Source organism: Hyla sarda, chromosome 3, assembly GCF_029499605.1.
Source record: "Hyla sarda isolate aHylSar1 chromosome 3, aHylSar1.hap1, whole genome shotgun sequence".
NCBI lineage: Eukaryota > Metazoa > Chordata > Amphibia > Anura > Hylidae > Hyla > Hyla sarda.
In genome coordinates this window covers 135,357,365-135,429,453 of record NC_079191.1, presented here as the reverse complement: position 1 = coordinate 135,429,453, position 72,089 = coordinate 135,357,365, and positions in this window count along the sequence as shown.

The following is a 72,089-nucleotide window of genomic DNA, read 5'->3' as shown; positions in this document are numbered from 1 at the left end:
GGTACTCCAGTGAAAAAACTTTTTTTTTTTTTTTTTTTAATCAACTGGTGCCAGAAATTAAACAAATTTGCAAATTACTTATATTAAAAAATCTTAATCCTTCTTGTACTTATTAGCTGCTGAATACTACAGTGGAAATTATTTTCTTTTTGAAACACTGAACAGTCTGCTGACATCACGGGCCATTTTATGAACTGTCCAGGACAGCATATGTTTGCTATGGGGATTTCCTTTTACCCTGGACAATTCCTAAAAATGGACAGAGATGTCAGCAGAGAGCACTGTGCTCGTGATTCAGCAGACAGTTCTGTTTCAAACAGAAAAGAATTTCCACTGTAGTATTCAGCAGCTAATAAGTACAAGAAGGATTAAGATTTTTAATAGAAGTAATTTACAAATCTGTTTAACTTTATGGCACCAGTTGATTTAAAAAAATAAAAAAAAGTTTTTCACCGGAGTACCCCTTTAAGAAATGTTTTCACTAAAATGCTGGTGTTATCCCAAAGTTCACAAGGGGTAATAGTAAAAAGAAGCCCCCCAAAATGTGTAACCCCATTTCTGAGTACGGAAATACCCCAAATGTGTGTGTAAAGTGCTCTACGGGCGAACTACAATGCTCAGAAGAGAAGGAGCGCTATTGGGCTTTTGGAGAGAAGATTTGGCTGGAATTGAAGGCCATGTTCATTTACAAAGCCACCTCATGTTGCCAAAAAAGTGGACTCCCCCCACATGTGACCCCGTTTTGGAAACTACACCCCTCACAGAATGTAATAAGGGGTGAAGTGAACATTTACACTCCACAGGCGTCTGATAGATTTTTGGAACAGTGGTCCGTGAAAATGAAAAATTTTAATTTTCATTTGCACAGTCCACTGTTCCAAAGATCTGTCAAACTCCTTATTACATTTTGTGTAGTGATGAGCGGCATTGCCCATATTTGAATTTGCGATATTTCGTGAATATATATAGACGAATGTTCGTCTTATGTTCGCGAATATCGTGTATTCGTTATATCTGCATATGCGAAGAAAACAGTGAGGGGGTGGGCAACTTTACTATTGACTGCTAGGGATGTTGTTGATAACCTCTGACAAGTGTATTTGCATCATTTTAATTGGCCCACAAGTGAAGAGAAGAAATATGCGAATATTCACATATGCGATTATTCACATATGCGAATATGCACATATGCGAACATTCGCATATGCGGAAAAAAGTGAATTTTGAATATATAGCGAATATATTTGCAATATTCGCGAATTAGCAATATTCGCGCAAAAAATTTGAAATGCAAATATTCGCACCCAACACTAATTTCGTGAGGGGTGTTGTTTCACTGAAAATTTACCACTAACATAAAGTAGAATATGTGATGAAAAAACAATCTTGGAATCAAATTCATAAGTTGAAGCATCCAAGAGTTATTAATGCTTAAATGACAGAGGTCAGATTTGCAAAAAACGGCTGCGTCCATGAGGTCAAAATGGGCTGTGTCCTTAAGGGGTTAAGGGAAAAAATGAAGCTGATGCTGATCTCTCTTAGGTATTTCTGTTTTAAAAATATTTTTTTCCTAGATATTTTATTCTTAAGCTGAATTTATAATATTTTTAGGGTACAGAGTGCATGGAGTAAAAGAAGCATATTATACAGTATTATAACTTGGCATCATGGGCTTAAAAAAAGAATAGGCAGTGGAAAGACAATTTAAGAGCAATGAGGTATCTAGTGGTGATCTTGCACTTATTTCTGGGAAATCAGTCATTTTTGGCAAAATAAGTGATTTACAAATATAAACACTATTGTCACTAGCACTGTATTAGAAGAAACAGTGGATACTGATGCCCAATCTGCTGCACAACTATAAGTACCAATTCCTGTAATGTGGTACTATTTGTATAGAACACTAAAATGATAGACAATAGTCTGGCATGAGAGGGACTTAGCAATATATTATAATTATAAATGCATACCTGTAGTGAAGTGATGGTCCTCATTGATACTGTAAATTGAGAGTGATGTAGTAATCAAATAATGACTATAGAAAAAAATTGCATGAAATGAGTTCTCGCTAAACTCTGATTTTCAGTGATCCACACACATACCTACAGTAAACCAACAGATAGCAACACTTCATTCGTATGGACAGCTGCCATTTACCATCTTGGCTCACAAATATTCCACAAAGTCAGTTTTTTAGACTCCGTACAAACAGATCACAGGAAGCTAGCACATTAATGAATACATTTACTAATAAGGATTATGAGCAGGCACCACAAGTCGAGTACAGCAAAAAGTGCGCCAGACTAATGGGGACCAGTTGATATTCAAGACAGGGGACACAAATAAAACGACTAATCCCAAGGAGAAAAATCAAAACCCTGGGATAAAAATCCCCATCATTACTCAATATAGCAAGCATAGTTTCCTGTTTCAAAGGATTGTAAAACGCCACTGGGATCTCCTGCTTAGTGATAAAATAATAGGAGACTGCATCCCACGTACCCCCTTGTTCGTATATAAAAAGTGTAAAAAATGTAGGGAATATGATAGCCCCCACTGTTAAACAAACAAAAGGGAGCATGGAAACTAAACTATCAATTAATTGTCTCCCATTGAAAAATAGATTTTTCCCATGTAAGCAGTACGCCGCTTGTAAATCAATGGATAATCATGTTGTTGTGGTGGAGGTGGAGAATAAATTGGGAAAAACCTAATAAAAGATCAGAGAACATATCCACTGCAGGACTATGGGTGTAATCTACGCTATCTGCTGTCCATACAAAAAGATGTACATTGGCCCTACAAAAAGACAATTGGGGACCAGAATTAAGAAGCATATCTATAACATTCAAAGAGGGTATGAAGGAAACCCACTGTCGGTGCACTATTAACAAATGCAACTAAAGGTTCCACATTTTTTGGCCTAGAGAAAGTTATCCCCCCATTGGAGGGGAGGTAACTACATCACACAATTGTCCAGAATGGAGTCTAAATGGATATTTAACCTAAATACGTTAAATCCCCATGGACTCAATGCTGAATTTGAACTGTTTGGATTTTTATAATGATCATCTCTAGCACTTTCCCTCAAGTAACTAAGCCTCTTTTCCAAAAATAAACAAGAAGTTTTACAAGAGTGTGGCATTAAAATTTGGACATGAAGGAGTTAGCTGCAGGCAAGATCCAACTATATGAATCAACAGTCAGTCCACAACAGCCATTCCCGATGAAGGAAAACGCTAAACTGTTTCCGAAATGCGTTGAAGGCAAGGTGGACCATCTAAGCCACTGTAGTGAGGTCACTACCCACCGCCAGCAACATCAAGTGATTCGGAAGTTGGCTGCAGCCTGGTTGAGACGTCCGCGGCCAGGGCGTTCTCCTGCTCCAAACTCTATGAGGCTCCCGGTACATCACCCTCAAACACCACAGTGGGATTACTACAGAAGTGCTTTGCATAAGTAAGAGACCGGGCGACAACTACCATACGCACTGAATAGTGCGGCTATAGAAGTACTATACACTAAGTTTTCATAGGTTTCCCATTTTTTTTTAGCTTGTGGTTAAGAGGCAGGTCTTTTTTGTTCCATACTACAAGACTGCATTTATTAAATACATGCATTGCGATATCCTGCACCCAGCAAACTCTCTAAAAAACCTACACATATCATCATACTGTGTATCAGGTACAAATTAACAGTTTATGTAAACCTATTTCTAATCCAAATGACCATTTAAATGCAACTTATTTTATAGGGATTGTCTCCTTTCTCTAAGGACAGCCAACCTGCTGAACAGAGGATCTCTATGAATCTTCGCATATTGATACAATGTCAGACTAGGAGCATGAATGGGAATGTGGATAGTTATGTGAATACACATATCAGAGTTTTACACTTGTAGATACTTAATTTCATGATGAAGGAGTTTGCATTCTATGATACTACTTCTTTATTATGATTATGATACTACAAAAGGAAATACTGTTGTAATCTCTGTACAATAAATAACAGAAGATGACTCACATTGTACTGGATGCATTAGAGAGTGTATGGGAATCTTCAATTTGCTTGCTATTAGTGAAACATTATCTGATAATGTTTCCCTTTCTCTTTACTTTTCATGCTCAAGTCATTTTCTGCTTCTTTCACCATTCAATATATATTGATTCAGCTACATTGAAGTTTCCATTGTCTACAAAAGTTTTAAACATGATGCTTAGTAATTGCTTTATTAATATTAACCATACTCTATTACTAATGACCATTTGGAATAGAAGCAACTGTCATAATGCATTTGCATTAAGAAAGCAATATGGGTAACCTTGTCCTCTATGTTAGACGCCGAGGCAAATCAATTCCGTTCACTATATGTCAGCCAACTTTCTGCATGATAGTATAGCAATTGATAGAAGAACTGAACATGGAAAAGTAACATAGAAAGCTTTAATAAATTTCGTTTGTATATAATGTGATTTCAGAATGTAGAGGGGTATGCAAACATTTATGTACCCCTTGTTGCGTTCCTTGAGGGGTGTAGTTTCCAAAATAGTATGCCATGTGTTTGTTTTTTTAGTTATTTTTTTTGCTGTTCTGGCACCATAGGGGCTTTGTAAATGTGACATGCCCTCCAAAAACCATTTCAGCAAAATTTGCTTTTCAAAAGCCAAATGTGACTCCTTCTCTTCTGAGCATTGTAGTGCGCCAACAGAGCACTTGACGTCAACACATGGGGTATTTCCATGCTCAGAAGAGATGGGGTTACAAATTTTGGGGGGCATTTTGTCCTATTATTCCTTGTAAAAATTTAAAATTTGAGGTAAAAACAGCATTTTAGTGAAAAAAATAATAATTTACACATCCAACTTTAATGAAAAGTTGTCAAACACCTGTGGGGTGTTAAGGCTCACTGGACCCCTTGTTACGTGCCTGGAGGGGTGTAGTTTCCAAAATAGTATGCCATGTGTTTTTTTTTTTTTTTTTTGCTGTTCTGGCACCATAGGGACTTCCTTAATGTGACATGCCCCCCAAAAACCATTTCAGAAAAACCCACTACCCCTTCCCTTCTGAGCCCTCTACTGCGACCGTCGAACACTTGACATACACATATGAGGTATTTTCTTACTCTAGAGAAATTGGGTTACACATTTTAGGAAAATTTCTCTCCTTTTATCCCTTGTAAAAATTCAATAGCTGGGTCTGCAAGAACATGCCAGTGTAAAAAATGAAGATTTTGAATTTTCTCCTTCAATTTGCTGCTATTCCTGTGAAACACCTAAAGGGTTAACAAACCTTTTGAACGTCATTATGAATACTTTGAGGGGTGCAGTTTTTATAATGGGGTCATATATGGGGTATTTCTAATAAGAAACTTTGAAGCCCTCTGATGTCTTCCAAAAGTAAAAACATGTCAACTTTATGATGCAAATATAAAGTAGACATATTGTGTATGTGAATCAATATATCAAATTCTAATTTTTGAATTTTTCACCAAGAAATTATGCAAGTATCGACAACATTTTTACCACCAACATAAAGTAGAATATGTCACGAAAAATAAAAAATAAACATTCTCAGAATCAGAATGAAAGGTAAAAGCATCCCAGAGTTATTAATGCTTAAAGTGACAGTGGTCAGATGTGCAAAAAGTGACCAGGTCCTACAGTGAAAATTGGCTGGGTTCTTAAGGGGTTAAAGGGGTTGTATGGGAAGAGTGTTTTTTTTTTTTACATATTTAGCCAGGGAGGGCGTAAAAAAAAAAAAAGAACCTACACTTCCCTTCCTTACTCCCCACCACTGCTGGTATTATAGAGCTCCTGTTTCTCCTTCTGAGTTCTGTGACATGACAGGCTCAGCTTGCTCAGACAAACAGTGGCTATAGGGATTTCTTGCCTCATCTGTTGATTTGCTGAATGGACGTGTGATGTTCCATCCCAAAACCACAAAGCACTGCACGGCAGGAACCAGAGTTCTGTGATACCAATGGCCGTAGGGGAGCAAGAAAGGTAAATGTGGGTTCTTTTTACTCACCTACCTCACTAGTCAAATATGTGAAAAATGCTCTACCCAGACAACCCTTAACACATGCACTACCCTGCACACATTTGATGCTGCAGATTTTATGCTGCAGATTTCAATGTAAACTACTTGACTGAACACAGCTTCAAATCTGCAGCATCAGCAATATGCAGGATAATGCATGTGTGAATATACCCTTAAAGTGTATCTGTGGTGTACAAAATACTTTTAAGTTGCCCACACGTTGAATTAGAGCATCACAAGTATAATCCAGTCATACCGTTGCTCTGACTTTGAGGTACATTATATCCATAAAGAAATCTATTGTAGGGTGCCCAGGAGAGTTGGAGAGGCGGGACCTGGGGTCCGCTATGCTACACCTCTCCTATTAGCTTCTTTGTACTTTGCTTCGTTAGGGAGTGTGAAATAAACATTGGGATATGTATGTGGTGTGAGTCTTGGTACTGTACATGACTAGTATTATTATCACTAAGACTGTTTCTAGTGTTGTTTATGCAAACAGTATAGTATATTCCTGTCTTATCTTTGTGTGCAGCTTGTATCCTATGTCGTATTTGCTTATTTTTATGAGGCTAGTATTCCCTGGAGCATTTAGGATTCTGGACTACACCATACTTGTGAAGCCCTAATGCCATGTGTTGGCAGCTTAGCAATTGTTTTGAACATGATAGATGCATTTTAAGATCATATGCAGACATAGGGTTAAAGGGGTACTCCACCCCTGGACATCTTACCCCTATCCAAAGGATATGGGATAAGATGTCTGATTGGAGGGAGTCTTGCCACTGGGACCCCCCATGATCTCCTGGTGGCACCCCTGTGTTCTGAATATTTCTGTTCAGAGCACTGGGTTCGGGCAGCTGTGGTCGTGACGTCACGCTCCCTCCATTCATGTCTACGGGAGGGGGTGTGATGAGCAACCACAGTCACCACACTCCCTCCCATAGACATGAATGCTGGGGGGCCGCACAGAGATCCCAGCAGCCAAACCTCCTGCGATCAGACATCTTATTCCCTATTCTTTGGATAGCCAATAAGATGTCCAGAGTACCTCTTTAAGGGGAAAGAGTTTGCTATTTTAGCACCATTGTTCAGGCACTGAATGATTATCCCATCACATTGTCCCATCTTATCAGTGGATATAATTTTGTAGTAATGATAAAAGTCAAGCCGGTTATTTCATAGCATTTTAAATGCCATGACATTTTTACACTTGTAAACCAAGTTAAAGGGGTACTCTGCTGGAAAACATTTTTTTTTAAATCAACTGGTGCCTGAAAGTTAAACAGATTTGTAAATGACTTCTATTTAAAAATCTTATTCCTTCCAGTTCTTATCAGCTTCTGTGTACCACAGAAGAAGTTATTTTTTTTTTTTTTTTTTTTTGAATTTCCTTTCTGTCTGACCACAGTGCTCTCTGCTGACACCTCTGTCCATGTCAGGAACTGTCCAGAGCAAGTTAGGTTTGCTATGGGGATTTTCTTATACTCTGGACAGTTCCTAAAATGGACAGAGGTGTCAGCAGAGAGCACTGTGGTCAGACAGAAAGGAAATACAAAAAGAAAAGAACTTCCTTTGGAACATATAGTATCTCATAAGTACTTGAAGGATTAAGATTTTTAAATAGAAATAAATTACAAATCTGTTTTACTTTCTGACACCATTTGATTTAAGAAAAAAAATGTTTTTCAGTGGTGTACCCCTTTAAAAAAATCTAAATGGAAACAAAATAAATAGATTCAAAAAGTCTAAATATATATATATATATATATATATATATATATATATATATATATATATAGTTTTTCTGTGTTACTTTTGTATATTTATGTCATTCTGGTAGTTAAGAGTTAAGTTGTTAAACTTTTATTGAAATAACATATTAAAAAAATAAAATAAATTATATATAAATATATATATATATATATATATATATATATGTATGTTTATTTTTATATATATATATATATATATATATATATATATACATGTATATATATGTATATATATATATATATATATATATATATATATATATATATATTCCCTAAGCCAATTATTTTTTTCTTTTAAAACTTTTAACTACCTTATTCTATCTTTTATCTGATGTTCTTATCTGTTCGCTAACTAATGTTGAATTTCAATCTTGGATCTGTGTTAAATGTAGCATTGGAGAAATGAATCCATCTGAAGAATCTTTTAATTAAATTTTCCCTGCTATCATGTACTTCTGACAGCAACATTAGATTGTTGCACGCATTTGGTAGAAAAAGGTGTATGAAGAAATAATGAGGCAAAGATACAGAGTAACTAGGGTAACTAACTAACTAACTTTTCTAAGTAAATACAAAAATACAGCTCTATTTCAAATAATGTTTTTTTTATGTTTATCTCTTTTAGAGAATAAAATATTCAGCAGTTTATTTGTACATTTTTATTCTATTCATGGATTTTTTTTATTAGTTAAACATAGGGAAAGATATTTGTCTTTTAATAGTTTAAATATTTTAATGATATGACAAGAAGATAACCCTGAAGTATTGGATTGCTTCCATTATTTCGTCATGTGCTAGACCTTCATTATTTCTATAATAAGCTTTACATTGATTAACAATTAGCTAAATTCTTGTGCCTGTCACAGAGAGTAAGAACTAGAGAGCATGGAGATTCTTGCCTAGCAAACATGCTGGAAGTAATGTCAGGACACTGCTCATCCCATTGGAGTAACTATTAAATAAAACAGGGTTAGAACTAACACAAAAAGGGCCAGTTCCATCTAATGTGTTTATTCAGTAGATAATCAAAATGTGAAAGGTCAGTTGTGATGCAATAGTAAAATAATTTGGTCCCTCTCCAGTAACACACTGATTCTCCCCCAATTGTGATTAATAGGCTGAAGTGGAGTAATGTCATGACACTTTCTGTAGCATATACATATTAGGATAATGCTCATATCAGCAAAACCTAACTCACAGGTCAAGTTACATAAAATAGTAATGTTTAGAGATGAGCGAATTTTTGAAAAATTGGATTCGGCTGATTTGCCGAATTTTTTTTTTTTTTTTTTTATTTGATCTGAATAAATTCACGGCAAATTGATATAATAAAGTTTGTGTGTTTTTTACTTTTTTCATTTGTTTTCTTTATTTTTTACAGACTGTTCCATGATGGGAGTAGTAGTACCTGTATTAAAAGACAGATCACCCAGGGGTCTGACACCCATTGTGATCCTCCTATATAATGTATAGATGCGGGCGGCCGGCTGATCTTCTGCGCGATCCTGCACTATGTTCTGCGATGGGAAGTTCTTCACATCACAGATTCATATTTCCTGCAGAGAGCTGTGATTGGCCAGATCATTCCATCCAATCACAACTCTCTGCAGGAAATATGAATAATAGGTATATATATATATATATATATATATATATATATATATATATATTGTGATGACTCGCTCTTGCAGATTGGTGTGGTTGCAGTATAGAGGCACGGAAACAGGACTTTCAAATCAAAGTTCAGTGCTTTATTCACTCTTGGCATACAGCAAACAGTCTTAAATGCAGATCAAAGAAAAAATAACGGAAGTCCACCTGCGTTCCTTAGGTGTTTATTCACACCTGAGTCCATGCCATGCGGCATCAAGCAAATATTTTCCAAGCCTCCAGGCACTTTGCTCACCAGCTTCCACACTCCTCAAGGAAGATCTCAAAACTCAGATCTCTGGCACTGTGAGCTGCAACATGCAAATCCCCTTTAGCCTTTAAGGCCAACAAAAGGTGGCCTGGATTGTGCGGAATGGCCCCCACCAAACACTTGACCATTCCCAGTAAGAGCCGTCCCGGATTGTCTTTCCAGCCATACTACAGCAACAGTGTCAGTCTGCATTGCAGCACAGACACTGGACAATTATCGGCTCAACCACAATAAGGACCATCAACCACAATTCCCTTCACATTTTCAATATATATATATATATATATATATATATATATATATATATATATATACTGCTCCCAACAAGGTGCACACTCAGCTCCATACTGGGAGATGTAATACCTGCATTAATAGACAGATCACAGTGAGTGTCACTTCTGACAACTGTTGCGATCTGTCTATTAATGCAGGTACTACAGCTCCCAGCATGGAGCTGAGTGTGCTCCATGTTGGGAGCAGTAGTGTCACGGATTTTAACCCCCATACACTAGCCCCAGGATGAAAAAGTTGTTAGAAATTACAGTTCAAGCATATCTTTTGCTGCTTTCTAGCAGCTTTAATTGGGCTAAAAAATGCTTTTTATGAAAGTCAGCAACAGTCAGATATCCCCTGTATGTCAGCGCTGGGACCGCTGTGTGATTGACACGCAGGTCCCAGCACATAGGTCCTTTATTCTTATATGTGGGTGGCGAGTTTTCTACTGTAAAACAATAAATAGTGTCCGTTCTCCTGTGCACAGCGGTGATGCAATCACATCAATGCTGTGCACTCTAGGAAGACAAGAGAATGGGCGGTCGTCTCATTCAGCTACTGCATTACGCTGCGCATAGGGCCTTAGGGACCGAGATTGTCCGCCCGCATCGCATCACTGCTGGGCACAGGAGAACAGACACTGTTTATGCGCCACCCACATATAAGAAGAATAAGGGGCCTATGCATTGGGACCTTTGTGTTAATCACACAGCGGTCCCAGCGTTGACATACAGTGGATATCCGACTGATGCTGACTTTAATAAAAAGCATTTTTTTTTACCTTATTAAAGCTGCTTGAAAGCAGCAAAAGGTATGCTTGAACTGTAATTTTAACAACTTTGTCATCCTAGTTTATGGGGGTTAAAATCTGTTACAGTTGCGCTTTAAGGAAAGATTGCCCATGTGTCACTTCTTACACCCGTTGCGATCCTCCTGTATTATGTATAGATGGTGCTGCTCTTCTATGGTCCCCTGCACTGACGTATATATACACTTATTCATATTTCCCGCAGAGAGCTGTGATTGACTACATGGTTCCAGCCGATCACAACTCTCTGTAGGAAATATGAATAAGTGTATGTACACATCAGTGCAGGGGACCATAGAAGAGCAATACATCATACAGGAGGATGGCAACGGGTGTTATAAGAGACACTTAGGGCGATTTTTTCTTAAAGCGCAACTGTGATGGATTATAACCCCTATAAACTTGCCCTAGGATGACAAAGTTGTTTAAATTGCGGTTTAAGCATACCTTTTGCTGTTTTCTGGCAGCTTTAATCAGGTTAAAGTCAGCAACAGTTGGATATCCCATGTATGTCAACGCTGGGACTGCTGTGTGATTTACACAAAGGTCCCAATGCACAGGCCCCTTATTCTTCTTATATGCAGGTGGCGCATAAACAGTGCCTGTTCTCCTGTGCCCAGCAGTGATGCGATGCGGGCGACCACAGCAAGCGCTCGGTCCCTAAGGTCTTATGCACAGCCTGTCGCCCATTCTCCTGTCTTCCTAGAGTGCATAGCATTGATGCGATGCACGCGGCCAGCTCATTCCACTACTGCATTATGCCTCCATTGGGGAGTGAGTGCTTGCTGTGAGAGCTGACTGCCCGCATCGCATCACCGATGTGCACAGGAGAACGGACACTGTGTACAGTAGAAAACCCACATATAAGAATGAGGGGCCTATGCGCTGGGACCTGTGTGTCAATCACACAGCGGTCCCAGCGCTGACATACAGGGGATATCCGACTGTTGCAGACTTTCATAAAAAGCAATTTTTTAGCCCGATTAAAGTTGCTAGAAAGCAGCAAAAGGTATGCTTGAATGGTAATTTCTAACAACTTTGTCATCCTGGGGCTAGTTTATGGGGGTTAAAATCTCTGACAGGTTGGGCTTTAACTGCAGGTACTACTTCTTCCCAACATGGAGCACACTCAGCTCCATGCTGGGAGCTGTAGTACCTGCATTAATAGAGAGATCGCAACAGGAGTCAGAAGTGACACTCACTGCAATATGTTTATTAATGCAGGTACTATCGCTCACAGCATGGAGCTGAGTGTGCTCCATGTTGGTAGCAGTAGTACCTGCAGTTAAGGACAGATTACAGCAGATGTCACTCCTCCTGACACCCACTGAAATTGTCCTGTATAATGTACAGATGTGGGACACAGCCGCGCTTCTCTGGTCCCCTGCACTGCCATATATATATATATATATATATATATATATATATATATATATATATATATATATATACCTATTATTCAGATTACCCGCAGAGATTGGTGATTGGTTTGAACCATTTGGCCAATCACAGCTTTCTGCAGGAAATATGAATCTGTGATGTGAAGAACTTTATATCGCAGAACCAATCAATTGACTGACTTCTCGGGAAAAAGAATGTTAACCTGTTGGGGACAACCTGTTTGGGACAAAGGGCGTACAGGTACGCCCTTGCGTCCTGGTACTTCAGGACCAAGGGCATACCTGTACACCCTGGTCCTATTAGCAGGGTTTGAAACGTGTTTGCAAGCTGAGCACGCTTCAAACCATGTGGGTCCCGACTGCTATTAGCAGCTAGTACTCAGGGTTAATGCCGGGCACTGCCATTCAGACCGATCCACGGCATTAAACCTTTGAACGTCACAATTAAAGCTCATTGCGGCATCTAAAATGAAAGTAAAGTGTCCCGAGCTAATCGGGATCATCGTGATGAAACCGTGATGTCCCGATCAGCTGAGAGGATGGCGGGAGGGCCCTTACTTACCTCCTCGCCGTTTGATCGGTCTTCTGCTGCTCCAGCCATGCTCTGCAGGCTGAGGCAGCAGAGCACCAATAATGGCATAGCATTGATCAGTATATGCAATTTAAAGGTTGCATGTTATAGCCCACCTAGTGCGTATATGTCCGAACTATTAAAATATAGGGTTAGTTAAACCGCACGGTCTATTGCGTACACATAAAAAATACCAAAGTAAAACATTGTGCATTTTTGGTCACTTTTATAAATAAATTTATAAAAAGCGATCAAAAATTCCCATCAAAACAAAAATGGTGCCGATAAAAACTACAGACCATGGGGCAAGAAATGAGACCTCATATAGCCCAGTATGTGGAAAAAAAAAAAAAAAGTTATAGGGGTCAGAAAATGACAATTTTAAACATACTAATTTTGGTGCATGTAGTTATAATTTTTTGAAGCCGACCCGAATATAAGCCGAGACCCCTAAAACCCAGGAAAAGTTATTGACTCGACCATAAGCCTAGGGTGGGAAATAATCATCCCCCATGTCATCATCCAGACCCCCCCCATCATCATCCCCCCCCTTCATCATCACCGCCTGTGAATCCCTTCAGCCATCTGCTGTCCAGGCATGCTGGAAGTTGTAGTTTTGAAACGTCTGGAGGTCCGCAGGTTGAAGACCACTGCAGCCTTCGTCATCATCCAGAACCCCATCATCATCCCCCCCACCCTTCATCATCACCGCCTGTCAATCCCTTCATCAGTGGTCTTCAACCTGCGGACCTCCAGATGTAGCAAAATTACAACTCCCAGTTTGCCCTGACAGCCATCGGCTGTCCGGGCATGTTGGGAGTTGTAGTTTTGAAACCTCTGGAGGTCCGCAGGTTGAAGACCACTGGGAAGGAAGTGACGTTGCCTTGACAACGTTGTCCCGTTGACATTGCCTTGACGACGACGCACAGGCACGTTCATGCGCGTCCCTGTGCATCATCGTCAAGGCAACATCACTAGTCCGGGGTATGCCAGGAGTGCGGAGAAGAGGGCCCCCCCCCGGTGAAAATGGACAGCCCGGAACAACTAACCCTCCTCACCGGACGGTCCCTGCAGCATAGATGGCCCGGACCAGCTTACCCTTCCTTCCCACCGAGGGGAGGTGAGTAGAAAACTAAAGGGGGGGGGGGTCTGGATGATGACGAAGGCCGCAGTGGTCTTCAACCTGCGGACCTCCAAAGGTTTCAAAACAACAACTCCCAGCATGCCTGGACCATCCGGGTAAGCTAGGAGTTGTAGTTTTGCAACATCTGGAGGTCCGCAGGTTGAAGACCACTGAGAAGGGATTGACAGGCGGAGAGTTCACTTGAGTATAAGCTGAGGGGGTGCTGAAAAACTAGGCTTTTACTCGAGCATATATGGTAGTAAAATAAAATAAAACCTACATAAATAACTAGAGATAGGCGAACTTTTGAAAAATGTGATTTGGACAATTCACCGAATTTCCCTGTGCTGATGAATGCGGGCTTGAGGTGAATGGATTTGCCACTGTAAAGATCTGTATTGTTTGTAACGGAGATCAGTGTGCACACACAGTCTCTGGGGAGGACATGCCCGTCTTCGGCAATGGCTGCCGAATATATAGGGCTGTGACATCACAGGGCTGGTTGGCTGTTGATAGGCTGCATGCCGCCATGTGATTCAGAGTGATCCCGCTTGTACGCCTTCACAGACTTCCTTGCCCCATATCCTCACACGTGTAGCCGCCATTTTAGCCACCCAGCCCACAGAAAATGTAGTGAATGAACAATTCATTACCACAAAGTGCGAGGAAATTCGGATTCATTCAGAATCAAATTTTTTATGAAATTCGGAACAAATTCAACCCTGTCAGCTTCGATTCGCCCATCTCTACTTGTAACCATAAGAACCTACAGAATAAAGATAAGGTGTCATTTTTGTCAAAAAGTGCTCTGTGCAGAATTGGAAGCCCCCAACATTACAAAATGGTGTTTCTTTTTCGCCAAAAATTATGCTATAAAATAAGTGATGTCATTATAAAGTACAATTGGTGACACAAAAAACAAGTCCATATGTGGGTCTGTAGGTGCAAAATTGAAAGCATTATGATTTTTAGAAGGGGAGGAGGAAAAAACTGAAGTGCAAAAACGAAAATTGGCCTGGTCTTTAAGGCCAAAATATGCTTGGTCCTGAAGGGTTAAGGAGACTACAAGAGCCACAAGAGCCACAAGAGCTGACAAAACCACACTGATAATTAGGGTATGTTCAGACTACGGATTTGTAGCTGAATCTAAGCTCGCAGAATTCAGCGAGCAGAGATTTAGTCTGGCAGCCAGCGGCGGCGATAGGACTGCGCACCATTGACGGCTATGCAGTGCTCGTGGACTTTCGCGCAAAGAATGAACATGTTCTTTCTTTGCGCAGAACAATTTCAGCGGTGGAATTGTCCACCGCTGAAATTACGCAGTGTGAACATAATCTTACAGGGGACACAGAACAGGTATTGTGGTGGCTTTGGGGCATTTTTATTTTTCTAAACATGATACTGATAAAAACAAAATCTTCATACAGCCCTGCATATAGAACAATTAGAAAGTTTTAGGGCTCAGTATAGTAAGATTTTAACCACTTAAGGATCAAGACCATTTTCACATTAACCCCTTAAGGACCCAACCATTTTAAACCTTAGGACCCGGCAATTTTTTGAACATCTGACCACTGTCACTTTAAACATTAATAACTCTGGGATGCTTTTACTTATCATTCTGATTCCGAGATTGTTTTTTCGTGACATATTCTACTTTAACATAGTGGTAAAATTTAGTTGATACTTGCATCCTTTCTTGGTGAAAAATCCCAAAATTTGATGAAAAATTTGAAAATTTTGCATTTTTCGAACTTTGAAGCTCTCTGCTTGTAAGGGAAATTGATATTCCCAAAAAAAATTTTTTATTCACATAAACAATATTTCCAATTTATATTTGCATCATAAAATTGAAGTGTTTTTACTTTTGGAAGACACCAGAGGGCTTCAAAGTTCAACAGCAATTTTCCAATTTTTCACAAAATTTCCAAACTTACAATTTTTCAGGGACCAGTTCAGGTTTGAAGTGGATTTGAAGGGTCTTCATATTAGAAATACCCCACAAATGACCCCATTATAAAAACAGCACCCTCCAAAGTATTCAAAATGACATTCAGTTAGTGTTTTAACCCTTTAGGTGTTTCACAGGAATAGCAGCAAAGTGAAGGAGAAAATTCACAATCTTCATTTTTTACGCTCGCATGTTCTTGTAGACCCAATTTTTTTATTTTTACAAGCGGTAAAAGGAGAAAATGTATACTTATATTTTTAGCCCAATTTCTCTCGCGTAAGCACATACCTCATATGTCTATGTAAAGTGTTCAGCAGGCGCAGAAGCGAAGGAGCGACAAGGGGATTTTGGAGAGTACGTTTTTCTGACATGGTTTTTGGGGGGCATGTTGCATTTAGGAAGTCCCTATGGTGCCAGAACAGCAAAAAAAAAAAAAAAAAAACTCATGGCATACCATTTTGGAAACTAGACCCCCTTGAGGAATGTAACAAGGAATAAAGTGAGCCTTAATACCCCACAGGTGTTTCACGACTTTTGCATATGTAAAAAAAATATAAAAAAATGTTTTCACTAAAATGTGTGTTTCCCCCCAAATTTCACATTTTTGCAAGGGTTAATAGCAGAAAATACCCCCCAAAATGTATAACCCCATCTCTTCTGAGTATGGCGGTACCCCATAAGTTGACCTGAAGTGCACAACGGGCGAACTACAATGCTCAGAAGAGAAGGAGTCATATTTGGCTTTTTGAGAGCAAATTTTGCTCGGGGGGCATGTCGCATTTAGGACGCCTCTATGGTGACAGGACAGCAAAAAAAAACAACATGGCATACCATTTTGGAAACTAGACCCCTTAAGGAATGTAACAAGGGGTACAGTGAGCATTTGCCCCCCACTGGTGTCTGTCAGATCTTTGGAACAGTGGGATGTACAAAAATTTTTATTTGCACTGCCCACTGTTCCAAAGATCTGTCAGACACCAGTGGGTAAATTCTCACTGCACGCCTCATTACATTCCGTGAGGGGTGTAGTTTCCGAAATGGGGTCACATGTGTTTTTTTTTTTTTTTTGCGTTTATCAAAACTGCTGTAACAATCAGCCACCACTGTGCAAATCACCTCAAATGTTCATGGCGCTTTCTCCCTTCTGGGCCTTGTTGTGCGCCCCCAGAGCACTTTGCGCCCACATATGGGGTATCTCCGTAGTCGGGAGAAATTGCATTACAAATTTTGGGGGGCTTTTTTCCCTTTTACCTCTTGTCAAAATGAAAAGTATAGGGCAACACCAGCATGTTAGTGTAAAAAAATTATTTTTTTACACTAACATGCTGGTGTAGACCCCAACTTCACCTTTTCATAAGGTGTTAAAGGAGAAAAAGCCCCCCAAAATTTGTTAGACAATTTCTCCTGAGTACGGCAATACCCCATATGTGTCCCTAAACTGTTGCCTTGAAATACGACAGGGCTCCAAAGTGAGAGTGCCATGCGCATTTGAGGCCTGAATTAGGGATTTGCATAGGGGTGGACATAGGGGTTTTCTAAGCCAGTGATTCCCAAACAGGGTGCCTCCAGCTGTTGCAAAACTCCCAGCATGCTTGGACAGTCAACGGCTGTCCGGCAATACTGGGAGTTGTTGTTTTGCAACAGCTGGAGGCCCCATTTTGGAAACAGTGGCGTACCAGACGTTTTTCATTTTTATTGGGGAGGGGGGCTGTCTAGGGGTATGTGTATATGTAGTGTTTTTTACTTTTTATTTTATTTTGTGTTAGTGTTGTGTAGTGTTTTTAGGGTACAGTCATACGGGCTGGGGATTACAGCGAGTTTCCCGCTGCGAGTTTGAGCTGCCGCGCAAAATTTGCTGCATCGCAAACTTGCAGCCTGATACTCACTGTAAGCCCCCTGCCCATGTGAATGTACCCTGTACATTCGCAGGGGGATGGTTCTCCAGCTGTTGCTAAACTACAACACCCAGCATGCACAGTCTATCAGTGCATGCTGGTAGTTATAGTTTTGCAACAGCTGGAGGCACACGGGTTGGGAAACACTGAGTTAGGAAACAGACAATGTTTCCCAACCAGTGTGCCTCCAGTTGTTGCAAAACCACTACTCCCAAACATTCTCAGGCATGCTGGAAGTAGTAGTTCGGCAACATCTTTAGAGCCAGATGTTGCCGAACTACAACTCCCAGCACGCTTGGAGTTGTAGTTTTGCAACATCTGGAGGACTACAGTTGCAGACCACTAATACAGTGGTTCCCAATCTGTGCCCTTCCATATGTTGCAAAACTATAACTCCCGGTATGCCAAAACTGTCCAGGCATGCTGGGAGTTGTAGTTCTGCAACATTTGAAGGGCCAGATGTTACAGAACTACAACTCCCAGCATGCCTGGACAGTAAGGGCATGCTGAGGATGTGTAGTTTTGCAACATCTGGAAGGGCACAGTGGTCTCCAAACTGTGGACCTCCAGATGTTGCAAAACTGCAACTCCTAGCATGCCCACATGCCAAGGGCTGTCTGGGCATGCTGGGAGTTGTAGTATACAGGGTCCCATTACAGCAATGCATGTCGCTTTATGGCGACGTGCATTGCTGTAAAAGGCCCGACCGCGGCTGAAGAGGAACTCACCTGCCACCGCCGTCTTCATTGCCGGGATCTGGGTTTTCAAGGACGTGGTAAGTACCGGGGCCGGGCCACAGCACTCCCCCGTCCCCCGCCGCGTCCTCCGGTCTTCCTCCCGTCCTCTCCGGACTTCAAGGGGCCGGGCAGGGCGGGTGGAAGTAACCACCCCCCTGCGATTGGTCGGTTAGCTAAACGACGGATTGCAGGGGATAGGAGGAGGTGGCAGGCTTGCCACCTCGCTTCTAGCCTCCAGCATGGTCCTGGCTGTCCAGGCATCCGCTTCCGATCTCTGCCGGGCATGCGGCAGGGACCGAAGACGCCATCACGTACTCATACGTCATGGGTCCTTAAAGCCCAGGGTGCGGAGACGTACGCATATGTCATGGGTCCTTAACTCCTTGGGGACGGAGCCCATTATAACCCTAAGGACGGGAGCATTTTTTGCCATTCTGACCACTGTCACTTTAAGAATTAAGAACTCTGGGATGCTTTTCTTTTCATTTTGATTCCGAGATTGTAGACATATTCTACTTTATGTTAGTGGCAAATTTTTGTCGATACTTGCATCATTTCTTGGTGAAAAATTCCAAAATTTGATGAAAAAATAAAAAATTTAGCATTTTTCTAACTTTGAAGTTCTCTGCTTGTAAGGAAAACAGACATTCCAAATAAGTTATATATTGATTTACAAATACAATATGTCTACTTATGTTTGCATCATAAAGTTGACATGTTTTTACTTTTGGAAGACATCAGAGGGCTTAAAAGTTCAGAAGCAATTTTCCAATTTTTCACAAAATTTTCAAAATCTGAATTTTTCAGGGGCCAGTTCAGTTTTGAAGTGGATTTGAAGGGCCTTCATATTAGAAATACCCCATAAATTACCCCATTATAAAAACTGCACCCCTCAAAGTATTCAAAAGGACATTCAGTAAGTTTGTTAACCCTTTAGGTGTTTCACAGGAATAGCAGCAAAGTGAAGGAGAAAATTCTAAATCCTCATTTTTTACACTTGCATGTTCTTGTAGAATAATGTTAAACCATGTAGCTAAAAATTCACAATTTTATTTAATCCTCGTAAAAAACCCAATGACAATAGTATAAATAATTAGTATCAATACATAAGAAAGAAAAAGCTCTCCTATGATGAACAACCGTATATTCCAACGCGTTTCCCCGTGTATCTTGTGATATACAACGGTTCATCAGGGGATGACAACAACAGTATACAAATATATACCTAATAAGCACCGAGATATGGAGGAACAATATGTATAAATAGCGTGCAACACATGGACAAAGGCACAGCTCAATGTACAATAGATGAAGGACATTTAGAACTATACATAACATATGTTATAATACATAAAAGCAGGCATAAATACAATACAAAGCACGTGAATGCAGATAGGAGATAGCAAGGCTTATTTGTGGCTTCATTTGAATATCCTCCGACTGATGTAACAACCTGTAGCAGGAAGCAAAAAAAAAAAGGGAGGACAAACAAGGATAGAAAGAAAGAAGACACAACATACCACATAAAACATGGCATTAGCTTTAGTACACAAATATTCCATTCTACATATATTTGTAAGGCAAGACAAAAAATTTATATATAATAATAAATAATAAAGGATGTAAAATATGATAACATCACATGCCAAAAGATATTGAGACATGAAAATGTAAAGATTATAGTGTAGATAATGGATGTGTTGAAGATAATAACGAAGGTAAGTAAAGAAGAAAACAGATAAATACTGTGTTGATGACAGGCCAGGTGCCAAAAAGGAAAAGGTAAGCAGATAAAGTCCCTAAATTACACCAAATGTGGTCTCAAAAAACTCCCAAAGAAAAAACAGAGACATATATATATATATGTCATTACCTCTAGGTAGCAGAGAACGAGATCACTGATAAAGTGAGGACCCTACGATAAGGGCTCCTCCACAGAAAAAGGGAAAATAGGCTTAGTAAATGGCCCCCTAAAAATGGCAAATAATAATAATCATGATAAGCCATACCAAATCTACCATATAAATATATGGACCATTTCAATAGTAGTAAAGCCTATACCTGGAATAAAGACCTGAAAATAGTTGCTTCCTTACTATAGATAACTCCAGACCACAATTGTCCAATCGCCAGGATCTTGTTTGACCCTCCAGATTATTAGATAAAGAGTTCAGATAATAGTGCCACCTATACACAGACAGGGGAGGGGGAGGGGAGTAACATCAGTACAAATGGTATATGCAAATAGTCCAAGGTTTCAACCCCAGCACCCTAGTCCTCACCTAGATAAAGAAACCTCTATGATGTCCACATAACCACAGTATAGTCCAAAAAATGTCCAGCCATTATCCATGTGTAGTTACTGCAATAAATAACTAAACTGATTAACCTACTTCCTAACACCACAATAATTCATGCACAGTCCACTGCTTACCCCCATATCAAAATGCCGTAGGCATGATACGTCCGTCTGCGACTGACGATCCACGTCGCAGATAGCTAAGTGTATCCCAGCCTCTATCTTAAATACCCCTCCCCTGTCTGTGTATAGGTGGCACTATTATCTGAACTCTTTATCTAATAATCTGGAGGGTCAAACAAGATCCTGGCGATTGGACAATTGTGGTCTGGAGTTATCTATAGTAAGGAAGCAACTATTTTCAGGTCTTTATTCCAGGTATAGGCTTTACTACTATTGAAATGGTCCATATATTTATATGGTAGATTTGGTATGGCTTATCATGATTATTATTATTTGCCATTTTTAGGGGGCCATTTACTAAGCCTATTTTCCCTTTTTCTGTGGAGGAGCCCTTATCGTAGGGTCCTCACTTTATCAGTGATCTCGTTCTCTGCTACCTAGAGGTAATGACATATATATATATATGTCTCTGTTTTTTCTTTGGGAGTTTTTTGAGACCACATTTGGTGTAATTTAGGGACTTTATCTGCTTACCTTTTCCTTTTTGGCACCTGGCCTGTCATCAACACAGTATTTATCTGTTTTCTTCTTTACTTACCTTCGTTATTATCTTCAACACATCCATTATCTACACTATAATCTTTACATTTTTCATGTCTCAATATCTTTTGGCATGTGATGTTATCATATTTTACATCCTTTATTATTTATTATTATATATAAATTTTTTGTCTTGCCTTACAAATATATGTAGAATGGAATATTTGTGTACTAAAGCTAATGCCATGTTTTATGTGGTATGTTGTGTCTTCTTTCTTTCTATCCTTGTTTGTCCTCCCTTTTTTTTGCTTCCTGCTACAGGTTGTTACATCAGTCGGAGGATATTCAAATGAAGCCACAAATAAGCCTTGCTATCTCCTATCTGCATTCACGTGCTTTGTATTGTATTTATGCCTGCTTTTATGTATTATAACATATGTTATGTATAGTTCTAAATGTCCTTCATCTATTGTACATTGAGCTGTGCCTTTGTCCATGTGTTGCACGCTATTTATACATATTGTTCCTCCATATCTCGGTGCTTATTAGGTATATATTTGTATACTGTTGTTGTCATCCCCTGATGAACCGTTGTATATCACAAGATACACGGGGAAACGCGTTGGGATATACGGTTGTTCATCATAGGAGAGCTTTTTCTTTCTTATGTATTGATACTAATTATTTATACTATTGTCATTGGGTTTTTTACGAGGATTAAATAAAATTGTGAATTTTTAGCTACATGGTTTAACATTATTCTGGTAGAAAATAGCTATAGGACACCATTGTGTCCGACTGTCAGTGAGATTGTTTTTTGATAATATTATGGAAGGCTATCTCGCAGGGTCTTTAAATTTACATAAATGGGCAGCTGATGCTGCTGATGTCTTTTCTGAACAAGAGAGTGATAAGGGTGACAATGATACTGTATCTCTGAAATCATTATTTAGGGAGTTATATGAAATATATAAAGACAATCTCAAATCATTTTGGGAAGTACAGTCACTTGAACACTATCTAAAAAATAATATTGTTCCAAAAGGGTTAAGGGTCAATATCTTACCTGCTGAGAGATCACGAACTGAAAATTTGCTAAAAAAGTGGGAACAAGAGGCTCTAGCAAGCTCCTTCCGTTTCATGAATATCCTCTTGGATGAGGAACGAATCGCTCTTGATAATTCAAGTAAGCGTCTAAAAGAATCCATTGACGCTATTTTGAAGTTCAAGACAGATCCGGAATTTGCTCGTAGGGAAGCTGTATTGGAGAGCCTAGTTGACAAATTCTATACCTTATTGAAAAATCGTAAACATAAACAGTTCATACGTGATCTCTCTGAATTTCGTGAAAAAAGAGCTTTTGTCTTTCAGGAAAAGACAATAGGGGAGTATCCTCCAACGGAGGCATCAACATCGGATCTAGAATCATCTGATTCTGAAAGAAGGGCTGATTTTGTGCGGCCTTTCTCCTCCCCACAAGGTAGGCCTAAGACTGTGCGAGGCCAGAGAGGAGGGGGGGGTGGGGGATGGAGGGGCGGGAGGGGGGGAGGGAGAGGGAGAAGAGGGGGAGGTTATGGTCCCTCTCGCTCTTCCTCGTCTGCTCCTTCCTCTTCCACTTCCTCTTCTTTTTTAGAGGGGAGGGAAATGACTTATGGCCTTCGGGAGAGACCATACCCACAAAGCCAGCAGAAAACCAAGTAATTAATTTATCTAGTAGACATTTATCTGTTTCCGAGGTCTCAGTCCTTTCTAAAGGCTTGGGATTTGTCCCAGTCACACAATTCAAGGCCTTCAACTGGGTTAAGGATATAAATCTGTTTATAAGAAAACTCAAATGGAGAAAATTCTTTAAGACTAGTGACCGGGAAACTAGCCAACAATTGGGAATTGCTGACGAGGATTTACCCTATGTTAGAACGATGACAAGCCTCTTGAGTGAAAATGATAGGGTTATGGGTCAAGAACCCTTCACCAATTTGAGGTGCAAAAGCACAAGAATGCCCCCCCCCTGTAGAATCATCTAATTTGGATGTATTCCTTGATATGGTAACTAGAGAAATTGAAAGAATACCCTTATGGAATGAACAAATTCCCTCTAACCTATCGGATAGAGAGTTGACGGCTTTAAAACAATTAGAGCGTGACTCTAGGATTACAATTAAACCATCGGATAAAGGTGGGAATCTGGTGGTCATGGACACATGTGGTTATAAGGAAATGACACTAACACTATTGCAGGATCGTGAATCTTATCGGATTATTGGAAGAGATCCTACTAACTCCTTTAAGGAAGAACTTGAGAAACTCCTTATTAGGGGTCTAGATGACCATTTGATTTCTGATCAAGAATGTAAGTACATGTGTCCGGTTGACCCCCAGATTCCTACTTTTTATGCGCTTCCGAAAATACATAAAGGGGTTACGCCCCTGAAGGGGCGACCCATAGTCGCGGGAGTAAATTCAATTACTCAAAAACTAGGTATATACCTAGATCAGATATTGAGAGAATTTGTGTCCTCTTTACCATCATATATAAGAGACACTAGTGACCTTCTACAAAAAATTGATGGTATACAACTTGACTCAGATATGCTTCTAGCATCGATAGATGTGGAGGCCCTCTACAGTTCCATTCGACATGTAGATGGACTGAGGGCTGTTTCGTATTATCTACAAACTAGGGGCATTCACTTCCGGACCCATAGCGAATATGTCATCCAACTATTGGAATTTCTTCTAACCCATAATTATTTTATTTTTGATTCTCGGTACTACCACCAGCTCAGGGGCACTGCCATGGGGAGCCCAGTGGCCCCCTCATATGCAAACCTTACCCTGGGCTGGTGGGAGAGTACCATAGTTTTTGGGGAGGAGGATAGTAAGTGGAACCCACATTTAATTTATTGGGGTAGATATATAGATGACGTGTTCGTAGTTTGGTCCGGAAGTGAAAATCTTTTTAAGGAATTTGTAGAGGGTTTAAATCACAATCCCCTTGGTCTTAAGTTTACGTTCGAGATTGACAGGGACGAACTACCATTCCTGGATGTACTAATTAGAAGAGGAGAGAATGGTTTGTTAGAGACAAGTACCTTTAGGAAACCTACATCGACGAACAGCCTACTTAGATGGGACAGTTTCCATCCTGTACCCCTCAAAAAAGGTATCCCCACTGGACAATTCCTGCGGATACGTAGGAACTGTTCGTCGATGGAAGGTTTCAATAATCAGGCAAGGGATCTGAGGGATAGGTTCGTTGAACGGGGCTACCCCTCGGATGTGTTGTTTACATCCTTCAGTCGGGCATTAACATCAGAACGTAGAGAACTGCTAACCCCGAAGAATAGGAATATTGAGGACAATTCTGTTAGATTAATTGGTACCTATGATAACCAATCAGAAAGGGTAAAGAATATACTGAGAAGGTATTGGCCTCTCTTACGAAGTGATCAAGAACTCAACGATATTGTTTCTCCTTACCCCATGATTACATTTCGCAGGGGTAGGTCTATAAGAGATAGGTTGGTACATAGTCATTTTGTTGAACCGACTAGGCAAGGGACATGGCTGGATAGGAAACCACTTGGCACCTTTCGCTGTGGCCGATGTAGGGCATGTAGCAATATCCAGCAATGTAAGTCCTTCACTAGTGTAGTGACTGGAAGGGAATACACAATCAGAGATTTTGCCAATTGTGATACTGAAGGGGTGATATATGTAGGGACCTGCACATGCCCCCTTCAGTATATAGGCAAAACTAAGAGGTCCTTTAAGAAAAGAATTAGGGAACATGTCTGTGACATTCAAAATCGAAGAGACACTCCGGTGTCACTACACATGTGGGCAAAGCATGGTGGTGACACTAAATGTATCTCCTTTTGTGCTATGGAAGTAATTCGGAAATCCCCTAGGGGTGGAGAATGGGACAGACGCATCCTACAAAAAGAATCCGAGTGGATCTTTAGGATGCGATCTGTATCACCGTTTGGCCTAAACGAACGTCTAACTTATAGCTGCTTTCTGTAGCTTATTACAGCATTGTCACTCTTTATTAACTCTCATTGTAATTTATTTAACTTTTGTCTTGGAGGAGGTCCCGATTGGTACGGGATGTCTTCCTTGCTTACTGTTTATATTTTTCAAAAATCATTATCATTTAGTAAAGACATTACCCATAATATCTTAATCACTTTGTTTTTGGTGAGAAAATACAAAATGGACCTAAAAACTATATGAAACTGCGAGAAATGCCCCTAACTTTATTGGCTCGGTTGAGCAGTTAGGCCTTAAAAGTTTTTATACTATTTATGTAGTCATAATTGACACATAATATGGATGTATCATTTGTTCTCAAGCATTTATGATTCCCTGTAAGTGTGTAATAAAATACGTAGTTTTTATTTTATTTTGTTATACAATAATCTATATTTATATTGATACTTTTTCTCTTTAAAATGTATATATACAATACCTTATTCAAGTTCTCCTGTGGTGCGCTTATTTGTCATACAGCACTATCTTTTTCCAGCCTTCTTTTCAATCCTCCTCCCACTCCTATCTTCACTAAACTACCTTGGACGTGCAGTGCAGTGTTGGACGTAATGGGTCACGTGATTTATTATCACGTGATCCAATTTGGTTTCGGCGTCCTTGGAGATGTTATCACATGACCTAGTATCATGTGGTTTAATCTGGTTACGGCTGTTACGCCTAGCGCTCCGGGTTCCCGCTCCTCCCCGGAGCGCTCACGGCGTCTTTCTCCCTGCAGCTCCCCGGTCAGTCCCGCTGACCGGGAGCGCTGCACTGTCATGGCCGTTGGGGATGCGATTCGCACAGCTGGACGCGCCCGCTCGCGAATCGCATCCCAGGTCACTTACCCGTTCCCGTCCCCTGCTGTCATGTGCTGGCGCGCGCGGCTCCGCTCTCTAGGGCGCGCGCGCGCCAGCTCCCTGAGACTTAAAGGGCCAGTGCACCAATGATTGGTGCCTGGCCCAATTTGTTTAATTGGCTTCCACCTGGTCCCTGACTATATCTAACCTCCTCCCATGCACTCCCTTGCCGGATCTTGTTGCCCTTGTGCCTAGTGAAAGCGTATTGTGTGTCTAAAGCCTGTGTACCAGAACTTCTGCTATCCACCCTGACTACGAACCTTGCCGCCTGCCCCCGACCTTCTGCTACGTCCGACCTTGCTTCTGTCTACTCCCTTGTACCGCGCCTATCTTCAGCAGTCAGAGAGGTTGAGCCGTTGCTAGTGGATACGACCTGGTCACTACCGCCGCAGCAAGACCATCCCGCTTTGCGGCGGGCTCTGGTGAAAACCAGTAGTGACTTAGAACCGATCCACTAGCACGGTCCACGCCAATCCCTCTCTGGCACAGAGGATCCACTACCTGCCAGCCGGCATCGTGACAACGGCGTCCTTGGAGATGCTATCACATGATGCGCGGCTACCGGAAGTGACGCATTTGGCGTCCCGGATATGCGCGCGAGTGTGGAGGTATTTAAGATAGAGGCTGGGATACACTTAGCTATCTGCGACGTGGATCGTCAGTCGCAGACGGACGTATCATGCCTACGGCATTTTGATATGGGGGTAAGCAGTGGACTGTGCATGAATTATTGTGGTGTTAGGAAGTAGGTTAATCAGTTTAGTTATTTATTGCAGTAACTACACATGGATAATGGCTGGACATTTTTTGGACTATACTGTGGTTATGTGGACATCATAGAGGTTTCTTTATCTAGGTGAGGACTAGGGTGCTGGGGTTGAAACCTTGGACTATTTGCATATACCATTTGTGCTGATGTTACTCCCCTCCCCCTCCCCTGTCTGTGTATAGGTGGCACTATTATCTGAACTCTTTATCTAATAATCTGGAGGGTCAAACAAGATCCTGGCGATTGGACAATTGTGGTCTGGAGTTATCTATAGTAAGGAAGCAACTATTTTCAGGTCTTTATTCCAGGTATAGGCTTTACTACTATTGAAATGGTCCATATATTTATATGGTAGATTTGGTATGGCTTATCATGATTATTATTATTTGCCATTTTTAGGGGGCCATTTACTAAGCCTATTTTCCCTTTTTCTGTGGAGGAGCCCTTATCGTAGGGTCCTCACTTTATCAGTGATCTCGTTCTCTGCTACCTAGAGGTAATGACATATATATATATGTCTCTGTTTTTTCTTTGGGAGTTTTTTGAGACCACATTTGGTGTAATTTAGGGACTTTATCTGCTTCCCTTTTCCTTTTTGGCACCTGGCCTGTCATCAACACAGTATTTATCTGTTTTCTTCTTTACTTACCTTCGTTATTATCTTCAACACATCCATTATCTACACTATAATCTTTACATTTTTCATGTCTCAATATCTTTTGGCATGTGATGTTATCATATTTTACATCCTTTATTATTTATTATTATATATAAAATTTTTTGTCTTGCCTTACAAATATATGTAGAATGGAATATTTGTGTACTAAAGCTAATGCCATGTTTTATGTGGTATGTTGTGTCTTCTTTCTTTCTATCCTTGTTTGTCCTCCCTTTTTTTTTGCTTCCTGCTACAGGTTGTTACATCAGTCGGAGGATATTCAAATGAAGCCACAAATAAGCCTTGCTATCTCCTATCTGCATTCACGTGCTTTGTATTGTATTTATGCCTGCTTTTATGTATTATAACATATGTTATGTATAGTTCTAAATGTCCTTCATCTATTGTACATTGAGCTGTGCCTTTGTCCATGTGTTGCACGCTATTTATACATATTGTTCCTCCATATCTCGGTGCTTATTAGGTATATATTTGTATACTGTTGTTGTCATCCCCTGATGAACCGTTGTACATCACAAGATACACGGGGAAACGCGTTGGGATATACGGTTGTTCATCATAGGAGAGCTTTTTCTTTCTTATGTATTGATACTAATTATTTATACTATTGTCATTGGGTTTTTTACGAGGATTAAATAAAATTGTGAATTTTTAGCTACATGGTTTAACATTATTCTGGTAGAAAATAGCTATAGGACACCATTGTGTCCGACTGTCAGTGAGATTATTTTTTGATAATATTATGGAAGGCTATCTCGCAGGGTCTTTAAATTTACATAAATGGGCGGCTGATGCTGCTGATGTCTTTTCTGAACAAGAGAGTGATAAGGGTGACAATGATACTGTATCTCTGAAATCATTATTTAGGGAGTTATATGAAATATATAAAGACAATCTCAAATCATTTTGGGAAGTACAGTCACTTGAACACTATCTAAAAAATAATATTGTTCCAAAAGGGTTAAGGGTCAATATCTTACCTGCTGAGAGATCACGAACTGAAAATTTGCTAAAAAAGTGGGAACAAGAGGCTCTAGCAAGCTCCTTCCGTTTCATGAATATCCTCTTGGATGAGGAACGAATCGCTCTTGATAATTCAAGTAAGCGTCTAAAAGAATCCATTGACGCTATTTTGAAGTTCAAGACAGATCCGGAATTTGCTCGTAGGGAAGCTGTATTGGAGAGCCTAGTTGACAAATTCTATACCTTATTGAAAAATCGTAAACATAAACAGTTCATACGTGATCTCTCTGAATTTCGTGAAAAAAGAGCTTTTGTCTTTCAGGAAAAGACAATAGGGGAGTATCCTCCAACGGAGGCATCAACATCGGATCTAGAATCATCTGATTCTGAAAGAAGGGCTGATTTTGTGCGGCCTTTCTCCTCCCCACAAGGTAGGCCTAAGACTGTGCGAGGCCAGAGAGGAGGGGGGGTGGGGGATGGAGGGGCGGGAGGGGGGGAGGGAGAGGGAGAAGAGGGGGAGGTTATGGTCCCTCTCGCTCTTCCTCGTCTGCTCCTTCCTCTTCCACTTCCTCTTCTTTTTTAGAGGGGAGGGAAATGACTTATGGCCTTCGGGAGAGACCATACCCACAAAGCCAGCAGAAAACCAAGTAATTAATTTATCTAGTAGACATTTATCTGTTTCCGAGGTCTCAGTCCTTTCTAAAGGCTTGGGATTTGTCCCAGTCACACAATTCAAGGCCTTCAACTGGGTTAAGGATATAAATCTGTTTATAAGAAAACTCAAATGGAGAAAATTCTTTAAGACTAGTGACCGGGAAACTAGCCAACAATTGGGAATTGCTGACGAGGATTTACCCTATGTTAGAACGATGACAAGCCTCTTGAGTGAAAATGATAGGGTTATGGGTCAAGGACCCTTCACCAATTTGAGGTGCAAAAGCACAAGAATGCCCCCCCCTGTAGAATCATCTAATTTGGATGTATTCCTTGATATGGTAACTAGAGAAATTGAAAGAATACCCTTATGGAATGAACAAATTCCCTCTAACCTATTGGATAGAGAGTTGACGGCTTTAAAACAATTAGAGCGTGACTCTAGGATTACAATTAAACCATCGGATAAAGGTGGGAATCTGGTGGTCATGGACACATGTGGTTATAAGGAAATGACACTAACACTATTGCAGGATCGTGAATCTTATCGGATTATTGGAAGAGATCCTACTAACTCCTTTAAGGAAGAACTTGAGAAACTCCTTATTAGGGGTCTAGATGACCATTTGATTTCTGATCAAGAATGTAAGTACATGTGTCCGGTTGACCCCCAGATTCCTACTTTTTATGCGCTTCCGAAAATACATAAAGGGGTTACGCCCCTGAAGGGGCGACCCATAGTCGCGGGAGTAAATTCAATTACTCAAAAACTAGGTATATACCTAGATCAGATATTGAGAGAATTTGTGTCCTCTTTACCATCATATATAAGAGACACTAGTGACCTTCTACAAAAAATTGATGGTATACAACTTGACTCAGATATGCTTCTAGCATCGATAGATGTGGAGGCCCTCTACAGTTCCATTCGACATGTAGATGGACTGAGGGCTGTTTCGTATTATCTACAAACTAGGGGCATTCACTTCCGGACCCATAGCGAATATGTCATCCAACTATTGGAATTTCTTCTAACCCATAATTATTTTATTTTTGATTCTCGGTACTACCACCAGCTCAGGGGCACTGCCATGGGGAGCCCAGTGGCCCCCTCATATGCAAACCTTACCCTGGGCTGGTGGGAGAGTACCATAGTTTTTGGGGAGGAGGATAGTAAGTGGAACCCACATTTAATTTATTGGGGTAGATATATAGATGACGTGTTCGTAGTTTGGTCCGGAAGTGAAAATCTTTTTAAGGAATTTGTAGAGGGTTTAAATCACAATCCCCTTGGTCTTAAGTTTACGTTCGAGATTGACAGGGACGAACTACCATTCCTGGATGTACTAATTAGAAGAGGAGAGAATGGTTTGTTAGAGACAAGTACCTTTAGGAAACCTACATCGACGAACAGCCTACTTAGATGGGACAGTTTCCATCCTGTACCCCTCAAAAAAGGTATCCCCACTGGACAATTCCTGCGGATACGTAGGAACTGTTCGTCGATGGAAGGTTTCAATAATCAGGCAAGGGATCTGAGGGATAGGTTCGTTGAACGGGGCTACCCCTCGGATGTGTTGTTTACATCCTTCAGTCGGGCATTAACATCAGAACGTAGAGAACTGCTAACCCCGAAGAATAGGAATATTGAGGACAATTCTGTTAGATTAATTGGTACCTATGATAACCAATCAGAAAGGGTAAAGAATATACTGAGAAGGTATTGGCCTCTCTTACGAAGTGATCAAGATCTCAACGATATTGTTTCTCCTTACCCCATGATTACATTTCGCAGGGGTAGGTCTATAAGAGATAGGTTGGTACATAGTCATTTTGTTGAACCGACTAGGCAAGGGACATGGCTGGATAGGAAACCACTTGGCACCTTTCGCTGTGGCCGATGTAGGGCATGTAGCAATATCCAGCAATGTAAGTCCTTCACTAGTGTAGTGACTGGAAGGGAATACACAATCAGAGATTTTGCCAATTGTGATACTGAAGGGGTGATATATGTAGGGACCTGCACATGCCCCCTTCAGTATATAGGCAAAACTAAGAGGTCCTTTAAGAAAAGAATTAGGGAACATGTCTGTGACATTCAAAATCGAAGAGACACTCCGGTGTCACTACACATGTGGGCAAAGCATGGTGGTGACACTAAATGTATCTCCTTTTGTGCTATGGAAGTAATTCGGAAATCCCCTAGGGGTGGAGAATGGGACAGACGCATCCTACAAAAAGAATCCGAGTGGATCTTTAGGATGCGATCTGTATCACCGTTTGGCCTAAACGAACGTCTAACTTATAGCTGCTTTCTGTAGCTTATTACAGCATTGTCACTCTTTATTAACTCTCATTGTAATTTATTTAACTTTTGTCTTGGAGGAGGTCCCGATTGGTACGGGATGTCTTCCTTGCTTACTGTTTATATTTTTCAAAAATCATTATCATTTAGTAAAGACATTACCCATAATATCTTAATCACTTTGTTTTTGGTGAGAAAATACAAAATGGACCTAAAAACTATATGAAACTGCGAGAAATGCCCCTAACTTTATTGGCTCGGTTGAGCAGTTAGGCCTTAAAAGTTATTATACTATTTATGTAGTCATAATTGACACATAATATGGATGTATCATTTGTTCTCAAGCATTTATGATTCCCTGTAAGTGTGTAATAAAATACGTAGTTTTTATTTTATTTTGTTATACAATAATCTATATTTATATTGATACTTTTTCTCTTTAAAATTTATATATACAATACCTTATTCAAGTTCTCCTGTGGTGCGCTTATTTGTCATACAGCACTATCTTTTTCCAGCCTTCTTTTCAATCCTCCTCCCACTCCTATCTTCACTAAACTACCTTGGACGTGCAGTGCAGTGTTGGACGTAATGGGTCACGTGATTTATTATCACGTGATCCAATTTGGTTTCGGCGTCCTTGGAGATGTTATCACATGACCTAGTATCATGTGGTTTAATCTGGTTACGGCGTCCTTGGAGATGCTATCACATGATGCGCGGCTACCGGAAGTGACGCATTTGGCATCCCGGATATGCGCGCGAGTGTGGAGGTATTTAAGATAGAGGCTGGGATACACTTAGCTATCTGCGACGTGGATCGTCAGTCGCAGACGGACGTATCATGCCTACGGCATTTTGATATGGGGGTAAGCAGTGGACTGTGCATGAATTATTGTGGTGTTAGGAAGTAGGTTAATCAGTTTAGTTATTTATTGCAGTAACTACACATGGATAATGGCTGGACATTTTTTGGACTATACTGTGGTTATGTGGACATCATAGAGGTTTCTTTATCTAGGTGAGGACTAGGGTGCTGGGGTTGAAACCTTGGACTATTTGCATATACCATTTGTACTGATGTTACTCCCCTCCCCCTCCCCTGTCTGTGTATAGGTGGCACTATTATCTGAACTCTTTATCTAATAATCTGGAGGGTCAAACAAGATCCTGGCGATTGGACAATTGTGGTCTGGAGTTATCTATAGTAAGGAAGCAACTATTTTCAGGTCTTTATTCCAGGTATAGGCTTTACTACTATTGAAATGGTCCATATATTTATATGGTAGATTTGGTATGGCTTATCATGATTATTATTATTTGCCATTTTTAGGGGGCCATTTACTAAGCCTATTTTCCCTTTTTCTGTGGAGGAGCCCTTATCGTAGGGTCCTCACTTTATCAGTGATCTCGTTCTCTGCTACCTAGAGATAATGACATATATATATATATATGTCTCTGTTTTTTCTTTGGGAGTTTTTTGAGACCACATTTGGTGTAATTTAGGGACTTTATCTGCTTCCCTTTTCCTTTTTGGCACCTGGCCTGTCATCAACACAGTATTTATCTGTTTTCTTCTTTACTTACCTTCGTTATTATCTTCAACACATCCATTATCTACACTATAATCTTTACATTTTTCATGTCTCAATATCTTTTGGCATGTGATGTTATCATATTTTACATCCTTTATTATTTATTATTATATATAAAAAATTTTTGTCTTGCCTTACAAATATATGTAGAATGGAATATTTGTGTACTAAAGCTAATGCCATGTTTTATGTGGTATGTTGTGTCTTCTTTCTTTCTATCCTTGTTTGTCCTCCCTTTTTGTTTGCTTCCTGCTACAGGTTGTTACATCAGTCGGAGGATATTCAAATGAAGCCACAAATAAGCCTTGCTATCTCCTATCTGCATTCACGTGCTTTGTATTGTATTTATGCCTGCTTTTATGTATTATAACATATGTTATGTATAGTTCTAAATGTCCTTCATCTATTGTACATTGAGCTGTGCCTTTGTCCATGTGTTGCACGCTATTTATACATATTGTTCCTCCATATCTCGGTGCTTATTAGGTATATATTTGTATACTGTTGTTGTCATCCCCTGATGAACCGTTGTATATCACAAGATACACGGGGAAACGCGTTGGGATATACGGTTGTTCATCATAGGAGAGCTTTTTCTTTCTTATGTATTGATACTAATTATTTATACTATTGTCATTGGGTTTTTTACGAGGATTAAATAAAATTGTGAATTTTTAGCTACATGGTTTAACATTATTCTGGTAGAAAATAGCTATAGGACACCATTGAGTCCGACTGTCAGTGAGATCATGTTCTTGTAGACCCAGTTTTTGAAATTTTACAAGGGGTAATAGGAGAAAAAGCCCCCCAAAATTTGTAACCCAATTTCTCTTGAGTATGGAAATACCTCATATGTGTATGTCAAGTGTTCGGCGGGCACAGTAGAGGGCTCAGAAGGAAAGGAGCGAAAATGGGATTTTGGAGAGTGAATTTTGCTGAAATGGTTTTTGGGGGCATGTCACATTTAGGAAGCCCCTATGGTGCCAGAACAGCAAAAAAGAAAACACATGGCATACTATTTTGGAAACTACACCCCTCAAGGCACGTAACAAGGGGTCCGGTGAGCCTTAACACCCCACAGGTGTTGGCGACTTTTTATTAAATTCGGATGTGTAAATGAAAAAAAAATGTCACTAAAGTGCAGTTTTTTTCCCCAAATTTACCATTTCTACAAAGGGTAATGGGAGAAAAATCCCCCCAAAATTTGTAACGCAATTTCTCCCGAGTATGGAGATATCCCATATGTGGCCCTAAACTGTTGCCTTAAATATGACAGGGCTCTGAAGCGAGAGAGCGCCATGCGCATTTGAGGCCTGAATAAGGAATTTGCAATAGTGGTGGACCCGGTTACAAGGATGGGGCTTGTCTCCACCAAAACCCTACAGCAGTGTTTCCCAAACAGGGTGCCTCCAGCTGTTGCAAGACTTCCAGCCTGTCAGCACAGTCTATGGCTGTCCGGCAACACTGGGAGTTGTGGTTTTGCAACAGCTGGAGGCGCCATTTAGAAAACACTGCCGTATGAGACGATTTTCATTTTTATTGGGGGGGGGGGGGCGACGTGTAAGGGGGTGTACATGTAGTGTTTTACTTTTTAATATTTGTTAGTGTAGTGTTTTTAGGGTATATTCACACAGGCAGGGATTCACAGTAAGTTTCCTTGAAGGAAACCCACTGTAAACCCGCCCGTGTGAATGTACCCTGTACATTCACATGGGGGGGGGGGGGGGGAGGGTCGCCCCAAACCTTCAGCTGTGGCAAAATGACAACTCCCAGAATGCACTGACAGACCGTACATGCTGGGAGTTGTAGTTTTACAACAGCTGTAGGCACACTGGTGGGGAACCACTGAGTTAGAAAACAGACTCTAGCTCAGTGATTCAAACCCATGTGCCTCCAGCTGTTGCAAGACTACAACTCCCAGCATGTACGGTCTGTCAGTGCACTCTGGGAGTTGTAGTTTTGCAACAGCTGGAGGCACACGGGTTGGAATCACTTAGTTGGGAAACAGACTCTAGCTCAGTGTTTCCCAACCAGTGTGCCTACAGCTGTTGCAAAACTACAATTCCCAGCACGGCCAGACAGTCAGGAATGCTGGGAGTGTAGTTCTGCAATATCTGGCCCTTAAGATGTTGCAGAACTACAATTCCCAGCATGCCTGGACAGTCTGGGCATGCTATGTGTTGTAGTTATGCAACAACTGGGGAAGAACAGTTTGGAGACCGCTAAGTAGTGGCCTCCAAACTGTAGCCCTCCAGATGTTGCAAAACTACAACTCCAAGCATGCCCAGACTGTCCAGGCATGCTGGGAGTTGTAGTTCTGCAACATCTGAAGGGCCAGATATTCCAGAACTACACGCCCAGCATCCCTGACTGTCTGGGCATGCTGGGAGTTGTAGTTTTGCAACATCTGGAAGGCTACAGTTTGGAGACAGCTATATAGTGGTCTCCAAACTGTGCCACTTCAGATGTTGCAAAACTACAACTCCCAGCATGCCCAGACATTCAGTGCATGCTGAAAGTTGTAGTTTTGCAACATCTGGAGGACCACAGTTTAGTGACCACTACACAGTGGTCTCCAAACTGTGACCCTCCAGATGTGTCAAAACTACAACTCCCAGCATGCCCAGACAGCCTTTGGCTGTCTGGGCATGCTGGGAGTTGTAGTTTTGCAGCTTTTAGAAGGCCACAGTGAAGATCACTTATCGCGATCTTCACTGCAGCCTTCTCAGCCGCACTTTCCGGCCTCCGCTCTTCCTGCTTGCGCCGCTGCTCCATGGATGCCGCCGATGCCGCCTCCGAAGGTCCGGGTAAGCTGGGCCATGCACCTCCCTCTCCGCCCGTCTTCCCCCGCTCTGTACCGACTTCCGATCGGTGGCCAGAGCGGGGGAAATGAACTCTAACCCCCCCGCCCCCCTCCTGCCATTGGTGGTCAGTCTGACCGACCAATGGCAGGGGATAGGAGGGGGTGGCAACACTGCCACCTCGCTCCTATCCTTTAGGCTGGTCGGAACTGGCTCTGACAGCTTCAATCAGTCTTAATTTCCGGGAGATCGGGTCACCAGTGACCCGATTTGCCTGGATCGCGGCAAATCGCAGGTCTGAATTGACCTGCGATTTGCTGCGATTGCCGATATGGGCATTGCCACGGGATGCCTGCTGATAGATCAGCAGTCATCCCGGTCCGATCACCGCCCGGCGAGCGGCAGTGATCGGAAATGCAGAGGGCGTATGGATACGCCCTCCGTCCTTAAGTGAGGGGATGCGAGGGCGTATGCATACGCCTTTCGTCCCCAAGGAGTTAAGGGGTTAAAGGGGTACTCCGGTGAAAACCTTTTTTCTTTTAAATCAACTGGTGGCAGAAAGTTAAACATATTTGTAAATGACTTCTATTAAAAAATCTTAATCCTTCCTGTACTTATTAGCTGCTGAATACTACAGAGGAAATTATTTTCTTTTTGGAATGCTCTCTGATGACATCACGACCACAGTACTCTTTGCTGACATTATTATAATAATAATAATAATGCTTTATTTATTGTTGACTTTAGTGGGATTTTAACCCAAGTCCCCAGCACTGCAAGAGAGCAGTTGTAATCACTGAGCCACCATGCTGCCTTTAGCATACAGCTGCTATGCATCTGCTATGCATGGTTGCTAAAATGGACAGAGATGTCAGCAGAGAGCACTGTGTTTGTGATGTCATCAGTGTTCCAAAAAGAAAGGAATTTCCTCTGTAGCATTCAGCAGCTAATAAGTACTGGAAGGATTAAGATTTATTAATAGAAGTAATTTACAAATATGTTTAACTTTCTGCCACCAGTTGATTTAAAAGAAAAAAGGTTTTCACCGGAGTACCCCTTTAACCCCTTAACCCCTTAAGGACACAGCTCCTTTTCACCTCAAGGACGCAGGCCTTTTTTGCAAATCTGACCACTGTCACTTTAAACATGAATAACTCTGGGATGCTTTTACTTATCATTCTGATTCCGAGATAGTTTTTTCATGACATATTCTACTTTAACACAGTGCTAAAAAATTTTGGTAACTTGCATCCTTTCTTGGTGAAAAATCCCCAAATTTGATGAAAAAAAATGAAAATTTAGCATTTTTCTAACTTTGAAGCTCTCTGCTTGTAAGGAAAATGGATATTCAAAATAAATTTTTTTTTTGTTCACATATACAATATGTCTACTTTATGTTTGCATCATAAAATTTATGAGTTTTTACTTTTGGAAGACACCAGAGGGCTTCAAAGTTCAGCAGCAATTTTCCAATTTTTCACAAAATTTTCAAACTCGATATTTTCCAGGGACCAGTTCAGTCTTGAAGTGGATTTGAAGGGTCTTCATATTAGTAATACCCCATAAATGACCCCATTATAAAAACTACACCCCCCAAAGTATTCAAAATGACATTCAGTCAGTGTTTTAACCCTTTAGGCGTTTCAGAGAAATAGCAGCAAAGTAATTTTTTACACTCGCATGTTCTTGTATACCCAATTTTTGAATTTTTGCAAGTGGTAAAAGGAGAAAATTTTTACTTGTATTTGTAGCCCAATTTCTCTCGAGTAAGCACATACCTCATATGTCTATGTAAAAAGTTCGGCGGGCGCAGTAGAGGGCTCAGAAGGGAAGGAGCGACAAGGGGATTTTGGAGAGAACATTTTTCTGAAATGGTTTTTGGGGGGCATGTCACCTTTAGGAAGCCCCTAGGGTGTCAAAACAGCAAGAAAAAAACCACATGACATACCATTTTGGAAACTAGACCCCTTGGGGGATGATAAAAAGGGGTAAAGTGAACCTTAATACCCCACAGGGGTTTCACGACTTTTGCATATGTAAAAAATAAATATAAAAATTTACCTAAAATGCTTGGCTTCCCAAAAATTTTACATTTTTGCAAAGGGTTAAAGCAGAAAATACCACCCAAAATTTGAAGCCCAATTTCTCCCGATTCAGAAAACACCCCATATGGGGGTGAAAAGTGCTCTGCTGGCTCACTACAGGTCTCAGAAGAGGAGTAGTCACATTTGGCTTTTTGGAAGCAAATTTTGCTCTGGGGGCATGCCGCATTTAGGAAGCCCCTATGGTGCCAGGACAGCAAAAAAAAAAACACATGACATACCATTTTGGTAACTAGACCCCTTGGGGAATGTAACAATGGGTAAAGTGAACCTTAATACCCCACAGGGGTTTCACTACTTTTGCATATGTAAAAAATAAATACAATTTTTTACCTAGAATGCTTGGTTTCCCAAAAATTTTACATTTTTACAAAGGGTTAAAGCAGAAAATACCCCCCAAAATTTGAAGCCCAATTTCTCTCGATTCAGAAAACACCCCATATGGGGGAGAAAACTGCTCTGCTGGCGCACTACAGGTCTCAGAAGAGGAGTAGTCACATTTGGCTTTTTGGAAGCAAATTTTGCTCTGGGGGCATGCCGCATTTAGGAAGCCCCTATGGTGCCAGGACAGCAAAAAAAAAAACACATGACATACCATTTTGGTAACTAGACCCCTTGGGGAATGTAACAATGGGTAAAGTGAACCTTAATACCCCACAGGGGTTTCACGACTTTTGCATAAGTAAAAAAAAAAATTTTACCTAAAATGCTTGGTTTCCCAAAAATTTTACATTTTTACAAAGGGTTAAAGCAGAAAATATCCCACAAAATTTGAATTCCAATTTCTCTCGATTCAGAAAACACCCCATATGGGGGAGAAAAGTGCTCTGCTTGCGCACTACAGGTCTCAGAAGAGGAGTAGTCACATTTGGCTTTTTGGAAGCAAATTTTGCTCTGGGGGCATGCCGCATTTAGGAAGCCCCTATGGTGCCAGGACAGCAAAAAAAAACACATGGCATACCATTTTGGAAACTAGACCCCTTGGGGAATGTAACAAGGGGTAAAGTGAACCTTAATACCCCACAGGGGTTTCAAGACTTTTGCATATGTAAAAAATAAATAAAAATTTTTACCTAGAATGCTTGGTTTCCCAAAGATTTTACATTTTTACAAAGGGTTAAAGCAGAAAATACCCCCCAAAATTTGAAGCCCAATTTCTCTCGATTCAGAAAACACCCCATATGGGGGAGAAAAGTGCTCTGCTGGCGCACTACAGGTCTCAGAAGAGGAGTAGTCACATTTGGCTTTTTGGAAGCAAATTTTCCTCTGGGGGCATGCCACATTTAGGAAGCCCCTATGGTGCCAGGACAGCAAAAAAAAACACATGGCATACCATTTTGGAAGCTAGACCCCTTGGGGAATGTAACAAGGGGTAAAGTGAACCTTAATACCCCACAGGGGTTTCACGACTTTTGCATATGTAAAAAATAAATAAATTTTTTTACCTAGAATGCTTGGTTTCCCAAAAATTTTACATTTTTACAAAGGGTTAAAGCAGAAAATACCCCCCAAAATTTGAAGCCCAATTTCTCTCGATTCAGAAAACACCCCATATGGGGGAGAAAAGTGCTCTGCTGGCGCACTACAGGTCTCTGAAGAGGAGTAGTCACATTTGGCTTTTTGGAAGCAAATTTTCCTCTGGGGGCATGCCGCATTTAGGAAGCCCCTATGGTGCCAGGACAGCAAAAAAAAACACATGGCATACCATTTTGGAAGCTAGACCCCTTGGGGAATGTAACAAGGGGTAAAGTGAATCTTAATACCCCACAGGGGTTTCACGACTTTTGCATATGTAAAAAATAAATAAAAATTTTTACCTAAAATGCTTGGTTTCCCAAAAATGTTAAATTTTTACAAAGGGTTAAAGCAGAAAATACCCCCCAAAATTTGAAGTCCAATTGCTCCCGATTCAGAAAACACGCCATATGGGGGTGAAAAGTGCTCTGCTGGTGCACTACAGGTCTCAGAAGAGAAGGAGTCACATTTGGCTTTTTGGAAGCACATTTTGCTCTGGGGGCATGCTGCATTTAGGAAGCCCCTATTGTGCCAGGACAGCAAAAAAAAAAAAAAAAACACATGGCATCACATTTTGGAAACTAGACCCCTTGGGGAACGTAACAAGGGGTAAAATGAATCTTAATACCCCACAGGGGTTTCACGACTTTTGCATATGTAAAAAATAAATAAAATTTTTTACCTAGAATGCTTGGTTTCCCAAAAATTTTACATTTTTACAAAGGGTTAAAGCAGAAAATACCCCCCAAAATTTGAAGCCCAATTTCTCTCGATTCAGAAAACACCCCATATGGGGGAGAAAAGTGCTCTGCTGGCGCACTACAGGTCTCAAAAGAGGAGTAGTCACATTTGGCTTTTTGGAAGCAAATTTTCCTCTGGGGGCATGCTGCATTTAGGAAGCCCCTATGGTGCCAGGACAGCAAACAAAAAAAACACATGGCATACCATTTTGGAAGCTAGACCCCTTGGGGAATGTAACAAGGGGTAAAGTGAACCTTAATACCCCACAGGGGTTTCACGACTTTTGCATATGTAAAAAATAAATAAAAAATTTTACCTAAAATGCTTGGTTTCCCAAAAATTTTACATTTTTACAAAGGTTTAAAGCAGAAAATACCCCCCAAAATTTGAAGCCCAATTTCTAGAAACTAGACCCCTAAAGGAACGTAACAAGGGGTATAGTGAGACTTAACTCCTCACAGGTGTTTGACGACTTTGTGTTGAAGTTGGAAATGAAAATGGAAAATTTGATTTTTAACACTAAAATGATGGTGTTACCCCCAATTTTACTTTTATACAAGAGGTAATAGGTGGAAATGGACCCCAAAATTTGAAGCCCAATTTCTCCTGATTAAGAAAACACCCCATAGGTGGACATTTAGTGCTCTGCTGGTGCACTTCAGGTCTCCGAACAGAAGGATATATAGAAAATAATTTGTGGCACACTACAAAATAAATGGTTTTGCGGTACAACATATTTTGCTGGAATGGTTTTGGGGTACAATGAAAATAATTTGCGGCACACTGTACCACATATTTTGCTGGAATGGTTTTGGGGTACAATGAAAATAATTTGCGGCACACTGTACCACATATTTTGCTGGAATGGTTTTGGGGTACAATGAAAATAATTTGCGGCATACTGTACCACATATTTTGCTGGAATGGTTTTGGGGTACAATGAAAATAATTTGCGGCACACTGAACCAGATATTTTGCTGGAATGGTTTTGGGGTACAATGAAAATAATTTGCGGCACACTATACCACATATTTTGCTGGAATGGTTTTGGGGTACAATGAAAATAATTTGCGGCACACTGTACCACATATTTTGCTGGAATGGTTTTGGGGTGCAATGAAAATAATTTGCGGCACACTGTACCACATTTTTTGCTGGAATGATTTGGGGGTACAATGAAAATAATTTGCAGCACACTGTACCACATATTTTGCTGGAATGGTTTTGGGGTACAATGAAAATAATTTGCGGCACACTGTACCACATATTTTGCTGGAATGGTTTGGGGGTACAATGAAAATTATTTGCAGCACACTGTACCACATATTTTGCTGGAATGGTTTTGGGGTACAATGAAAATAATTTGCGGCACACTGTACCACATATTTTGCTGGAATGGTTTTGGGGTACAATGAAAATAATTTGCGGCACACTGTACCACATATTTTGCTGGAATGGTTTTGGGGTACAATGAAAATAATTTGCCGCACACTGTACCACATATTTTGCTGGAATGGTTTTGGGGTACAATGAAAATAATTTGCGGCACACTGTACCACATATTTTGCTGGAATGGTTTTGGGGTACAATGAAAATAATTTGCGGCACACTGTACCACATATTTTGCTGGAATGGTTTTGGGGTAAAAAGAAAAATAATAGGTGGCACACTAGGCCACAGATTCTAATAAAATGGGGGGGGGGGTAAAATTAACTAAGAAAAAACAGTGGCATGTGATGTGATTCACGGGGGCTAAGATGGATCAAATTAAAATTGCAGGGATGTGTGATAAATTTTAAAACAAGGGATGCACAGTCCCGGCTGAGTGGGGCAGGTCTCGCACTGGTACGTAGTGTCCCGGCGGATCCCTCTTTTATAGCAGACCCTGCACTTCTTTTGGGTCCTCCCCTTCCAGGGTATTTCACTGGGGAAATGCTGCCCTGGCACAATCCGTGAGGACTCGGAAGTGCTGGGGCCTGCATCTTCCTGGTCCCCAAATATGAGGTTCCTTATGACCACCTCCTGAAACTCCAAGAACGTTCCCCTCTGGCCGGCATGTCGGTACAGGACAAAGGCGTTATATAAGGCCATCTATACCATATGCACAGCCAGTTTCTTGTACCACGCCCTTGTCTTTCTCATGGCGCTGTATGGCTTTAGCACCTGGTCAGACAAGTCCACCCCTCCCATGAACTTATTGTAAGCCAGGATGCAGTCTGGCTTATATATTTCAGTAGGGGCCCCACGTACAGAAACCGGGGTGGAGGCGTGGCCATGTATTGTGGTGAGTACAAGGACCTCTCTCTTGTCCTTGTATCTCACACACAATAGGCCATCGCTGCACAGTGCCCTGCTCTCATGCTTCCGCATGGGGTGTGCCAGCAGAGGTTTGGGGAGGCCTCTCTGGTTTTTACGGACAGTGCCACATGCTACTGTCCCACGTGCAGTGAGGCACTTGAATAGGGGGATGCTGGTGTAGAAATTGTCCAGGTAGAGGTGGTATCCCTGGTCTAGTATGGGGTGCACCAAATCCCATACTATCTTGCCTGTAATTCCCAGGACAGGGGGGGCACTCTGGGGGTTCAATTGACGAGTTTTTCCCCTCATATACACGAAACCGGTACGTGTATCCTGATGCACTTTCACAGAGCTTGTACATCCATACCCCATGCCGTGCCCTTTTGCTGGGCAGGTACTTTCAGAATTGTAGCCTGCCCTTGAAGTGCACCAGGGACTCGTCAATTGATATTTCCCTTTCTGGGACATATGCCGCCTGGAACACGGCATTTAGGTGGTCTATAAGGGGACAAATTTTATATAGCCGGTCATAGCTAGGGTGGTCTCTAGGTGGACAAGTGGCATTATCATTATAATGCAGAAACCTCATTATCTGCTCAAAACGTGTCCTGCTCATTGCCATGCGGTACATGGGGGTGTTATATAGCAGGTCGTGGGTCCAGTATGAGCGGATACTGGGTTTCTTCAGAAGCCCCATGCTCAGCATTATACCCCAAAATTTTGCCATCTCTGATGGGGTCACAGGGGTCCACCTATTCGGATGAGCATAACTAGAGGTGGGGTGTGCTGTAATATATTGGTTGGCGTAGATGTTTGTTTGCTCATCGGTGAAAAAGAACTTAAAAAAGTATTTTTCTGCAAACCCAGCAAATGGGAATTGCATCCCTGCATTCCCTGTAAACCCAGGAATTTGGGGTGTAAATTGGCCTGGGTCTACCCATATGGAGTCAGAGGGCTCCGAGGGCTTAGAAAGCCTTGATGGGCCTGGTAACACAGCGGCCGCTGCAGTGGCCCGCCTGCGTCGCCTCCTTGGGGGTGGCACGTCCGAGTCTGATGAGGATGAAGATGAGGATGAGATTAGGAATGTAGGGTCCCCATCATCGCTCACAGACTCCGTTTCTGAGGCCAAAGAGTCATAGGCCTCCTCCAGCGAATACATCCGCTGTGATGTGCCTGACATGTTGTGCACTTAGGTGTACACAACACAAAAAACAGTGGGTGACTACAAAGGGGTGACAGGAAAGGGTTTACTTTTTTTTTTTTACTTTTTATAACAAGGGGATGACAACAGGATCAGTGACAAGGGGCGACGATCACAGGTGACACAGGGGCGACGATCACAGGTGACACGAGGTGACGATCACAGGTGACACGGGCGATGATCACAGGTGACACAGGGGCGACGATCACAGGTGACACAGGGTTCTCAGATGACAGCAGACAGAAAACTCAGGTGACACAGGGGCGACGGACGGTGATAGCGGACGGCTGATTTATATTGAAAAATACTAATCAGCACGCCACAGCTACCACCGGGGACAGGGGGCGACGGTCTCAAGGGGTGATCACTGGAGGGTGATCAAAGGACAGGTGAATGGGTGGTTTCAAGCTCTTTTTTTTACTTTTTAATTTTTTTGACTTTTTGTAACAGTGACAAGGGGCGACGATCACAGGTGACACAGGGGAGACGGTCTCAGATGACAGCAAACTCAGGTGACACAGAGGTGACGGACGGTGATAGCGGACGGCTGATTTATATTGAATAATACTAATCAGCACGCCACAGCTACCAACGGGGACAGGGGGCGACGGTCTCTGGTGACACAGGGGCGACGATCACAGGTGACAAGGGGCGACGATCACACTGGTGCACAAGGGGTGAAGATCTCAGGGGGTGATGAGGGGCGAAGATCTCAGGGGGTGATGAGGGGCGAAGATCTCAGGGGGTGATGAGGGGCGAAGATCTCAGGGGGCGATGAGGGGCGATGATCTCAGGCGGTGATGAGGGGCGATGATCTCAGGCGGTGATGAGGGGCGATGATCTCAGGCGGTGATAAGGGGCGATGATCTCAGGCGGTGATGAGGGGCGATGAGGGGGGTGATCAAAGGTGGGGGGGTAACTATATGGTGATGGCAGGGGAGGTGGGGTGATGAGGTGGATAATGTGTGTGGGTTTTCCTGTTTTTTTTTTTAACTATGTGGCTGATCTGCCGTGAAAACGGCAGACCAAACCGCAGCACGTCCTGTCTCCTCGCTCTTCTCTGACAGACTGACTGTCAGAAGCGCGATCACTGAGCCAGAAACAGTCAGGTCACGTGATCTGCGCTCTGATTGGCCAGTCTGTCAGAGAACAGCCAATCAGAGCGATCACACAGCGGGACCGCTCTGATTGGTCCCTGTATATGTCATGGTGATCTCCGCTGCTGATAGCAGCGGAGATCACCGACAGCTTCACTATGCAGAGCTGCACAGTGAAGCCAGGCTCTGATCGCAGAGCCTGTCAGGGAAAAAAGCCTGTCAGAGCGATCGCACAGCGGGATCGCTCTGACAGGTCCCTGGACATGTAACAACGATCCCCTGCTGCTGATAGCAGCAGAGATTGCTGGCAGCTTCAATGTGCAGAGGCGCACAGTGAAGCCAGGCTCTGATCGCAGAGCCTGTCAGGGGAAAAGCCTGTCAGAGCGATCGCACAGCAGGTCCATACGGTTAAAATGATACCCTACTTATATAGGCTTGATTTTGTCGCACTTCTGGAAAAAATCATAACTACATGCAGGAAAATATATACATTTAAAAATGTCATTTTCTGACCCCTATAACTTTTTTATTTTTCCACGTACAGGGCTATTTGAGGGCTCATTTTTTGCGCCATGATCTGAAGTTTTTATCGGTATGATTTTTGTTTTGATCGGACTTTTGATCACTTTTTATTCATTTTTTTAATGGTATAAAAAGTGACCAAAATACGCTTTTTTGGACTTTGTATTTTTTTTGCGCGTATGCCATTGACCGTGCGGTTTAATTAATTATATATTTTTATAGTTCGGACATTTACACACGCGGCGATACCACATATTTATATTTTTTTTTTACACAGTTTTTTTTTTTTATAGGAAAATGGGGGTGATTCAAACTTTTATTAGGGAAGGGGTTAAATGACCTTTATTAACACTTTTTTTTTTACATTTTTTTTGCAGTGTTATAGGTCCCATAGGGACCTATAACACTGCACACACTGATCTTTTACACAGATCACAGGCGTGTATTAACACGCCTGTGATCAGCATTATCGGCGCTTGACTGCTCCTGCCTGGATCTCAGGCACGGAGCAGTCATTCGTCGATCGGACACCGAGGAGGCAGGTAAGGGCCCTCCCGGTGTCCGATCAGCTGTTCGGGACGCCGGGATTTCACCGCGGCGGTCCCGAACAGCCCGACTGAGCAGCCGGGTCACTTTCAGTTTCACTTTAGAAGCGGCGGTCAGCTTTGACCGCCGCTTCTAAAGGGTTAATACCGCACATTGCCGCGATCGGCGATGTGTGGTATTAGCCGCGGGTCCCGGCCGTTGATGAGACCGCCGGGACCCACGCGATATGATGCAGGATCGCGGCGCGATCCCGCATCATATCGCGGGAGCCGGCGCAGGACGTAAATATACGTCCTGCGTCGTTAAGGGGTTAAGGACCAGAGCGTTTTTTTGCACATCTGACCACTGTCACTTTAAGCATTAATAACTCTGGGATGTTTTTATTTTTCATTCTGATTCCAAGATAGGTTTTTCATGACATAGTCTAATTTATGTTAGTGGTAAAAAAAATTCGATACTTGCATAATTTCTTAGTGAAAAAATCCAAAATTGTATCAAAATATTTAAAATGTTGCATTTTTTTAAGCTTTCTGCTTGTAAGGAAAATAGACATTCCAAATAAATTATATTTTGATTCACATATACAATATGTCTACTTTATTTTTGCATCATAAAGTTGACATGTTTTTACTTTTGCAAGACATCAGAGGGCTTCAACGTTCAGCATCAATTTTCCACAAAATTTTCAAAATCTGAATTTTTCAGGGACCAGTTCAGTTTTGAAGTGCATTTGAAGGGCCTTCATATTAGAAATACCCCACAAAAGGCCCCATTATAAAAACTGCACCCCTCAAATTATTCAAAATGACATTCAGTAAGTGTGTTAACCCTTTGTGTGTTTCACAGGAATAGCAGCAAAGTGAAGGAGAAAATTCAAAATCATAATTTGTTACACTAGCATGCTCTTGTAGACCCAGTTTTTTTTATTTTTACAAGGGCTAATAGGAGAAAAAGCCCACCAAAATTTGTAACCAAATTTCTCTTGAGTAAGAAAATACTTCAAATGTGTATGTCAAGTGTTCGGCGGGCGCTGTAGAGGGCTCAGAAGGGAAGGAGCAACAATGGGATTTTGGAGAGTGAATTTTGCTGAAATGGTTTTTGGGGAGCATGGCGCATTTAGGAAGCCCCTATGATGCCAGAACAGCAAAAAAAAGCCCCACATGGCATACTATTTTGGAAACTACACCCCTCAAGGCATGTAACAAGGGATACAGTGAGCCTTAATACCTCACACGTGTTTGACAACTTTTTGTTAAAATTTAATGTTTAACCCCTTAAGGACCCAGCCATTTTACACCTTAGGACCCGGCCATTTTTTGCACATCTGACCACTGTCACTTTAAACATTAATAACTCTGGAATGCTTTTAGTTATCATTCTGATTCCGAGATTGTTTTTTCGTGACATATTCTACTTTAACATAGTGGTAACATTTTGTGGTAACTTGCATCCTTTCTTGGTGAAAAATCCCAAAATTTTGCATTTTTCTAACTTTGAAGCTCTCTGCTTGTAAGGAAAATGGATATTCCGAATATTTTTTTTTTTATTCTCATATACAATATGTCCACTTTTGGTTTGCATCATAAAATTGACATGCTTTTACTTTTGGAAGACATCAGAGGGCTTCAAAGTTCTGCAGCAATTTTCCAATTTTTAACAACATTTCCCAAATCACAATTTTTCAGGGACCAGTTCAGGTTTGAAGTGGATTTGAGGGGCCTACATATTAGAAATACCCCACAAATGACCCCATTATAAAAACTGCACCCCCAAAGTGTTCAAAATTACATTCAGTCAGCATTTTAACCCTTTAGGTGTTTAACAGGATTAGCAGCAAAGTGAAGGAGAAAATTCACAATCTTCATTTTTTACACTCGCATGTTCTTGTAGACCAAATTTTTGAATTTTACAAGGGGTAAAAGGAGAAAATGGATTGTTATTTTTGTAGAGTCTACTCTAGAGTAAGCACATACCTCATATGTCTATGTAAAGTGTTCGGCGGGTGCAGTAGAGGGCTCAGAAGCGAAGGAGCGACAGGTGGATTTTGGAGAGTACGTTTTTCTGAAATGGTTTTTGGGGGGCATGTTGCATTTAGGAAGCCCCTATGGTGCCAGAACAGCAAAAAAAACACATGGCATACCATTTTGGAAACTAGACCCCTTGAGGAACGTAACAAGGAATAAAGTGAGCCTTATTTTTTTTTTTCACTAAAATGTGTGTTTCCCCCCAAATTTCAGATTTTTTCAAGGGTTAATAGCAGAAAATACTCCCCGAAATGTGTAACCCCATCTCTTCTGAGTTTGGAGGTACCCCATAAGTTGACCTGAAGTGCACTACGGGCGAACTACAATGCTCAGAAGAGAAGGAGTCATATTTGGCTTTTTGAGAGCAAATTTTGCTCGGGGGCATGTCGCATTTAGGAAGCCCCTATGGTGCCAGGACAGCAAAATAACCCCCCATGGCATACCATTTTGGAAACTAGACCCCTTAAGGAACGTAACAAGGGGTATAGTGAGCATTTACAACCCACTGGTGTCTGTCAGATCTTTGAAACAGTGGGCTGTACAACATTTTTCATTTGCACAGCCCACTGTTCCAAAGCTCTGTCAGACACCAGTGGTGGGTAAATTCTCACTGCACCCCTCATTATATTCCGTGAGGGGTGTAGTTTCCGAAATGGGGTCACATGTTTTTTTTTTTTTTGTGTTTGTCAAAACCGCTGTAACAATCAGCCACCCCTGTGCAAATCACCTCAAATGTACATGGTGCACTCTCCCTTCTGGGCCTTATTGTGCGCCCCAGAGGACTTTACGCCCACATATGGGGTATCTCCGTACTCGGGAGAAATTGCATTACAAATTTTGGGGGGCTTTTTTCCATTTTAGCTCTTGTCAAAATGAAAAGTATAGAGCAACACCAGCATGTTAGTGTAAAAAAATGCTAACATGCTGGTGTAGACCCCAACTTCACCTTTTCATAAGGGGTGAAAGGAGAAAAAGCCCCCCAAAATTTGTTAGGCAATTTCTCCTGAGTTCGGCAATACCCCATATGTGGCCCTAAACTGTTGCCTTGAAATACGTCAGGGCTCCGAAGTGAGAGCGCCATGCGCATTTGAGGCCTGAATTAGGGATTTTTATAGGGGTGGACATAGGGGTATTCTATGCCAGTTATTCCCAAACAGGGTGCCTCCAGCTGTTGCAAAACTCTCAGCATGCTTGGACAGTCAACGGATGTCCGGCAATACTGGGAGTTGTTGTTTTGCAACAGCTAAAGGCTCCATTTTGGAAACAGTGGCGTACCAGACGTTTTTCATTTTTATTGGGGAGGGGAGTGGGGCTGTGTAGGGGTATGTGTATATGTAGTGTTTTTTACTATTTATTTTATTTTGTGTTAGTGTAGTGTTTTTAGGGTACAGTCACATGGGCGGGGGATTACAGCGAGTCTCCCGCTGCGAGTTTGAGCTGCCACGCAAAATTAGCTGCATCGCAAACTTGCAGCCTGATACTCACTGTAAGCTCCCTGCCCATGTGAATGTACCCTGTACATTCACAGGGGGGGGGGGGGAATCTCCAGCTGTTGCAAAACTACAACTCCCAGCATGCACAGTCTATCAGTGCATGCTGGTAGTTATAGTTTTGCAACAGCTGGAGGCACACGGGTTGGGAAACACTGAGTTAGGAAACAGACAATGTTTCCCAACCAGTGTGCCTCCAGTTGTTGCAAAACCACTACTCCCAAACATTCTCAGGCATGCTGGAGTTGTAGTTCTGCAACATCTGGAGGACTACAGTTTGCAGACCACTAATACAGTGTTTCCCAATCTGTGCCCTTCCAGATGTTGCAAAACTACAACTCCCAGTATGCCAAAACTGTCCAGGCATGCTTGGAGTTGTAGTTCTGCAACATCTGAAGGGCCAGATGTTACAGAACTACAACTCCCAGCATGCCTGGACAGTAAGGGCATGCTGAGGATGTATAGTTTTGCAACATCTGGAAGGGCACAGTGGTCTCCAAACTGTGGACCTCCAGATGTTGCAAAACTGCAAGTCCCAGCATGCCCAGACGCCAAGGGCTGTCTGGGCATGCTGGGAGTTGTAGTATACAGGGTCCCATTACAGCAATGTATGTCGCTTTACGGCGACGTGCATTGCTGTAAAGGGCCCGACCGCGGTTGAAGAGGAACTCACCTGTCGCCGCCGCCGCCATCTTCATCACCGGGATCCGGGTCTTCAGGGACGAGGTAAGTACCGGGGCCGGTCGCCAGCACTCCCCCGTCCCCCACCGCGTCCTCCGGTCTTCCTCTCGTCCTCTCCGGACTTCCAGGGGCCGGGCAGGGCGGGAGGAAGTAACCGCCCCCCCCCCCCCCCCCCTGCGATTGGTCGGTTAGCTAACCGAAGAATCGCAGGGGATTGCCACCTCGCTCCTAAACTTCAGCATGGTCCTGGCTGTCTGTGACAGCCGGGATCATGCAAAATTACCGGGCGGTCGAGTCCCAGAGACCCGATTAGCCCGGTATCGCCGCAGATCGCAAGGGCGATTGCCTACATGGCCCCCCCTCGGCGTTTGCCCTGGATGCCTGCTGAAGCATTTCAGCAGGCATCCACTTACGATCCCCGCCCGGCGCGCGACAGGGACCGGAAACCACCAGGTCGTAAGTTTACGCCCTGGGTCCTTAAGTACCAGGGTGCCGGGGCGTAAAATTACGCCCTGGGTCCTGAACAGATTACCGTATTTATCGGGGTATACCACACACCTGCCTATAACACGCACCCTCATTTTACCAAGGATATTTTGGTAAAAAAAGTTTTTTACCCAAATATCCATGATAAAATGAGGGTGCGTGTGTGCGCGTGTATACCCCGATATACCCCCAGGAAAGGCAGAGGGAGAGAGGCCGTCGCTGCCCGCTTCTCTCCCCCTGCCTTTCCTGGGGTCTAGAGCGCTGCTGTCGGCCCTTTTCACCCCCTGGTTATCGGCGCCACTGCCCGTTCTGTCCCCCTGACTATCGGTGCCGGCACCGATAGCCAGGGGGAGAGAAGCGGCGCCGACAGCCAGGGGGAGAGAAGGGGCAGCGGCACCCATTGCCAGCGCCGCTGCCCCGTTGCCTCCCCCCATCCCCGGTGGCATAATTACCTGAGTCGGGTCCGCGCTGCTCCAGGCCTCCGTGGTGCGTCCCCGGCGTAATTGCTATGCGCTGAACGGCGCGGCGCTCTGACGTCATGCGCCGCGCCGTTCAGCGCATAGCAATGACGCCGGGGACACACGACGGAGGCCTGGAGCAGCGCGGACCCGACTCAGGTAATTATGCCACCGGGGATGGGGGGGAGGCAACGGGGCAGCGGCGCCGGCAATGGGTGCCGCTGCCCCTTCTCTCCCCCTGGCTGTCGGCGCCGCTTCTCTCCCCCTGGCTATCGGCGCCGGCACCGATAGTCAGGGGGACAGAACGGGCAGCGGCGCCGATAACCAGGGGGTGAAAAGGGCCGACAGCAGCGCTCTAGACCCCAGGAAAGGCAGGGGGAGAGAAGCGGGCAGCGACGGCCTCTCTCCCCCTGCCTTTCCTGGGGGTGTATCGGCGTATAACACGCACACAGACTTTAGCCTAAAAATTTTAGCCTAAAAAGTGCGTGTTATACGCCGATAAATACGGTAAATGAAAAAAAAAATCACTAAAATGCAGTTTTCTTTCCCTAAATTGTAAATTTTTACAAGGGGTAATAGGAGAAAATGACTCCTAAATTTGTAACCCCATTTCTTCTGAGTATGGAAATACACCATTTGTGGACGTCAAGTGCTCTGCTTGCACATTACAATGCTCTGAACAGGAGGACCACCATTGAACTTTTAGAGAGAGAATTTGGAATGGAAGTCCACCGTGGTGCCAGAACAGTGGACCCCCCACATGTGACCCCATTTTTGAAACTACACCCATCACAGAATTTAATAAGGGATGCAGGGAATATTTTCACCCCACTGGTGTTTGACAGATCTTTGGAACAGTGGGCTGTGCAAATATAAAATTAAATTTTTCATTTTCACGGACCACTGTTCCAAAAATCTGTAAGACACCTGTGGGGCGTAAATGCTCACTGTACCCCTTATTACATTACATAAGGGGCTTAGTTTCCAAAATGGGGTCACATGTGGGGGAGGGCACTATGGGGGCTTTGTAAACACACGTGGCCTCCAATTCTTGACAAATTTTCACTCCAAAAGCCCAATGGTGCTCTTTCTCTTCTGAGCATTGTAGTTCACCCGCAGAGCACTTTACATCCACATATGGGGTATGTTCTTACTCAGAAGAAATGGGGTTACAAATTTTGGGGGGCTTTTTTCCTACTTTCCCCTGTGAAAATGAAAAAATTAGGGTAACACCAGCATTTAAGTGACATTTTTTATTTATTTCATTTTCCCATCTAACTTTACTGAAAAGTCTACAAACACCTGTGGGGTGTAAAAGCTTACTATACTCCTTGTTACATTCCGTGAGGGGTGTAGTTTACAAAATAGGGTCACATGTCGGTATTTATTTTTTGCGTTTATGTCAGAACCGCTGTAAAATCAGCCACCCCTGTGCAAATCACCAATTTAGGCCTCAAATGTACATAGTGCTCTCTCACTCCTGAGCCTTGTTGTGCGTCCACAGAGCATTTTACGCCCATATATGGGGTATATCCGTACTCAGGGGAAATTGCGTTACACATTTTGTGGGTCTTTTTTTTCCTTTTACCGCTTGTGAATATAGAAAGTATGGGGCAACACCAGCATGTTAGTGTAAACATTTAAAACATTTTTACACTAACAGGCCGGTGTAGCCCCCAACTTTTCCTTTTCATAAGGGGTAAAAGGAGAAAAAGACCCTCAAATTTTGTAGTGCAATTTCTCCCAAATACGGAAATTCCACATATGTGGCCCTAAACTGTTTCCTTGAAATACGACAGGGCTCGAAGGGAGAGAGCGCCATGCGCATTTCAGGACTTAATTGGGGATCGCTTAAGGGTGAACATAGGGGTATTCTACACCAGTGATTCCCAAACAGGGTGCCTCCAGCTGTTGCTAAACTCCCAGCATGCTTGGACAGTCAGTAGCTGCCCGGAAATGCTGAGAGTTGTGTTTTGCAACAGCTGGAGGCTCCGTTTTGGAAAAACTGCTGTACGATACGTTTTTCATTTTTATTGGGGGGGGGGGGAAACAGTGTAAGGGGGTATATATGTAGTGTTTTACCCTTTATTATGTGTTAGTGTAGTGTAATGTAGTGTTTTTAGGGTACATTCGCACTAGTGGGTTATGGTGAGCTTCCCGCTAGGAGTTTGTGCTGCAGTGAAAAACTTGCCGCAGCTCAAACTTGAAGCAGGAAACTCACTGTCAACCTGCCCATGTGAATGTACCCTGTACATTCACATGGGGGGGGACGACCTGCAGCTGTTTCAAAACTACAACTAACAGCATGTATTGACAGACCGTGCATGCTGGGAGTTGTAGTTTTGCAATAGCTGGAGGCATACTGGTTGGAAAACCTTCAGTTAGGTTCTGTTACCTAGGCATGCTGGGAGATGTAATTATGTAACAACTGGAGGTACGCAACTACATCTCCCAGCATGCCGAGACAACTGTTTGCTGTTTGGGCATGCTGGGATTTGCAGTTTTGCAACATCTGGAGGGCTACAGTTTAGAGACCACTACACAGTGATATCCAAACTATGGCCCTCCAGATGTTGCAAAACTACAAATCCCAGCATGCTCAGACAGCAAACTGCTGTGTGGGCATGCTAGGAGTTGTCGTGTTGCAAGATCTAGAGGGCCACAATTTAGAGATCACTGCACAGTGATCTCCAAACTGTGACCCTCCAGCTGTTGCAAAACTACAAATCCCTGCATGCCAAAACAGCTGTCTGGGCATGCTGGGAGTTGTAGTTTTGCAACATCTGGAGACCTACAGTTTAGAAACCACTGTATAGTGTTCTCAAACTGTAGCCCTCCAGATGTTGCAAGGCCACTCATGGCTTCTGCAGGATCCAGGGAGCCGCATCGCCGTCCCTTTCTGCCGCCGATCACCACCGCTGATCGCTGCCCGCTGCCGCCACTGATGGGTAAGTGGACCTTCAGCACCGGTCCTCGTCGGTTTCCCCGTTCTGCCCGGTCGTCGCTTCTAGATGACCAATAGCAGGGATAGGAAGGGTGGCACCCCTGCCACCTCAGTCCTATCCCTTCAGGGGGATCATGGGTGTCTTGGACAACCCCGTTCCCCCTTATTTTCCGGGTCAACGGAGACCTATATGACCCAGAATAGTCGCAAATCGCCGGTGTGAATTCACTGGAAATTTGCGGAGATCGCCGACATTGGGGGTCTCAGGACCCCCTGGGCATTTGCACGGAGTACCTGCTGATAGATATCAGCAGTCACCCCGATCCCCGCCCGGTGCAGGGCGGGGACCAAAATTCCCACAGGCGTACAGGTATGTCCTTGGTCCTTAAGTACCTGGGAGCAAGGGCGTACCTGTACGCCCTTCGTCCCCAAGAGGTTGAACATAATCATTTAGTTTTTCTTATGTTTTTATTAGAAAAGTATGTAAACATGGGTGTTGTTTTATTCCTAATGATAGGCAGAATAAATAAAACATGTCATTTTTACCGTAAAGTGCACTGCGTAAAAACTAAACCCTCCAAAAGTTGCTAAATTGCAATTTTCTTATTCATTTCTAAACACAAATAATGTTTCTTGGATTTCATCATACATTTCATAGTAAAATAAAAGGTGTCATTATAAAGTACAATTGGTCGCGTAAAAAAATAGCCCTCATATGGGTCTGTGCATGGAAAAATAAAAAGATTATGCGTTTTAGAAAAAAAATAAAACGAAAATGCAAACATTAAGTTTATGTATCACAAAAACCTGTGTATACCTGCCACCGAAACAACTTAGGATGAGTTCTGGAACAAAATTTTATGTATGTAAATCTAACATAGGAGTAAGACTACACACAGATGCCCAAGAATCCACTGAACTAAACAGTCATATCCCCAGCCTGGTAGAATGTGACCTAAGATTCAGTAGAAGTGCAGCCTTATTACGGTCATAACCATAGCTCCCTGATGAAGCTCAGTGTGGGCAAAACGATCGCAGGGGTCACACACCTCTGTGGATGGTGTTGTTTATGCTGTATACAGACTGTTATACTTCCTTATGCATGTATATGACTGTATTTATGGTGATTGTCATCTTTTCTGTACTGTTACCAACCCTGTATTTCTGCACAGCCCATACTTTTTGAAGTGTTGACTAGGTCCACCATGTTCATGCAATTACGTATATCCCCTTCGGCATGTTTTCTTGTGTGTAGGGAGATCGGGTGCTCAATATCTTTTTATGTGTTTTTATGTGTTTATTTATATTTTCAATAAAGAACTATGTAATAATTTTTCTAAATGTTTGGCATTGCAATTTTTATTATCAGCGCTGTTGCAGTTTTGTGTGGTAGATCACAATATTAGTTGATCTACGGATTCTACATTTTTTTTTCATGACTATAGCCCTAAAATTGGTCATCTTTTGGCAATGCAAAATTTAGCTTTATAGGGAAATTTAGCTTTAGAGGTAAATGTAACAATTCATTAGTATTATTATTTACTTATATTTATTTATTTATTAATTTATTAATTTATTTATTTTAAATCTTCAGATGTTCAAAGCTTAAGGACACTGGTTCAAAGCCCAAAAAAATCATCTTGAAGTGCTGCCAAGATATTCACAAAGACAGAAAAACAATGTATTTATTACAGTTCTGCCAATACTAATTTAAAAGGCTGTATCTGTGCATAGACTAAGATGAATACTATTCTAAAGAAATGTTTTTGTAAAAAAAGGACGTTATGAAAGTTCTATTATGTTATAAGGAGCAATTTTACAATATCAAGTCATAAACCTTAGCATTCAGCAGATCGGCACTTTGCATTTGAAATACATGTATAAAGTCATTAACTACAAGACAAGTTGTTGAAATCTATGAGGAATTTATACACATAATATATAAGTAAAAAAAACCTATTTATCATGAGCAGCTTACTAATATAATTTAGGATAAAAGATATTCATATTCTAATATATAGGTCTCTGATAAATAAAACCTCTAATATCCCTCGAGGAAAAATGTATATACAACTAAAAAGATAATATCAGACCTCAAGGTTGATTAGAAATGAATAAAAAGTAAATAATAAAAGTATTAAATGTATAAAAAAAATATATATATGAGAAGAGGAAGAACCATATGAAACTATAATAGAGTATACATCTATAATGGAATTTCTAGCTGCAGGGCCCTTACAAATTTAGACAGCTATGTTATAATTGCCTGTTTATTATAAACCATATACATAAAATATGATAAAATCCTGATAAATACATGGATTCTGTTATGGTGAAGACAGGCACAGCAGTGAATATATATGAACAATGATAAGCAACACAATTTATATAATATCGCTCATGCACAGCACTCTGCATGTTAATTTATATAAGATAAATTCTGATAGATCTGTAAAAATATAAGTTCATATGTGTAGCAGCAAAAAAAGGTTAATGCAATGCTGTTCATTTATGGAAGTGGAACTTGGCTCTTGGACATTTTTTCTGAGTATTCATTATTTCTGTCAGAAATCTTGTGAGGAGCGCCTGGTCAAGGCAAATTTATGATGAAATGATCGTCTTTCCACTTCCATATTGTAGCCCCAACAGTGCTCACTGAAATATTCACATGCTTAGAAAAGCACTTGGACCAACACCATTGTTATATAATTCTCATGCAAAAATAAGGTTGCAAAGGTCTTGAGACAAATCTTTGCTTTTACCCATCAAGTGATGTGGCTTGTGTTACACCTTGGCAATGAGACCTTTTTGTAGGCCATCAGTTGGGACTGAACCAGTTGATATTATTTGCACTGACAAGGGGCTGGATTGCTTTTTAATTACTGATACATTTCAGCTGTTGTCCTGGCTTTCCAGGCCTTTTTGCACCTTCCTTTCTTAATGTGTTCAGTACTCTTCCCCTGTGTCATTTTACATTATTTCACATAACTTAATTTCTAAACTTATTTGTTGTGGTTTCTTTGTTCATCTAAATTAGGTTGTTGCCAACATTTGGGGAAAAGTTCATGTCAATAGAACGTTTTGAAATATATTTAGTGAGAGAAATGATGGCGCGTTTAATATTTATTTCATCTGCTGTATATCTGTAAATGATATGTAAACTTGGATTTTACTGATAAATATTGTAATAAGTGTGCAATTTTCAATGTGACTTAAGTTTAGCTGCTAGGCATTGCACTCAGTTTCTGAAATTGATTTCCTTTAGTATAGAGGGATATGAGGCTAACTGAGAGAATTTATCTTAGGGGCATTATGTAATGAATGATTTGGCTTACAGAAAGAAAGCAATTGTGCTATTTTGAGAAATGGTAATACAAAATGATAGCTACTACCAGACCAAAAATACTGTAATTGTTTTTTTTTTTTGACTCTCCAGTGCTTGGTAATTTTTAGATTAGATCTACCTTATACATTTACTTAATTGCCTTTCTTCTGTTGAAAACTTAACTAAAATGTATAACTAGTATATTAAAATGTCTTAACTGGATAACAAAATTTTCATCAAGTACTGTGTGGGTAAATGAATAAGGCCAATTTGTTACATCGTATATCTATATATCTTTTATTGATCCCTTAAATTCCTACTGACAATGCTGATTACATTATGTGTGCCATCAATTGTCAGGATATTGAATTAGAGTATACCCTAAAAGTATTCTACAAACGGAAAATATATCTGTCACAGAATTATGAACATTAGCAAAGAAAAAAGAATGATCCAGAATAGGCACTTCTCTAGTTATAGTTTGTTTCTTAGTATGATTTTTAGTGTACACACTCCCGCTGTGTGAATATGCCCGTGGACACATCATATAGTCTTATCCATTTACATTAAACCCTGGTTTTAATAAACTTTTATGTATTTCTACCATAAGTTGTGAATCAGATAGTGTTATACATTTAACTATATATGTGTGTTGCACAGTACATGTATCATCTATCATAAACTAATGTGTGTCATATGGTGTTTACAATATTCATCAGAACACCGATACGCGCTCGTACTGAGCTATTGTATTTTTACTATTTTTGCTTTTATTATTTCAATTTAATTGACATTTGTATATACTCATTTTATATTGTTTTCCCTTTCTGTTAACCTTTCTGTGAATCCAGTTGGCATTCTTGGTTCATCTTTTGATGTAGATACCATAAAGCTACATGAGCATCCCAAAGTGTACTCTTTTCCCAGTCATACTTTGACCCGGGGATAATTAAATGCCTAATGTCTGTTTTTGTGTTCTTCTGTCTTGGGTTCTGTTCAGACTCTAGTTTTTGTCTGAGCAGTTTGCTATTCTCCCTGGCTAGGGAATAGTTAAAGCGCTTAGCCAATGAGAACTCGGGTGGGGCTATTTAAACCAGAGCTCTGTTACACTCGTTGCTGGTGATTTGTGCAATGTTTTCGATGTCTGTTTGATCATGCACCTTGTATTTATCCTGTTATATTATCCGAGTTTTTAACCAGGGTTCATGGCCATGTTTATTCTAGATTTTAGCCTGAAGTACATCTGTCGGTTTTAGGATATGTAAGTCTGTTCTGCTTTAGCCTTGTATCTTAGTCTGAGAATCCTGACCTGTGTCTCTTCACGTTTTGAAGTTTGCTTTTCAATATATCCTGTCTTGTATCCTGAAATACATTCTGTCTTGAATCCTGACCTGTGTCTCTTCACATTGTGAAGTTCGGTTTTCTTGTATCCGTTTTTATAGAGTTCATTATTGCTGATCCTTAGAGTTCATAGTACATGCACTGATCATAGAGTACATCATCACTGATCTAGTGTTTCCTCTGTGCTTTACTGTTGGTCTATAGTGTCCTCTGTGCTTACTCAATGATTTGTGTCTTTTGAACTTAATCTGTTTATGTTAGTTATCTGAGTCCAGTGTGAACACTGTTCTATGTTCCTGATCAGTTTGGTGTTTAGCATTTAGTTCTTCCGTTCATCCCCTGCATCTCCTGGATTCTGCTGTATACTTGTTCCATACATAGGCCCTCATTTACTAGGAGTGGAGTGTAGGTTTCTTTGTGGGTTTTAACTCCCTACAATTTATTTCCCACAGTATTTACTAAGGTTTCCCTACATTTTCCACTTTCCCTACACTTTGCTTTATTTACACATGCTCTGATCTGTCTGGTTTTCATCAGTTCAAATCCACCACATTTTATTTGGAAACCTTAGAAAATATGTTGGGTTTTTGTGAAAATGTCGGGACCACACCCCTTTTCGGATACTACGCCCCTTTTCCCGGCGGCCATGCCCCTTTTTCTTAGGGTTTTCTTAGCAAAATGGAGAGTTAGTCAGGGTTTTTTCAGTTCTGTCAATCTGGCACACAACCCAACAAAACATGTCGGGTTTGCAATAGTAAATGAGGGCCCTAGTCTTGTTCATTTAATCATGGCTGACGTTTATCTGGATTCCAGTTTGTGAACTGTTTGTTAGTAGACTGCATCTTGCCCTGTTTGTGAGTTTATATTTTGTCTGGTGTATCTGGTTGTTTGGTAGTTTTCCCATTCTGTTTCTGGCCTGTGACCGACTATGTATATTATTATTGTTTGTATACCCACTGCACTTTAGCGCAGGTAGGGACCGGCACCGTGGTTGTCGATCCGTCGTTTATGGTGGATGGGCAAGTAGGCAGGGAGAGTGCTATTAGGGACAGCTTAAGGCTCACTCTCCCTGTCCCCCCAGTCTATTTTATATATGCACATTCTTGATAAAGGGTTCAGTCTGAACCAGAAATGCGTTGGGGTGTGCTTACACCAGTATTCTTATGAAGATTAACTAATAAATGAGCTGTAACTTGAAAACTGCCTACTCTGGATCATCTTTTTTACCTTTGCTATTGCATGTATTGCTGAATCCTGGAAAGAGATTGGGTGGATCCAAGGCAGCTGACTAGATCATCATTTTTACTACATAGACACACAGAGGTTGTTCTCTATGCACAACATATTATGGTAAGCCCAATTACTCATTTGCTTGCCTGGTCACCTTTGTATAATGCACTAGTACCATGCTTGTAATTTTTATTTTTATTTATTTATTTATTTCCTATCTGTTTTAACAGAATTATGAATGGCATATTAAAAAAAAAACAAAAAAAAAAACAGGAAGACAAGTTGTATGCAATATTCACTGGCAGACTTCTTATTTTACTTAAGCAATATTATAATACTTTCACCTGCATACAAATGAAACAAAAAACAAGGAAGGAGAGCGATATTGAAGTCCCTTGAGATCTACATATTAACTAGTATCCTATCTGTTCTAACAGGGGATGTGTTGTGGACATGCATCTTTTGGTTTTGTTAAGTATAACATCTGGGCATGAATGTAATGGTTTTATCATTATAAAAAGGTACACATCGAGTGTGAAATGAAGCGACAAGTATATCTGAATTCTGTTTTATATATATATTTTCATTCAAATTTTAAAAGAAAGTAAGCTTCTTTTTGAAAGCTTCTTAATAATAGCAACCATAAGGATTGTTTGTCAAGCTGGCAACCCTAAACCAGCTGTATGTTAAAAAGTGTCTCTGATTTGGCTCACGGCTCGACAAAGAGTCAGGGATTAGCCAACAGGGCAGCAGCCTAATGGTGGCACTGGAAAGAACCTTCTTTTGGAGGAGTGCTACAACAATAACCTAATAAAATAACAGGATTTAACATGTGTATGTATATATATATATATATATATATATATATATATATATATAAAGATTATAGAAAGGTGGGCAGCACTGTTAAGTGTATGTTGGTGCTGCAGGTAAACCCGGTCACAGGTCCAGTAAATCCAACGTAGAAAGCAGCAGCACTCAATTCCGTGGAAAAAATGTGTGGCTTTATTCAACCAAACATACAGGAGGCGACGTTTCAGCTGTCTCACACAGCCTTTGTCAAGCAGTGACTGGTACATAGTGTGGGGTTTATATAGTCAACAGGTGACAATCAATTAGTGTCATAATTGTTTACAAAACAAAGTGCAGCAGTACAGTGGTTATTACGATCATAGATAGTAGGGCAAAATTAAACACCTTACATGCATCAGGCGCCTACCATACATGAAATAAACTCGGTGCAAAACAATAAGTAAACTCAAAACTGTTCACAACTTTTGTAAAGTGCATAATTGTGCATGTATTCACCGTGATGTGTGAATCTTCCGGGAGGGAGGAGTTCCGCCGCGCGTCTTCCATTCACCGGCACACACGAGGACGCCAACCAGTCCAGTCCAGTTCCGTCTCCTACGTATTTCCGGTTTGCGTCGGAAGTGATCTCATGGTAAACAAAAGCACGTGTATGGCTCGCGCTTGCGCACTAGAGTGAGTGCGGGCTGTACGCCATCTTGGGTCCTGGCTACCCTTACTGACAGTCCATATGCGATAGTGGTACCTATGATACCGGTTGTACCGGCGCATCGTGGGGGTGGGATTGTCAACTGTTGTGGGGTGATGCCATGGAACGGAAAACCGTTCTGTTTGGCATACCGGCTCTGTGTCTCCCTATCTGGCAATCCAGTCGGGTGGCACAATCCGGATATACCACCCCTAAAGTGACAACCTGGCATCCACTCACCCATCTTTGCCTTCGTAGGTGTATTTCATGCAGCTCGTTTTCGGGGTGCTCAGGTACCCGGCGTCAGGTGCTTAGGAGTATCCGTAGAATAAGGAAAAGGGTGTCGTGATGGCGTCCTCAGTGACCGGTCATGGCTGGAGGCGCAGCGTCTCTCATTCACTCCTCACTAATTTTTTATATATGTATACTGATTCTGTGACCATGTTAAGATTTTTAACTTTAAGATTGTTGTTTAGCAATAAATGTACATGTACATCCTGGTGCTGTGGTATTTAACGCACCATGGCGTACATTTACGATCCGCCATGACCGCGAGCACCACACCGGTGCTTGCGTCATGCAGGGCAGGTCCCAGATGTTAGCAGCAGCCAGGGACCTGCCATTAACCCCTCAGATGCCATGATCAATACAGATCACGGCTTCTGCGGCAGTGCGGTACTTTAAATGGATGATCGGATCGCCCGCAGCACTGCCACGGGGATCCGATCATCAAGCATGGCGGTTGGAGGTCCCCTCACCTGGCTCCGGCCATCTCCTGGGGTCTTCTGCTCTGGTCTGAGATCGAGCAGACCAGAGCAGGAGATCATCGATTACACTGATCAGTGCTATGCCCTATGCATAGCACTGAACAGTATTAGCAATCAAAGGATTGCTATCGATAGTCCCCTATGAGGACTATTAAAGTTTAAAAATGAAAGTAAAAAAAGTACTCAATAAAAACATAACATGTCCTCTTTTTTCCCATTTTACCCCATAAAGTGTTAAAAAAAATATATATATATACATATTTGATATTGCCGCATGTGTAAATGTCAGAACTATTAAAATATAATGTTATTGATCCCTTACGGTGAACGGCATGAATGTGAAAAAAATATAACACAAAATTGCAGCTTTTTTGTCACATTTAATAAAACATTTTTTTAGTAAAAATTTTTATAATTGTTGTATATACACAAATGTGGTATCAGTAAAAAGTACAGATCATGGCACAAAAAATGAGCCCCCATACAGCCGCTTATACGGAAAAATGAAAAAGTTATAGGTCGTCAAAATAGAAGGATTTTAAACATACTAATTTAGTTAAAAAGTTTGCAATTTTTTTAAGCACAACAATAATAGAAAAGTATATAATCATGGGTATCATTTTAATCGTATTCACCCACAGAATAAAGAACAAATGTCATTTTTACCCTAAAATGTACGGCGTGAAAACTAAACCTTCCAAAATTAGCTAAATGCGGTTTTCTTTTTAATTTCTCCACAAAAATAGTATTTTTTTGGCTGTGCCATAAATTTTATGGTAAAATGAATTAGGTTGTTTTCTATGGTATTACGCAGGAGAACTGGTCATGCAAAAAACAAGCCCTCATACTAGTCTGTGGATGAAAACATAAAAGAGATACGATTTTTAGAAGACAAGGAGGACAAATGAAATTGTAAAAATAAAATTGGCCTGGTCCTTAAAGGGGTACTCCGCCCCTAGCATCTTATTCCCTATCCAAAGAATAGGGGATAAGATGTCAGATCGCCGGGGTCCCGCTGCTGTCAACCCCCGGGATCTCGGCTGCGGTACCCTGCTATCATTAGTACACGGAGCAGACTCCCTCCGTGCGTATTGACCAGTGATACAGGCGCCGGAGCATCGTGACGTCACAGCTCCGCCCATTGTGACGTAACGGCCTGCCCCCATAATGCAAGTCTATGGGAGGTGGCATGATGGCCGCCACGCCCCCTCCCATAGACTAGTATTTAGGGGGTGGACCGTTACATCACAAGGGGGCGGAGCTGTGATGTAAAGATGCTCCAGCCCCTGTATTGCCCGTCATTACGCACAGAGCGAGTCTGCTCTGTGCAGTAATGATAGCAGGGAGCCGCAGCCGAGATCCTGGGGGTCCCCATTAAATATAGATGACATATCTGTTAACCTGGTCTCCTGCAAAAATAAAATGTCGGCATTCATACGGCTAAAAAATTCAAAGGCCGCAAATCGAGTCGTATCTGACTTAATGCTGGCAACATTAATGGACGCCAGCGTCAACGGAGAGGGTGCTGCCATCAAGGGTGATAAAGTTAGACAGCTTTCTTTTTCCCACTTCCCTTCTCAACCTCCACATCAGAAGAACTCTTCACCCTCTTGAGAGATACTGAAGTATACATCACACCAAACACATTTTTACTTTCCTCGTCTCCGGACTCCAGGCCAGTCCCTTCCTCCGAGGACATAACCTCATCAGGAGAAGAGGACTCGGTGCGCCCTGGAAGTCCCACCATCACCTTCAGAACCTCACCCTCAGCCTCCCCTTCTGAAGAAGAGGAAGAGATGTCCTTGACGGGTCGGAATCGATTGGAAAGGCCAATCAGAGGGGAGTCAGTTTTGCCTTCCTTTGGCACCTGAACCATGGTGGGAGAAGATCTTAAATCTTTCCTTTTTCTACTTGTACCACGCTTTCGTGTCTCCTTCTGCCACCCCTCATCATCCTCCTCCACGCTATCTGAGGAGATGGCACCTTTCTCATTCTGGATCCTCCTGACCTCCTTATCCAGTTTGTCATTCCTCAGGTTCTCAGCAGCAAGGTTAGCCTCTGGGACAGGATTAGAGGTTGTCCCGGTAACCCGGGCTTTCCCCATAACCCAATCCCTTTGGCGTTTATCAAGACGTCTTAGTTGGGCTGGTGTCTTTTTCTTGCTGTTCCTCACTGACCCCTCAGTTCTCTCACCTCTGCTAGCCCCCCTCCCCAGCAGATTCCAGCTCATGATCTTCATACGCTGGGACCAAGACCGCATTAGCAAAGGAACGAGGACAACGACTGAATGGGTGACCTAAGTCCCCACACAGGTGACTCCTAATCTCTGCACAAGATGCGGCAAGATGGCCTACACCCCCACACAGGGCACATTTCTGTACCGTACAGTTTGCACTGAAGTGTGTGGGCTCACCACACCTGTGACAGAGCCTTGGCTGACCCCGGTAGAAATTCTGGATATGATCCCTACCGAGAAAGGCAGGGGATGGAATATGGGTAACTGTATTTCCTGAATGCTTACATTTTACCAAAAACGTCCAGGCTCCTGACCAGATCCCAAACTCATCCCTGTTCTTCTGGGGAACTCCCATGACCTTGCCATACTGTCCTAACCAGGTGATGATGTCTACACAAGAGAGTGATTTGTTACAGGTCCAAACGGTCACTCTCTTGATTTCATTTTGACAAGACAATGCCTGCACAGCAAAGTCTCGTCCAGCCGGGATCATTCTTTACCAATTCATAGTTCGCCCCTCCGGCCGAACAAAACTGATATTGAATTCAGGAGAACCATAGGGATGTATCAAGGCGTAGATATCAACTGCCTTGAAGCCCATCTTTAGCAAGAGCTCAACCACTTTGGTCCTTGATGGACACATATCTTTGCCCTGCCACCAAAGACGAACCACATTCCTACGGTTACTACCTGGCCCGGCAGTTTAGAGGGACCACACAGTATCCCCCCTCTTTCCTCTCGGAAGGCAGAGAGACCATGCCTCTCTATCCAGAATGACAAATCAACTGTTCTCCCCTCTACATTGATCGACTTTTCCCCTTTTTTCAGAGCTTCCAAGAGACATTGTTGCAATAAACCGTCCCTAGAGTCAGGAGACAAGGAAAGTATCCTACTACCCCCAGCAGTGACATTTGCATAACTCCTAGAGTCTGTCACCACTGGAGGGGCCAACCGGACCAGACACTACACCACTATTTACGTCCCCACCACCCCCAACAAGAACATCAGCACCAACCCCAATAACATGGCCCCCAACAACATCTTTCCTAGCTCCATCACCACCACCCCCAACAAGAGCGACACCACCACCTCCGCCAATAACACTTTCCCTGGTAATATCAACTTCCATCCTCTCCCCAGTCATACACCCCTCATCCCCATTTACCTTCTCATTCACACTGGCTGGACCAGAAACAGATAAACCGGCAGCAGCAGAGGATGATGATGAAGTTTCAGTCAGTTTTGCCTCGGCATTATAGGGCACTAGGGCTGGGACAACCTCTGCTGGCCCTTTAAGGGCAACATGCTTACCCGGTCCAGAGGAGGCCCCAGCCCTATTCTTATTAGTGTCCTCCGCCTCATAAGCAATTTCCCCAGTCCTATCAGGGCGCCGCTGATCAATGGGATCAGCGGCGCCAATGCAAAACAATATTCTTCCCTCACTGTCCGGCCTTTCAGCCAATGCCTTCACTGCTTCATCCCTGCTACTGCAAAGAGGCATGGAGCTCTGTGCCCTTTTAGTACCTGTACTTGCCCTGCACCTTTGCACCGAGTCCACCACAGAACACGGGCTGGGCTGGGTAACAGGGTTCGCACAATGAGCTGACCCTGCGGTCGACTCAGGATTTACAGGGAGGGAGGTGTAGATGTAACTCACCACTTCTTGCTGCTTTGGCTTGGTCTTCTTCTTTTTCTTCTTACCCCCAGGTGCCTCGTCTGGAAGTTCATCGCCGAATACCAGGTTCTGAGGACACAATGGGGATTCCAGCATTCTGATCTGGGCCATCAGGGCCCCTCCCTGGCTGCTGCTGTCACTTTCCTCCCCTGAGTCGGCAGGTGACACTGCTGGCTGCTGTGCAGGGGGCCCACTGTACGGGGTCTGCTGGTCTTGCTGCAGGCTACCAGGTGGATCTGGCTGTTGGTCTCCATCCATCTCCTCCGCATCATCCACCTGACTCTCAGGCCCCATCAACCTTCTCTCTTTGTTGTCAGCCATTTCCCTGAAGCGGTCTTCATTTTCCATTTTCTCTTTAAATGGTCCACTCATCTCCCTTAACTCTTCTTTCCTCTCCTCCAAGGCATTGATTTCAGCCATTAGTCTTTTTATTTGTGCCTGAATTTCTGGCTTCCTCTTCTTTGGAGAAACATTTGCCCTGGCACGAGCACACCTTAGTTCCTCCTGAAGCCTCCTGGCAGCTTTGCTGGCGTCTTCATACTCACAGAGGTGACTTATAACCCAGGTGCCATAGGTGGAAATAGATTCTCGGGTCCTCCACACTCCCCAGCCTTCCTTACTGAGGTCGGCTTCACCTCCATGAGTGCTCGGCCTTCCTCCAGATGGACTTGGATTTCTGCTTGCTGCACTCAGATTTCCTGAGTTGAGAGTCTCATTTCCATAAATCTTTTGGCTTCTTGCCTCTGTGGGGGGAGTTGGAGTCACATTGCTGCGACTCCTGGTGGAACGCCTCACCCCCACATCCTCCGATGTACAGGCCTCTTGCTGGCCTCTCCTGCTCCCCTGCGGCCTATTCTGGGGAGCAGAAGCCTGGGCCTCGCTTCCTTCACTCATCCCTGGGGAGGAGGAAGCAGGCTCCAGGTGGAACAGATGGAAATCCCTGGAGCTCAGGAGGCACAACAGACACACAGCACAGCTAAAGCACGACCACACCCACCACTAATTGGCTACAACTCCAGAGCTGTACTCACTATTCTGCTGGTGAAGTCACTGTGTACATATATTACTTTACTAATCCTGTACTCATCCTGAGTTATATCGTAATTATCGATAGTACTGTATCTGGTCCAATAAATTAATTTATCCTATCACTACTGCTCCATGTAGAGTCACCCAGAGTACACAAGTCTTGAGCGGGGTGGGCACACTGTTGCGGTGCACCAGCACGTTACTGCTAGTGCACACTGACAGCCGGTGATCCTCCGACCAAGACAGCGGCTCCAGCATTGTGACTGAGGCAGAAGTTTAGACGTGGCTCCTGCTCCACATCTGGCAGTTGCTGGGCTTCCTAAATCTTCCCCCATTACTGTCTATACAGGGAGAGGTCATCACAATGTGCCAGGAATAAAAACATATAAGGCTTCTGTCTCACTGCTCTGTACCCCAGACCCCTCTGTCCTCCTCCAGACCCCCTTTGTACTTCTGCTTTGTACCCCAGACTCTTCTGCACCTCAGACCGCTCCATACCCCAGACCCTTCTATCTTCTCCAGTCCCCTCTGTACCCCCAGAAGCTTCTGTACCCCCAGCCCCCTCTGTCCTCTCCAGACCCCTCTGTACCCCCAGAACACTCTGTATTCCAGGCACCTGTCCTCCCCAGATCGCTCTGTCCTCCCCAGACCACTCTGTACACTTCAGACCACTCTGTCCTCCCCAGACCACCCTGTACACTCCAGACCACACTGTCCACTCCAGACCCCTTTGTCCTCTCCAGACCCCTCTGTACCCCAGACCCCTCTGTACCCTCCAGACCCCTCTGTAGCCCCCAGACCCCTCTGTCCTCCCCAGACCCCCTCTGTACCCCAGACCCCTCTGTCCTCTACAGACCCCTCTGTACCCCCAGAACTCTCTGTATTTCAGACACCTGTCCCCCAGACCCTTCTGTCCTTTTTAGACCACTCTGTCCTCCTCCAGACCCCTCTGTACTTCAGACTTTTCTGCAGCTCAGACCGCTCAATACCCCAGGACCCTTCTATACTCTCCAGACCCATCTGTCCTCCTCCAGACCCCCTCTTTACTTCTGCTGTGTACCTCAGAGTCTTCTGCACCTTAGATCACTCCATACCCCAGACCCTTCTATCCTCTCCAGACTCCTCTGTATCCCAGACCCCTCTGTATCCCAGTCCCCTCTGTCTTCTCCAGTCTCCTCTGTACCCACAGAACCCTCTGTACCCCCAGCCCCCTCTGTCCTCTCCAGACCCCTCTGACCCTCTGTACCCCCAGAACACTCTATATTCCAGGCACCTGTCCTCCCCAGATCATACTGTCCTCCCCAGACTACTCTGTACACTCCAGGCCACTCTGTCCTCCCCAGACCCCTCTTTCCACTCCAGACCATTCTGTCTACTCCAGACCACTCTGTTCACTCCAAACCCCTTTGTCCTCTCCAGACCCCTCTGTGCCCCAGACCTCTCTGTCCTCCCCATACCCCTCTGTCCTTCCCAGACCCCTCTGTACCCCCAGACCCCTCTGTACCCCAGAACTCTCTGTATTTAAGACACCTGTCCTCCAGACCCTACTGTCCTTTCCAGACCACTCTGTCCTCTCCAGACCACTCAGTACACTCCAGACCACTCTGTACACTCCAGACCACTTTTTCCTCCTCAGACCCCTCTGTACACCAGACCCCTTTGTCCTTTCCAGACCATTCTGCCCTCTCCAGACCACTCTGTCCTCCCCAGACTACTCTGTACACTCCAGACCACTCTGTCCTCCCCAGACCCCTCTGTACACCAGACCCCTTTGTCCAGCATCCTCATGATGCTAAATATCTGAATATATGGTGCTAATAGTGTGTGCCACATTTTAAGCCAATGTGGCGCAGCTAAGCAAAAAAATACCCCCCCCAATGTTTTTATGCCTCATTTTGAGCCATAATTGTAGACCAAAAGCTGCTTGAAACTGTGTGTGAACACAAAAAGGGCTAAATATAAGGCTGAAATAAGGTTCAAAATACAATGTGTACACATAGTATAACCTTGATGCACTAGAGTACTGGGTTTCATTGTGATCAAAGACAACAGTTGCATGGAGTTTTTATGTTCTCTCCTTGTTTGTGTGGCCTTCTTCCTGGCACTCTACTTTTCTTCCACGTTCCATAAACTGTTAGGTTACTTGACTTCCTATTACATTTGTATCTGGGACAAGTAAATTAGACTGTGAGACAAATTTTGAACAGGGACTGACATGAATAATAACTATTTATGGATAGTGCTTGCTTTATAAGCAGCTAGAATGGTTATAAGTACCTTCAACTATTCATATATGCATCGTGGTCCTGATTCTATTGTTGTATTTTGTGGGTTAAGTGTACCTGTCGTTAGCAAAAACTTCTTATACAATGTAAATAATACCGTTATATGTATTTGTAATATACATTGGTGAAAAAATACTGCCCCTTCAGCCTGTGTGTCTCTGTGAGGAGACAAAGGAGCCAGGAGTGTATGTCACAGAGCCTCACCACAGAGTTCTGCTTGTCCTCAGTGCACAGAGCCCTGATTGTCTTCAGTGCACAGAGCCCTGCTTGTCCTCAGTGCACAGAGCCCTGCTTGTCTTCAGTGCACAGAACCCTGCTTGTCCTCAGTGCATAGAGCCCTGCTTGTCTTCAGTGCATAGAGCCCTGCTTGTTCTCAGTGTACAGAGCCCTGCTTGTCCTCAGTGTACAGAGCCCTGCTTGTCATCAGTGTACAGAGCCTTGTTTGTCCTCAGTGAACAGAGCCCTGCTTTTCCTCACTGCACAGAGCCCTGCTTGTCCTCAGTGTACAGAGCCCTGCTTGTCTTCAGTGCTCAGAGCGCTGCTTGTCCTCAGTGCACAGAGCCCTTCTTGTCCTCAGTATACAGAGCCGTTTGTCCTCAGTGCACAGAGCGCTGCTTGTCCTCAGTGTACAGAGCCCTGCTTTTCCTCAGTATACAGAGCCCTGTTTGTCCTCAGTGTACAGAGCCCTGCTTGTCTTCAGTACATAGAGCCCTGCTTGTCTTCAGTGCATAGAGGCCTGCTTGTCCTCAGTGCACAGAGCCCTGCTTTTCCTCAGTATACAGAGCCCTGTTTGTCCTCAGTGTACAGAGCCCTGCTTGTCTTCAGTGCACAGAGCCCTGCTTGTCTTCAGTGCATAGAGCCCTGCTTGTCCTTAGTGCACAGAGCCCTGCTTGTCCTCAGTGCAAAGAGACTTTGAACTAAGTTTGTTATAATACGCTGTTTATCTTTAACGTTCCTTTAACGATTGTAAATATTTATTTTCTCAGCTTTGTCACATGTTTTGTTATGGTCACATGATATTGCATCACATGATTTATTGTATGTTAGCCTTTGATGATGTACGCCGACCGGCGCCTTCTTATGACGCTGTGATGATGACGGACGTAGTACTCCGGCTTGAGGAAGTGCAAGATCGCACAAAACAACTTGTCCCAGAGTGCCCCTTCCTCCTCCGCCAAATGCCTGCATGAGTCTAAATAAAGAAATGTGGATGGTGAGTGCAGTCTTCTTTTGATTTCTTTATCAGTACTGCATATTCTATGTGACTTGTACCGCCTATACTTCATAAATATATGAAGAGTACAGCCAAAGTCAGACATAGCTTTTCTTCTGATGCATGGTCGACACCAGGGGCATTGCTAGATCTCCAAAAGACCAGGGGCTAGACCCCACAGCCCGACTCCACCCCTAACCACACCATCAAACATGCCCCTAACCACACCTAGCCTCCTCCTTTAAAGGGGTACTTTATTGGCCAGCATTTGGAAAATTTAGTATTAAATGTTCTGAATTGGCAAGTGGAGAACCCCTTTAATATTCTCTGTACACACCCCCCCCCCCACACACACACACACTCATCTATTTATCCCATATCCTCTAAATTGGGGATCATTTTAAATTTTGGGAATGCCTCTAAGAGCAATAATGTTGTCAGTCTCTCCCCTGAGTTCCAGAAAACCTCCTATACTTGCATACTGACAACAACCACCATAATTACCACCAGCTGTTGTGAAGCTATAACTTCCATCATGTCTGGAGAGCCTCTGGCACTATGATAGTTGCAGTTTTGTAACAGCTGAAGAGCCACAGGTTGGGGTACATCCATCCTAACTGGTCATCCATCCTAACTGCAGCATGTACAAGTAACTACAGCTCTGATGGGACAGTCAGAAGTATAGACAATGATATTTGTGCCCTGAGTGACGTCTTCTCTGTTGTATTTTTTTTCTTCTTCATCTTATCCACACACCAGGACTTCTTCCAGCTCCATCTTCTCTGCAGAGTCAGAAGCCGACATCATTGGTTCCTTAATTTGTCAGCAAATCCTCATTCTCTGTACAAAGACAATAAGCATTATAACCCTGCCAGAAACTGTGTCACCTGAATATGACCCCTGAATATCACCCTACTAGAAAATGTGCCTCCTGCCATACACTGTACCTATAATAATACTGCCACACAATGTTTTTTTTTTTTTTTTTGCACTGTCCTCCTTCAGACCCCTCAGTCTTCCCATCTCTGGGCCCCTCTGTCCTACTCCTACTCCTCCAGACCCCTTTGTCCCCCTCCTCCATACCCCTCAGTCTTCCTCCCAGCTCATCTGTCCTCCTCCTTCAGGCTCCTCTGTCCCCCTCCAGACCCTAAGTCTTGCCTCAGGCTCTTCATCACAAACATCCCCCCCCCCACCAAAATGTCCACCAGGCTTCTCCCCTCTCCCTGTCACATTTATCCCCATCCCTGTCACATCTACCCCCCATCCCTGTCACATCTC